The following is a 72,089-nucleotide window of genomic DNA, read 5'->3' on the forward strand; positions in this document are numbered from 1 at the left end:
GAAGCATGCCCTATGCAGGAAGCCCGATGCAGGACTCGATTCCAGGACCTTGAAATCACTCCGTGAGCCAAAAGCAGATGCTCAACCACTGAGCCACCCAGGTGCCCCTGCAACTAATCTTTAAGAAATTATTACTTGTACACCTTTAATGTATTTAATCAAAGAACATCCACAAATATTTGAAAAAGTGATTGAAATGCTCCTCTGTTTTCCTTTCCATCCTTTCCCTCATCTGTGTGAGGCCAGATTTTCCTTCCACACTTTAAATGACCTATCATGTGGTTCATGTATACAATGGAATATTCCTAAGCCATTAGAAATGACAAATACCCACCATTTGCTTCAACGTGGATGGAACTGGAGGGTATTATGCTGAGTGAAGTAAGTCAATCGGAGAAGGACAAACAGTGTATGTTCTCATTCATTTGGGGAATATGAATAATAGTGAAGGGGAATATAAGGGAAGGGAGAAGAAATGTGTGGGAGATATCAGAAAGGGAGACAGAACATAAAGACTCCTAACTCTGGGAAACAAACTAGGGGTGGTGGAAGGGGAGGAGGGCGGGGGGTGGGGGTGAATGTATGACGGGCACTGAGGGGGGCACTTGATCGGATGAGCACTGGTTGTTATTCTGTATGTTGGCAAATTGAACACCAATAAAAAATAAATTTATTATTAAAAAAAATAAATGACCTATCATGACATACTTAGTACGGAAGCATATAGGAGAATCCAGCTTTATTTAATTAACCTAAACTTTAAAGAGATTTGCAAAACTGCAAAACAATGCCACTCTTTTCACTAACTTTTTGCTTCCTTTGGGGAAAAGAGATTATTTTTAAGAAAAATGTGTTATTTGTGCACAAAATGGGTTTCAGTTGTTATTTTTAAGTGAATTAATAAATATTTAAAGCATTCATTTTTCAATATTGATGAATATCACCCACATAAACAAAATGCCTTTGGAGTCTTCAACAGTTTTTAAGAATACTAAGGGGTCTTGAGACCAAAAGTCTGCTCTAGTGCGACACAAATGGGGTTACTCCATTGGAAGAGCCTCACTGTCAGAGACAATGTGTCTTTTCTCTTGGGCTTTGTGTTGTATTTGTCCACACATTTTTGATCCCTTCTTGTTCTGGCCACACTCTGTGGGAGGAGTACACTTCCCTCCTCCCCACTACTTTTTTCTCCCCTGCCTTTTTGAAGTTTTACTGGCTGCTTGCTTTGGGCAACAGAATGTGAGCAGATATGACTGCAGCAGACACTTTAACCATGCTCGTGTGTGGGCTTTAGTTTGCCCTCTTGTTCTTGGCCATCCACCATAAGGAGGACGCGAACCTAAGTAGCCAGTGGCCCCAAATGAGGAGAACTGGGGAGAAGGTGTCAATCCACCCTGCAGGGGATCCCTGGGTGGCTCAGCGGTTTAGCACCTGTCATTGGCTCAGGGCATGATCTTGGAGTCCCGGGACTGAGTCCTGGGATCGAGTCCTGCATCAGGCTTTTTGCAAGGAGCCTGCTTCTCCCTTTGCCTGTGTTTCTGTCTGTCTCTCTCTCTCTGTCTCTTATAAATAATAAATAAATAAATAAATAAATAAATAAATAAATAAATAAAATCCTAAAAAAAAAAATCCACGCTGCAATCTGGAGCCCTGTGAGCCCAGCTGAGCTGGACCCCAGTCGACCTGCAGACACATGAGCCTGAAGTGTAAATGTTTGCAGTTACCAGCCAGTGAGATGGGGGGTAAGTGGTGTTTCTATGGACTGAATGTTTATGTCCCATCAAAATTCATTATGTTGAAATTTAATCCTCAATGTGATGATGTTAGGAGGTAGGACCTTTGGGAGTGGTTTCATTCATAATGTGTGTGATGTATTTTGTCTGTTACTAGGTAAGACCATCTTGCCCTCCAAAGCTTTCTTCTGTACCTAGAGGGCCACAGCCTGGGAATGACTTCTTTTTGATTCATGAGTTCATTTAGATTGATCAAGCATACTGATGAGAGGCACTCGTGGGAGATCTGAAGATGGAAAAAGGAGAAGTCGTGACTCCCTAGTAGGAGCTATGGGCAGGTGGACAGATGATGATGGATGGCAGCTATGGACTAACCAGTGACTTCTGGAACCCTTGTATCCTGGGAATCACAACTTGGATGCTACAGATAGCTGAGGACATTTGTGATGACCTCTCATTGGTCCCTGCACTTGCAGATGGTTTAGAAACTGATTCTTAGGAGGGGGCCAAGCTGCAGGGGGCCTTTGAGTGTCCTTGGTTTGGGGGCACGAGGGATGGTGGTCTCCTGACTTAAGTCAGCCTGAGGCGCCTTGGGAGCACAGCCTTCGGGTAAAGGAGAGCATTGTTTTGTCTTTCCCTCCTCTAGAACCTCAGCAGCCTGGAGGAAGAGATGATGGAGGTGTTGGCAGGTCAGGTAAGTAAGCACAGATGGGGACCTCTGCAGCCTTGATGTTGACTGACACGAGGAGCTCGGCAGCTGTGCTGAACCAAGGCCCTGTTTCTTCCCCCGTGTGTGCTTCACAGCACAGAGGAGCTGGACCTGTGCTCCTCTAAGCAGCCAACCTGGCCAAGATGCCAGGCTCTGTCTCTTAGCAAGAACCTCAAAGAGCTCAGTGTGTCCACCTCCCAGCCACTTCTGTTAGGTCCATCTGGCCCTGAGATCCTGGTAGTCTACAGGGCTTACCTTGTCTGTTCCAGATGTGGATCTGTCCTTTCTTTCACACTTAGCTCCAGCTGACACTTTGAAGCCTTCAATTCTTTCCATCCATAGCCCAATATTCTGGTATCCCCAAAGGCCTGGAAACCCTCCACCTGGATGCCCCTCAGGCCCCTCGACCTTGGTCTGTTCAAACCCAACTTTTCCATCTTCACCCCATATCCATTCAGCACCCCTGACCCATGTTCCCAGGCTTAGAGACGCCCAGAGTCCCAATCTGAAAATTGTCCTCATCCTTAATTCCCTCCCGACCCTGGCCCCACTCCCGTATCGAATCCACCACACAGACCTGCCTCTTCTCCTTCAACCATATTCTCCAACCCAATTGTTCTTACCCGTCTCAGCTTGATCTTATCCACGTCTACCGTAATTGTCTCAGGGAAACTCTTACTGTGTTTGTCCCAACAACCTCCTTCCTGGCCTCCCTGCCTCGTTTCTCTCCGGGAAACTCTTCTAGAGTGGTCTGCCCAAAGCATAGTGCCACTGTGGCACACCGTGCCCACACATAGGCCTTGTCTCCACACCCCCTCCAGCTGTGCTCCCAGCTCGCCATGTCCAGGGCTGCGGTCACCCCGGTGGCTCCCACAAGTGCCTGGGCAGACCTGCCCCTCCCTGCCATTGGCTGGCACTCTGTACTAGGCCAGGGGGACCTTCTCCTCTTCTCAATGCCCAGCCCATCTGTCTGAGGAAGTCTTCTGCTATCCCACTCACCCTGTGTTCTTTACCACAGCCTAGTCACATCCGCTTGACACCGCTGGCCAGCCTGCAGGTAGGCTCCCCAGGGGCAGGGCCTTGGTCACATTTCTTTTCCTGTCCCTGACCCCTACCAAACACTTGGTACTTAGTAAAAGCTTATGTAAGGGGAAAGAAAGACACAAGGAAGAAATGATGGAGAATTTTTTTTAAAGATTTTATTTATTTGAGGGAGAGCAAGAGCATGCACAGAGGGGAGAGGACTTCTGGCCTCTGGAATTATGAGAGGATACATTTCTTATGGAAGCTCTAGAAAATAATCCTGGAGTCTATAAACATCCCTCCTCCTCTTAGTCTTTTTTCTTAAGCCATGTTGAGTTGTTTTTTTCTGTTCCTTGTAAGAATCCTCATTAATGTGATGCCTGGGAGGCTCAGCAGTTGAGTGTCTACCTTCATCCCAGGGCATGATCCTAGAGTCCCAGGATCGAGTCCCACATCGAGCTCCCTGCATGGAGCCTGCTTCTCCCTCTGCCTGTGTCTCTGCCTCTCTTTCTGTGTCTCTCATGAATAAATAAATAAAATCTTAAAAAAAGGAAAAAAACCCAGAATCCTCATTGATAAACTGGTGGAGTCTAAAGCAATTGTGTATGATAAATAAAACTCGGCAATTTGGGTGATGACAACTTAATAGGAAGAAACATGATGAAGCATCTCATCTCAAAGACTGGCGGTGACAAGAGAGGTGACACCTCCTGCTCCTTTGCACGGAAAGTGTGGCAACGGAATGCCATGAGAACAACTGGATGAAATGATCCTGTCTCTAGTTCTAATTAAAACTGCTTTGTGCTGAGCCAAGGATGAGGTGATGGTTCAACCCTCCTTGGGCGTCCTCGATGAGACGTGAGGCAGAGCAAGGCCCTGGACTATAAATATTGGAGTTTCCACAGAGGAAGAAATACATGAGTTTGACTCCTGTCTATATATCCCTTTCCGGGCAGTTAGGGCCAGATGGGAAAGTGACATATGGAATTTTTGATTGAAGTGCTAGGCCAAGAAACTTAATTGTTCCCATCTTGTAGAGCAGCACCATCCAGTAGATACACAATGTCAGCCACATACATTATTTCTATTTTTCTGGTGACTACATTAAACAAAAAGAAAGAGGTATAATTCATTTTAGTGATGTATTTTATTTAACCTAGTATATCCAGCACAGTATCATTTGATCATATAATCAACATAAAAATTATTATTTTTTTCAATATAAAAATTATTAATAAAATATTTTCGACTGGTTCTGTGGACAACAGCTTCCACCAATCCCGAGTGCCCTCAGTGCACCAGCACTTGGTGATCAGCAAAGGGATTTGCAGATTTGACTCAAGACCTCCCCACCCCTCTGCTTCTACTCCCAGTCTCCATGAAGACTATTTTCATTTTGGATCTGCCTGTCATCCACATCTCCCCATTTAGCTTCATCACCCCACCCTTTAAAAACAACACTTCAAATCATTCTTTTATGCAGCCTGAGATTTCTGAGGTATGATTCGTTTCAAATTTCAGCAGGGCTTAAGTGTTTTAATTTTTTCTAAATAGGGTTGGGAGAAAAGTCAAATAACACAATAGAAAAATGTGCAGACTATTAACAAGCAATTCACACAAGGAGATACACATGAGCACCACAATAGGATGCTCAACCCTCAACAGCAGTTGGGAAAGTATAAATCAAGGAAGTAGCTGTTCCTATCAGATGGGATTTTGATACTGTGCAGTGTTGGTGGCATGTGGAGAAGCGAGTACTTCTGGAAGCTAGGAGTGGGAATGTGTGTTCTAACAGCTCCACTGGAGAACAATCTGACAGCCTCAGTAAAGCTAAAAACGTGCACACTCTACGACCAGCAATTCTCTGTGGTATCATTCCCTAGAGAAACGCTCCCTTGTGTGCAAGAGGCAGATGTGAGGATTTTAATGGTGGCATTGCTTGTAATCGGAGAAACCTAGAATGAGTTCAATCTCCTCCCAGAGGGGACTAGATCATCACATGGTACACCTGTTGAATACAATGTGTCCACTAAAAAGAAAGACACATCTACATGCACTCACATAGAGAGGACGCAAAGTCATAGTGTTGAGGCAGGAAAACCAACTTTCAGAATAACACAGGGCATATGGTGCTACTCATGTAAAATTATCAAACTAAACAATACTAATTTATTTTTATGGCCACTCAGACATATGTTTGTAATGACGCAGAGGAGTTTTTGGGGAAAACATATCAAATTAACGACAGCAGACACCTTTGGAGGACTCAGAGGGGAGAGGGTTTAAGCGTGGTGGTCAGAGGGAGAATCAGCTTTATAATTTAAAATTATTTTGATGGAAGAGATATGCATGTATTACTTGTGGAATTTAAAGTTAATGAAAAATATGGACACGAGAAGACCTACTCCCTCTTTCGACGATAAGAAGCAGAGGCAAATCTTCCCATTTCTCATTCCATTTCAACCTGAGTTTCTTGAGCCTAGAGAGGGTCCCGGTTCAGCCCTAACTCGTGCTATGATCTCGGACAAATTGCTTCCACTCTGGCAGCCTTAGTTTCATCTGTCCAACAAGATAGTTGTACCAGATGACCTACAATGCATTATATTTTGCAACCATAATGCATTGAGTCCAAATGACTACGTACTGCTATTTCTGAAGAAAGCTAATCTGATCGAGACTCCATATCAGATATGAATCACCAATTCCAGCGACCATTTCTTCAAAATGAGCTTGGCCAAACTTTATTCAGCTGTTGCTTCACCATTAAAGAGACACGAATAATGAACTCAAGATAAGATGTAAAAGGCTCAAGGCTTCACAGAACTGCCGTCTGGTTTCAAATGTCACATTGTTAATTTATGACTGACTGCAGGAGGCCTGACTTTCCCAAGAGAACTAGGACTTCTATTTAAACAGTAGACGATGAATCTAAATAGGCACACTCAGGGATCCCTGGGTGGCGCAGCGGTTTGGCGCCTGCCTTTGGCCCAGGGCGCGATCCTGGAGACCCAGGATCGACTCCCACGTTGGGCTCCCGGTGCATGGAGCCTGCTTCTCCCTCTGCCTGTGTCTCTGCCTCTCTCTCTCATTCTGCGTGACTATCATAAATAAATAAAAAAAAAAATTAAAAAAAATAAATAAAAAAAATAGGCACACTCAGAGAAAAGTGAAAGACAAGCCCACTGATGTCAACCACAACAAATATTGGAGCTGGTTTGAGTCAGCCCAATTTTGTCATAAATATATTCATTCAAGAAATATTGATTGCCTACAAATCAGACAAGGTCCCTGCCTTCATGGAGCTTAATGTCCACTGGTGGAGACTTTGTGCAGAGTGATAAAATAGCTACATTAAAAAAATTTTATTTATTCATGAGAGACACAGGAAGAGAGGCAGAGACAGGCAGAGGGAGAAGCAGGCTCCCTGCAGGGAGCCCGATGCAGGACTTGATCCCAGAACCCGGGGATCATGCCCTGAGCTGAGAGCAGACACTCAACTCTGAGCCACCCAGGTGTCCCTAAAATAGCTAACATTTATTGAACAATGAATCCTATATGATTCTAGGGGCAGCCCTAAGGATGTCAATGACTTCTCTCATTGGGTCTTTATAACAACCTGATGAGGTAGGCATAATTTTTTACCTCATTTTTCACACGAGGAAATTAAGGCCCAGAGAGGTACAATGACTTCTCTAAGATGACATATGTAGTTGGGGTGGGAGTTGTGATTTTGCCCACAAAGCTCCATACCAAAGTCCCACAAGTAAACAAGTAAGTATCTAATAGCAAATTGTGGTAAATGGTATAAAGAAAAAAGCAGGCTGATGGGAAGGGATAAAAAGCAAAGGGTTGAATTAGAATAAGATGATCAAGGGAAGACCTCTCTGGAGAAGCAGTGTTCCAACTGTCTAATTCTGGAGGATTAGAAAAAGCCAAGATAAAGAACATGGTGGGAAGAGGGGAGAAAACAATATTATTGGTGGCTTTTGGCTGAGCTTGAGAACTCTACTGTGGCGTCACAGAGCTCTTCCTTCTGTCCGGAGGCCCCTCCTCTTGCGTTTCCCCACACCCTGTGCTTTTCTACTCACCTTTCAAGATCCAGCTTATAGTGGTGCTTCCTCAGGGAGGGCTTCTCCGGCAGCCTCAGCAGCAGCCTGCCATGAGCCTCCCCAGCCTCCCGCCATCCCTCCCTGATCACCTTCCAATTCCTCCCAGCACTGGACCCAGGGCCTGACCTGCAGCAGGGCAGCTCCATAACAACCTGTGGTTGCAACTCCCCTCACCTCAGATTCAAGCAACATTGTTCGAGCACCTCCTATTTGCACCCTTTGTACCAGACATCTTCACATGCTCACTGGCCACACAGTCACCCTGTGAAGTTTATTTCCCTCATTTCCTGAGAAAACTGACATTCAGGAAGGGAAGGAGCCTGCTCAAGTCACCCTTAGCCCAGGGGCAACAGAGTTTGGAGGAAAAAAAAAATGTGTGTGATAAAGAGCCTTTTCAACAACTCTTCTGAAGTGTTGAAGAGGTCCCAGAGGTTGGGAACTAAATTATGCTGGCAAATTCAAGACACCCATGGCATCTCAGCGGGGGCAACCAGAACTGCTTCTGAAATGGGAAAAACAATAATAGAACAACAATGACAACAAACGCCTAAAGGAGAGGACACTTAACATTCTTGGACTAAAGTTGGATTGAAACTTGCACTGCCCTGAAGATCTTCCAGCTCCAGCCCCTGGTGTGTTGTCTCCCTTGTATTATCTCCACCCTGAATTTTGGGGTGATTTGGCATTGCCCTAGGATGTCTTGATGTCCGTGATGCAAGCTCATGGACCCAGTACGGATAGTGATTCTCCCGAACAATCATTCCTTCTCTATCGTGGCTTTATCGTGGATCCATCCAATGATTCAAATCTCTTGACTTCATTATTTCTTCTTATTTATTTATTTATTTATTTATTTATTTATTTATTTATGTATGTATGTATGTATGTATGTATTTTATTATGAGACTGGAAAACAAAGAGAACTTCTTCAAGTCCTCTGTTCCATTTGAAGCAATTCTTGAAAGAGTTACTTCTAATCACAGTCTTGATGCGTTCCCCATTCTCCTTGAATTCCCACCAGGCAGGCATTCGTCTCTGTGCCATTGAAACTGCTCTTGCCGAGGGCACCAGAGCCCTCCACATGAGAAATCTAATGGTCCATCCTCAGCCCTTCTCTCTCCTGGCCTCTCAGAACACTTGACGGACTCCAGACGCAGATTTTCCCCCTACTCTCCTGGACATTCTGCTCTCCTGGTTTTCCTCCCCGACACTGGTCATGTCTCTCGCTCAGCTGCTGGTTCTCTCTTCTCTCCCTGACCACTCAGCATTGAGTTGCTCCAGGCTGTTTTTGATTCATTCCCCTTCTATTCATTTCCTTGATGATCTCATTCTTCACAGGCTACCCACATTCTGATGACTGCCACATTTCTATCTCCACTCAAGCCTTTTCTCCTGAATTCTAGCTGCTTACTTTCACCACCCACTGGACGTCTCCTTTTGGATGGCAGAAAGACATCTCCAACTCAGCTGTCTAAGTAGACCACCACATCTCCTCTCTGCCTCCACCATACACTGTTTCCCTCAGAGGCTTTCCCATCTCAGTTGACAGCAACCTCATAGTTCCTTGGTCCCCAAACCACGCAGCCACCCCTAACTTCTTCCTTTCTGTCATATTGCTGTCCAATTTATCAGCTACTCTTGCTGGTTCTATACTGAACATTTTCCCAGAACCACTTCCATTCTTCCCATTCTCATCCAGGCCATCATCATCTTTGGCCTGGATGATTTTGTTTGTTTTCTAACATATCTCTTTGATTCTAACCTTACTCTCACAGGACTACTTTCAACATGGCAGCCAAAATGATCCTTTTATAACATGTTAGATCATGTTCCTCTTCCCTACTCAAAAGTATGCACTTGCTCCCCATCTCAGAGTATAAGCAGAAATCCTTACATACTCCCTATACACACACATGCACGTACACACAAATACCAACTCTACGAAGCCAGAGGTCATTGTTTTATTTATTGATGATCTCACAGTGCCTAGAACACAGTGGGCATCAATAAATATGGTATAATAAATTAGCTGATAAATGAAATCATTTCCACTACTCTTCTGAACCTTCCAGATCAAATATGAGGGTGAGTAGCCTGTTGGAGGGAAGTTTGTGGAGTGGTTAAGGGCATGGGTTTTGGTTGCTTGGGTTTAATTCTGTCTCCCCTTCCCCCTTCCTAGATGCATGATCTTGGGCAGAATTGATGACTTTAGGACTTTGTTCTCTCGTCTGTAACATGTGGATGATAATACTTAACACTTCTCTTAAAGATTTGTATCTAAGATGAAGTGAGAAACTTAGCACAAAGGAAGGGCTTGTTGAAGCTTAATGCCTCTCCTTGGAAACTCACATAACTTTTGAGAATGAGCGTGCAGTGACTTTGCACACCAACTACCTGGAACTGTGCCTGACTGCTCTCCCTTCAGACACCAGCCACCAGTTTGGAGGTCCTCAGTCTGCCTGCACTTCTGACCAGCTGGCTACAGATCTAGGAGTTTCCACTACTCCTTCAAGTATGGTAATTCACTAGGCTGACTCATAGAACTCATAAAAGTGCTGTATTTATGATTATAGTTTCATTATAAAGGATATAAATCAAAACCAGCCAAAGGAAGAGACACATAAAGCAGTCTGGGAGGTTCCCAATTGTGAAGCTTCTGAGTCTTCTCCCCATGGAGTAAGGAGGCGTCACCCTCTCAGCACACCAGTGTGTGACAATACTCAGAGTATTGCCCACCAAGGAGGTTCACTTAAGCTTCAGGGTTCATAGATTTTTGGGGGGGTCTCATGACACAGGCATGATGGATTTAATCCTTGGCCTTAAGACCTGATCTGTAGCTTCCCTCTTCTCACCAAATGTCAGCCTGATATGTGACTCAGGGCCCAATACTCTCATCAGGTCTCTGAGACATGGTCAGCCCTACCCTGTGGTCCTCTCATTAGCATAAATGACCCAGGGCTCTCCACGCATCATTTCTTTAGCACAAGTTCAAGTGTGATCCCTGGAACCCTTCTTGCATAAGAAAGACATTCCTATCACTGGGGAAACTCTGAGGACATAGAGACTACCTCCCAGAAACTCATGATAAAAACCAACCAGCTATGTGTTATGTAAGAGAGGGGAAGAAGCATCAAGGAAGTTAGAGCTACTTTTGATACAAATGTCACCCCAATTTTGTAAGGCTGACCAGCTCCTTCTCAGCACTCCTCAGTGCCTGTCTCCACTGGGGAAAGCACAGGTGTGCACTTTCAAGGCAGAGGGCTCATAAGTGAGCTGCTTTTCTCCTGAGATCTGGTCTTCCTCTACATGGCCCCTTAAGAGCTGGTCTTCCCCAGGGCTGTTCGTCCAGAACTATCTCCCCATGTGGTCTTGTTTATACAAAGGGCTCCAGTGTCCATCTCTGAGATGACCGCTCTTTCCATCCTGGACCCCTCACTGTACTCAGACTTCCATACACAACTACCCACTGAGTACTCCTCCTGGCTATCTACAGCCTCCTTATGGTCAGTGAGTCCCCAGAGAAGCTCATTCCCCTATCAAATCCATTTCTTCTCCTGGGTTCCTCTCCTAGCAACTGCACCACTTTCCACCCAACTGTCCAAGCCTGAGCATGATCCTCATTTCCTCACAGCCCCCTGGGACTGCCACCTAAATATGTCTCCAGTCTGTGACAAGTTTCTTCAACACTCAGTCTGGATGTTTTCACCTCGCATGGCCCTAACCACCACCAGCCTTCATTGTCTTCCTTGTCCAAGCTCTGGGGCAGAGAGTGCATCTCTGTCCTTCATCCTCACTCAACAAAGGCTCCCAACCATTTTAGGACTTCCTGCTTCCTTGACTAGCTCCCCTACTCTGCCAGCACCTGTTAGAGTGCCCAGCACCTACAAATTGCTCAATATGTCTGTTAATGAACTAATAAAACATGAGTGATGGAAGGAGGAAAAGACAAGAATGCACACGAAGTTTGAGGGTCAAATTCCAGAGGAAAATAGTCTTCGGCCAGATTTGCTAGGCAGTAGGGAATTACTGAAGGTTTTAGATCAGGAGAATGACATGATTCAAGGAAGGGCTTCTGGAAGATCAGAGAATGAGAGGTATGTGGTAAGATTACGAACATTTCCAGTACCTTTACAGGCTGGGCAGAAGCACGGTTGGTTATTTGGAAACTGTTTTCTTTGATTGGTTCAAGGGCCCTGTGGTCCAAATCCAGGGCAGAAATAGGACATGTGGGAAGAACACTGCAAGGACTTGTCAGGTATGGCAAGAGGGGATCAACCAGGATTATTACAGCAAATAAACCTCTCCCTGGAGCCTGGGGAGATGATGAGCTCAACAATGGCATGAGTGCCTTTTGAAAAGCCCTCCAAAATAGCTGGGATAATTGGGGTTTAGCTTCCTCGACAACAATGAAAAAATATGTCATAATTGCCCATTTTTAAAAGCTTCATCCTTCTTTCACTGGGACAAAATGATCCTGGTAATTCGGAGCTCAGAGAAGCAGGCCCATTATGTCTTGTTACCGCCTGGCTCCCCGCTCCCCACATGAGAGTCTGACAAGGCACCTCCCGTGCTCAGGCCCTTCTCTCCCTGTTAAATCTTGTAGCAATTAGCAGGCATTTCACGGCCCATTTCTGTCAAATAATGTGACTTGGCAAAACCCAGTGCCCTTGTAACTGTCTGAGGACTGCAAATCATTTTCTGCGTTCCAGATGGAGAGAGATTTTGAAATTCGTGGTGGGTGAGTTGCTGGGAACCAAACACAATCTTAAACTCAGGGTCAGAGAGAAGGAGCATGGACACAGTCTGTCCCCATGTGTCCTGACTCCACGAGGCCTGTGCCCCCTGCTCCATCCTTCTGGAAGCTCAGATTTGCTTGGCTCTGCAGCACCCTACACCTCTGGCTGGCCACTCCTCGGTGTCCTCCTGCAGCTGCTAGATCCCCTTTCAGCCTGTTCTGTTCTCCCCACCTTTCAACTTGATTCTCCTGGAGGCCTCCTACCCATAGTCTTGGCATGAACTTACATTCTGACAACTCCCAAATCTTTATTACCAACCCCACCTCTTTTCCTAACTCTGGATTCACACACCCAGCAGCCTGTCTGATCTGCCCACTTGAGCGTCTGTCTCATCAGCTTCTCCAAATCAGCACATTCCAAATCTGGTCCCTTCCCCTGTTCCTTGAAGTGGATTACTGCAACCTGCTGCCTATTGGTTTCCTTTCTTCAGTCAACCTCTCCTGTCCATCTTTATAAAATCAAGTCTGATCACATTCCCTTACTCCAAATCCTCCAGCAAGTCTGCAAATATATTCAGACCAAGATTAAAATCAAACATAAGGCTCCCATAACCACTTCCCTTTATACTCTCCTCGACTGAGGCCCAGAGGTTAAAAGTCATGGCTCTGCAGGCAGTGAGTCTATTTCAAATTTTGGCTTCACCACAAACAAAATCAGATATCCCTGGGAAGGTCATTTTAGCTCTGTATTCTTCAAGATCCTCATCTATGACATGGGGATCATAATAGCATCCTTCCAAAAGGAGGTGGTGAGAATTCCCTAACCCGGTGCACAGAGCATCCTGCCTGGCAAAGTCTCAGGAAGTACTACTTCCCTACTCACTGCTGTGGGGCGTTGCTTACCCCATTACGCCCCCCATGCCCTGCCACTGCCCACGTAGGAGGCCCTCTTCCCTGCCATGATCGGGGCTCACCATGATCTATAAATGAGTGTTTCAGCTTGTCTGTCTCCCACCCTGCAACGTGAGGACTTTAAGACCAGAAATAGATCTTTACCAGGGCTCATTTCTCTGAGCATACCTCATGCCTAACACAATCCTTGGGACTTGGCAGATGTAAAATAGATACCTAGTGATCAGTGAACACACGGATGTATCAAGGGAATGACAGATGACACCTGCACAAGTGGGTAGTCATGAGAAGTTAAGGCAACAAGTGCGTGCAAGTGCCTAGTACCAGGGCTTGCTGCTGAGCCAGGCTCGGTACACATCGCTTGCCTTCCGATCCCCCTAACAAATCATCCCGATGTGATCAGGAAGAAAGATCTAGGAAGGCACCTGAGGCTGAATTATTTTATCGTTTTTCCGCATTGTGTGACTTCAGCTCACTGAACTCGAGTTTGCTCCTCGGCCAACTTGGGAACAACTCTGACAACACGCTTGATGTGGAGATGCCTCGGCCGCGTGGCACCTGCCTGGAGTAAGGGGACAGCGGGGGCCTCGCACGCGGGAGGACGCGGAGGGGCTTCGCAGCGGTGAATGGGCCCAGCACGCGGCCCATTCGGGGAATGAGAGTTTGGGGCAAACTACCATTTTGCATCACGGCAACCTCGCAGAGGATCATGGAGACTGGGTTGGGGCATAGTCATCCATGAAGGCAGTGAGAGGAGGCACCACTTCCGGAAACGACCCAGGCACCACAGGAAGAAATGAAGGATGGCGTTTGTTCCTAAGTCTGACCGGGCCTCGTGCTTCCAGACACACAGACTGGTGCTGCAAACTGGCCACTAGGGGGCACCCCAAGAGCCACACCAGAGGAGTGGTTTGAGAAAGGAAGACTGTTTTTGCCTGTGAATTCTGCAGGAATTAAGCAGTCTGCGAAGCCATCCGCAAGACCTGACCGAGCAAAGACAAAGCAGCAGCCAGAGCTGCTTGTGCAAACTAATGGAGTCAGAACCAAACATACATGTGCCAGCCCCATAGCTGTCCTGTGCTGTGTATAGAACACTCAGACCACGTGCCCATGCAGTCTGACTGTGGATCGTTACACAAAATCTTCGCTATATTTTCACTATTTATGTATAATGAATTGATGTCGGGGTTTTTTTTTTTTTCGACTTTTTTTTTTTTTTGCAACAAATTGATTTTTTTAACACACACGCATATCTGCTAATGTCCTATGTGTAAACTACTTGGGTGATAGTGGCTAAGTCTAAATGTGAGGCCTCAGCTTGAGCCAATTGGCAATTCTGTCCTTTCCCCTGCTTGATCCTGTGTATTGGGGATCTGTGGTGGCTTTTATCCAAATACATCATTCTGTTGCTGAAAAAAGAAAGGAATGAATGAAGTGGAAGAGATGAAGAAAAGGAGGAAGGAAGAAAATCTAGAAAATCTCTGTTTTAAAGGGCTCTTTGGAACTCTCCAGTTTCACTGGATACAGGAAAGAAAGAAAGAAGGAAGGAAGGAAGAAAGGTGAGGATGGAGGAAGATCCATGGAGGATGGAGGGGAAGGAAAGAAAAAAAGGAAAAAAAAAAGAGAAGGCAAGAGAAGAGAGAGGAGAGAAAAGAGAAGGAGAGAACAGGTAGGATCTAATTCAGGAAACATTCTCAAAAAAAAAGAAAAAAGAAAAAAAACATTCTCCACAGGGCAGATATTTGCAAATCAAGCTCTCCTTGATTCCAGGAACCCTACTCTCAAACTCTGTTTCTCAAACTTCAGTCTTAATGCTAGCTGCTGTGCAGACATAGCCCGAAATCTCAGTGTCTTAGCCCAGTATAAGTCTATCCTTCAATTATATGAAGCTTCATAGCTGTTGGGGTGGGAATGGGGAGCCTTGGGTCCCGTGTTCATTCAGAGACCCAGGCGAACAAAGGCCCTAGGACCTCCCAAGAACGCCGAGGCTGCCCTGGGTGTGGCCATGTAGCCATTTGACCCAGGAGACAAGGGCCTGGGGATCCCCTGTGCATCTTCAAGGGCCAGTCTGGAAGGAGTGTGTGCCTTTCCCATCCTTATTTGTACACATGGCTCCTTCTATCTGCAAGGGTGGGGGAAAATGCCCCCCTGGCCGGGCAGCTGCCGCCAGCGATCCCCAACTAGGGGAAGTGAGCGGGCATCTTTTGCTACTTCCCAATCTTTGCCACGTCTGGAAACCACCTGAACTTATTAGTCACTTAATATGTTTCTTTAGCCTGGCTCACATTTTTCCCCTTAAAAGTGTATTTACAAAATATTTCTTTATTTACTTCTCTAAATGGAAAACCATATCACCTGGCATAAATTAAAGATTATAGAAAAAGAAAGAGAATAAAACAAAATATGATTGTCTAATTTAAGCCAGATTCTGCTACCCAAAAAAAGGTGCCGGGCTTGAGGCCTGCCCTGTGTTACGAAGGCGTGTCGGCACACCAGGCGTCTGTACCTTGGCATTGTCCTGATTGCCGTGGCTGGGAATAAGTGGAGGTGAAAATCTGCCTCCTGGCTAAGTCAGCGCCATTCGGGAGAGCACCTGTGTGCGTGGTCGCATGGTGTGGTCTGCTCCCCCACACCTGGGGAATGCTGCTCTAAAGGAAATACATGGGAGGTCAGCGCTGGAATAGAACAGTGGGTTCTAATGCTCGCCTTCCACCTTCCTCACGCTGCTGCTCAGGAGTTGTTCTCTCTCCCTCCCAGGCTCAGCGAGGAGGGAAACAAACACGGAGGTGGATATCATTAGCTGAAGGTAAGTGTTTACAGAAATGCCAAAGGACTACCATCCAAAGCTCCGAAGACTCCAAAGAACTGCCCACCACGAGGAGGCCAGAGCAAAGGAACGTAACCTTACCTGGAAAGGCTTCACGGAGGAGGTTGTCTTCGAGGGGATTCCTGGATATAGGCTAGAGATTTCTCAAGGGGAAGGAATCCCTGCTAGAATGGCCACGCAGATGCCCAAAACTGGAAGAAGGCTGGAGTGTCTGGAGCTTATAGTTAGGGCAAGATGGGTAAAGACACAGAAGCAGAGGAACTGGCAGAGCGTGGATCATGCAGAGCCCTAGCATGGCAGCCCAAGGAGCTCGGGCTCAATGCGCAGGCAATGAGAAGCTTTTAAGCAGAGGGTCAATGCAGGAGACCTGCATTTTGGATGCAGATGCAATTGATCACTTTGACAAAGTGGGGAAGCCAGAATGATTAGCTCTTGGGGGGACCAGCTGGGCTGGATGAGCCTAGACAGGTGGCAGGGGGAGGAGCGACTGGGTGGGGAAGAGCGTAGCAGCCCGTGGGGGAGATGGTGGTCCAGGCCAGTCGATGGCAGTGGGATTGGAGAGTCAGAGAGGCTCTGAGTAGATTGGACAGGATTTGGAAGGTGGGTGAATTTTACACCCATGGACAATGCCGGGCTTTATTCATTTGACCTTTAACCTTAGAGAATGTCAGCGTTTTATTCATTTGGAAAATATATACTGGGTGCCTACTACGTGCGTGGCAGGCACTGGAGATATAGCCCTGGGAATGGGCTGGGAATTGGGTGAGGAGATGAGGCAGCAAGTGCACAAAATTTAAAAACACACCTATTCTTGGGGCCACATAAGGGCAGAACTGGCGCTCCAGAGTGACTGTGGTACTCCGGGGGCCTTACTTGCTTCATCATAATGAAACAGACTTGCTGCAGTCACAGAGCTTCAGATATTCGCAGACAACGAGCACACAACTATGGAAAGCGACTTTAGATAGTGGTAAGAACCATGAAGAAGATAGCAGGCTGTTTGCAGGACAGAGGGACACTGGCTGGATGGGGCAAGCCGAGGCTGACCAAGGGACTGAGGATTCCTCGTGATGGGAGGCCACCAAGGGTGGTGACCTGATCTGATTTCCATTAGCCGAGATCACCCCGGCTACCAGGTAGAGAATGGACAGAATTGGGCCAGGGTGGCAGCCAGGAGGCCGTTGAAGAAGACATGGCCATTGTCCAGGCAAGAGAGGATGGTGAGAGAGACCTTGGTGGTGGCTGTGGAGACCAGAGGCAGTGGGTGGGTTTGGGGACTATTGTTGAGAGAGTGCTGATGGCCCCCGCTCGGGGAGCGGACTTGAAGACACAGAGTCCTCAAGATGCCTGAAGGAAGGAGGAGCCTTCAACGCTCCGGCCCAGAGTAGGACTTTAAAATACGTTCCTAGTACTTGGCTGGTTTTGTCCTACTTTGCCATCTGCCTCCTGATAGATGAGGCTGAGGCAAGGCCTTCACCTGCTGTCCAAGGTGGTCTCGCTGTCAGAGACTGGGAACCATCTTGGCTCAGGACCTCTATAGAGATAAAGGGGGCCAGGGATGAGGAGATGCAAGGTGTTCCTAAAGCTTCATGGGATGGAAAGGGCTTCTTAAAGCCAATTATTAATGAGAACTTTCCTCACATGAGGGCAGGAGGCCTCGTGTTCAAAGTACATTAAGCTTCACTATCTCAGAAGTTGGGACTATTCCACTGAGGGTGGGAGAGATGCAGGGACTCCATTTCCTCTGAGGTCTGGGGCTCTGTGGAGGGTGGAGGTAAAAAGCCCAAGAAAGAAAAAATAAAATATTCCCTTCGGAGCATTATCTTCAAACAACATATGAGCCTGGCAGGAAATGTCAGCCCCGAGTGGCGTGGACAGAGGTTCCGACAAGGGGACACTGCTGTGTGGCTTTAGGGCAGTTCCTAAGGGCCTGGTTTTCCTGTACCAACGTGGCAGGGTCAGGGTGGGAGCCTGCCTCCCCCACCCCTGCTAAGGATAAGTAAACAAGAAGGCAAGGACAGAGGCCAAGGGCATTAAATCCCAATTATCTACTCGTCCTAAATACTTCCTGTGAGAACAATTTGTCATTGACATAGTTAATTAGACTCTTGACCAATATTTTCCAGATGTAGGGATTTTTGCTAAAACCCCAAGCACAGATGTTTTCCATATTTAATAAGACAGCTGAGGCCAACCCTTAACAAAAAAAAAAAAAAAAGAAAAAAAGAAAGAAAGAAAGAAAAAAAGAAAAAAAGAATAGTGGGAGCTACAGGCTATGATCTCAGAGCTTAGTGGATCAAGAAAGAGAATCCATTGGCCTTGTGGTCTTTCAAAGGAAATAGACCGCGGCCTCAGAGACAAGCAGCACTGAGGGGGCGTCTGCTGTGGCTGAGGCCCTGGGCTTCTGCCTCCACTAAGCCCTGAGGTGGACAGAACCTTTGGTTATTTGATATATGTGGGCGACTAAGGTGGGAGACTGTGAGAGTACATGATAGCAGAGTCAGGATTTGAACCCACGGCTCTGCTTTCACCCTCCACGTTCCTGAGTGCAAGAAAGTCCATAAGCATGGTACCCCAAGGATCTTAGCTTCGGCAAGCAGGGATCCTGTGGTTCAGAATGTTTTCCCACAGATATGAGGCAAAGGAACTGGAACCCAGTATTTCAAGAGGCTGGCAGTCCTGCTCTTGCACAGCCCCGGTAGGGAGCACCTCAACCATTTCACTCTTGTCCTGGCCCTGAATCGTCATCACTGTCATAATTCCGCCTTGGTCGGCTTCATGCCTGGGTTTATTCACAGCCTCCAACCAGCCTCCCTGCACCTACCTTTCTTCCTATCAACCCTCCATCCAGGCCCAGAGGGATCTTGACAAAACCCAAACTCCATCACAACATCCTGTGCAGGAATCTCTTCCATAACTCCCCATGGCCCTTGGTGCAAGTTCCAGATTCTTGGACGAACATTCAAGGCCTTCCAGTATCTACCCTGCTGAGCACCATCAGCCTCCTGCCTTCTCCCCACCCACCCTGCAGTCCTGCCCATACCCAGCAAGGAGCCGCAGGCCACCGCACAGCCCGTGGTGTGTCTAGTACCCCGGCCTCTGTCTCTGATTGGGCACTTCCCTCTTCCTGGAACCCTGGCCCCAGTAGACCCTTATCCTGATTCATTTACCAGCCCACCACCCACTGAATGACCCATTCCACTAGGTAAGGACTGTCATGCTCCCCTCTTATTCCCAGTGAGCCTCCCGGAACAGGGCTCAGTGATATTCACACATTTGCTGACTGAATTAATGATGTAGTTGGGCCAACACTCACCACACTGTACAGACGAGGAGGGAGGTCCACAGATCAGGGCAGGGATTGAACAGTCCAATGCCCGTGGGAGCCAGGTGGGCTCCAGAATGACCGATGGGCCCAGGAGGAGACCGAGGTGCCTGAAGAGCTGGTGTGCATCACTGATGCTCAGCTGGGGCTGGCGCTTGTCCTGTGGAAAGTGTCACTCATGGTGGCTGGATCTTCTGGATTATTCATAAAAAGCAAGACAGGACGATTGTACTTATCGACTAGTGGGAACGATTTGAAACACTTGAATGATTTGGTGCAAGCAGCTGTCAGTGATCGCGCAAGAGGGAACTTGGCCATGCTTTCTTTTACTTGCCTGCTCAAAAATAGTCCATAGCAAACACTCAAAATAAATATTTCATCAGAGAAGTTTATTGGTGGTTAATGTTGTTAGTTATTTCACCAGGAAAGGATCACCTCCGTGCTCACCATTCTTCATGAGGTTAGCAAACTAAATGTGTGCATTTAGATTTCAATTCTAAAGACCAAATTATAGCATCCATTTCTAGTCAATGATACTATTTCTAGGACCTGGCTGACAGCCATTACAATACTACTCAGCTGTGGTGAGGTTGAAAAGAATTCTATTAAAAGAAAACATTCTAAATAATAGATTTTAAAAAGTTCTACAGAGACGAAATGCCAAGTGAAGGAAGAAACAGTGAGCCTAGCCAAAGGCCCAGTGCTGCGATTAAGTCCAACTCAGCAAGTGATTCCAGAATGACAGGGGCGATCAGCTGTGTGTGGCTAAGCCACTTGCAGGCTCGAGGAGCCGTAGGGATAAGAGATGCAATCCTGAGCTGCAGTCAGCCCACAGGATTGCCCACCCTCTCACGAACACTCTTCCCATTCCAAAATAGTTAAAAGAAGAAGCTAAAACTAGAGCCAGGGTCTCCTGACCCTCACTAATGAGCAGCGGATGAAAACCCTGATTTCAACTTGGACCAGAAACAAATCATTTGGTCAAAGCAATCGGTTAGGCGCCAAAACAAATGAGCTAAACGGAACTCTCACTTTCTCCTCATGGATTTCCTATTCACCCACCCTCCACCAGTTGGGCTACCTGTTGGAAGTATCCAGATTTCCCAAGCACAGATGAGTAAAGTAGCCAGGGGAAATGGCAAACCATCTCACATCTCACCCGTGAAAGCACTGGTGGGTGACAGCCACTGCATTGTTGTCACTCAACACGGGCTTTGTGGTGGTGATTTTTATTTTTCTCACACATCAGCTGCCTGCATTCAGAAGGTGAACAACCACAGAATTCTTTCTCTCCACTCTTTTGCTCCTCTGTTACCTTTCACGTTTGCTATATTTCTGCCCGTTCAGCTGCAGGCACCTGCACACGATGCAGAAATGCCAGGTATGGGAGAGTAAGAAAGAGAAAAGCTGGCAGCTTTGTGAGGTTACAAGCATGAACCTCCCAAATTACAGCCCAGGCTCTGACATTTGACTGTGTGGCTCTCAGGAGATGACTCCATCGAGTTAGGATTTTTCATTTATTTGAGCGGAAATCAATGAATATCATTCTGAAAACACAAGAGCTGTCAATATACCATGCTGTCCCTGTCCCTGGGGCAAAGCACTGTTCTAGTGAATCACGGAAAACTAGGGCTGGGGGGAACTGGCCAATAAGCCAGCACAGCCTCCTTGTTTCCTAATCAGAGCACTGAGAGCCGGAGAGGGCTAAATAAAGCCTTGACTCGGGTCACACAGCTATGCGGGACCAGAGCTGGAGTTGGAACCTGTGCAGATCTTATTACTCTTCATACACTGACACTTCGCCGTGTAGACCTGTCCACCCTCCATTAGACTCAGCAGGAAAGAGACAAGGCATCTGTCCCCAAAGTGGAATGATTACAACAGTGAGCATGCTCCAGGCATTCGTGTGCCCGCACATCTGTTTACATGTATGAGTACACGTCTAGAAGAAATTCCTAAAAGTGGAATAGCTGGATTCAGAGGGTTTATGCATTTTGATTTTGTTACAGTTTGGCAAACTGCCTATCAGAGAAATGATACCAATTTATACCCATGCCAAAAAATGTCTGTTTCCCCGTGGAATATATATGAGGCTAATGAGGACTAGCTCCACAAAGAGGACAAGCATGCACTCCGTGATCTGTCAGAATGAGACCCCGAGAAATCGTGGAGCACGCCTCCTCCCTGTCGGAGCGCACGGACGGAAGGAAGGATGAAGGAAGCAGGCAAATGGAGACTTGCATCTTCCCCTCTTTGGAAAGCCTGCATCTCCGTAGGTGTCATTGATCATACTGTCAAAACAAGAACCTTACTCTCCTCCGATACTGCCGAGTGTCGGTATAGAGTAAGCGAGTCCCCATGGAAACCCCAACCCCACTGACCCCGGAGGAAAATGCTTTTCCCCACAGCGCTGAAGGCAGATTAATGTAGAATTACGATAATGAAAGGCATTATCAGCATAATTGTACATCCTTGGGGCTTAAATTCATATTTTTTTCCTGCTTAATCTCCCATGATTTGCACATTTTTAGTCTTTGAATGGAGCCTTCAATAGAGACAGAGATCACTAGGCATAAAAGGATCCTGTTGTCCTTTCTGGCATCAGATAGGCATGCATGACTGAAGCAGTCACCACCCCCAAACCAAAAACTTCTGGATGAATACTCATATTCTCATGAGAGCCAAGCAATGCCTGCTCGCTCAACACCTGATCGATTACGTGGCAACCAAACAAAATTATCTTTAAAAGAATTGCCTCGTCGTAGCCCAGTCTCATCTGGTCCTATTCAATGTCAAAGTGCCTGATGAAAAGTATGAGGCTTACCTAATCAGAAATATTGAGAGACCTCCACAATGTCAATTCCTCATAAATATTATAAGAACCTCTAGATAATGGAATGAGTTCAGGCATGAATATCAACTCCACAGAGGTCTCTAATGCACTGCTATTTTATTTATTAAGACAGAGATATTCAACATTCTCAATTCTTGTTCTTTCCCTAAGTAAGACCTCCCCCATGGGTATACGGATTTTTTTTTTTTTTTAGAAAGAAATTTAACTTGCTCTGACTTAACCTGTTATAATGAATATCCTTAGCAACTTTATCCTGCGATTTCCTTATGATATTTGCTTATTTGCAAAACTTATGCCATGTTGTTCAGGGGACTGGTGAATCTGGTGAAGACTGAGGGTCAGACGACACAGAGTGGAGTATAATGTACGATGTGTGATGTAGAATGTGGTTCAAAGTCAGGGGCTTGAGAGTTGGGAGCAGGGCTCAGATCTCATTAGCTTCATGACTTCACATGAACTGCATAACCTTAGATCCCTAATCCCTCTGTATTCTGCAAACCAAAAGGATTCCATAGCAGTGGAACCCACAAAGGTTTTCTATACCTACATCAGAAACATAGTGACCTACAACAAACATCATTTACAACCTCTGTGCTTTCCATAGATCAGGAATTCAAGAGTAGCTCCATTCAACAGTTCTGGCTTGGAGACCCTCGGGAGGTTACTGTGTGAGGTCATTAGAAGGAGGGACGAGTTCGGTGTTTCTTCTCTCACATATCTGGAGCCTGGGCTGGGAAGGCTCAACAGCTCCAGGCTGGGAGAGCTGCAGCCTCCCAGCCTCTCTATCAAACTGTGGTCTGCCTACATGGTCTTCTCAGCATGGTGGTCTCAGAGTAGCTGGACTTTTCTATAACAACTCAGACTGCAAAGTTTCATGTCCAAGGAGAGCAAGTGTCTGTGGAAACTTCATCTCTTTCGTGATCCAGCTTTGGAGGTCATGCAGCCTCACTTCCACCTCCTTTTGCTCATTAGAATTGAGTCCCTATGAGTGACTTACATTCCAGGGCAGAAGATTTAGAGCCTGCCTTTCATGGGAGAAGTACCAAATAATTTGGACATATTTTAAAACTTCCACAATGGAAGATCCAGTTTTGCAATCCTCAAAATGAATGATTGAGTGGCAGTGAAGAGAGGCGTTAACTGTGCCTGGTGATGCCCAAGAGTGTGGTGAATGGGCTGTGGTGGAATGGGGGGTATGGAGGAGTCTTGACTACCCCAAAGGACAGCAGATGGGGTACGGTGTGGTCTGTCAAACCCAAGTGCAACAGGCTCTCAGAGGATCAGAAGGGTCCGCTGTGAGGGGGAGGCAGGCTCAGAAACAGGCAGGACTGGACATTGCAGGGGATGCCTGTGTAAACAGAGAAAGGCTATAGACCAGACACCTCCCTCACCCCACTGGCTTAGACCCAACCTAGGTGCTCCCCAAGGCCCCAAAGTCAGGGAGAAGAGGCCAGAGAGACAAGTCTTGAACTGATTCAGTTTTTTTTTTGGTCAGATGGAGTTTCCCTGGATTTGACTAGATTATATTTTCTGATATCGTGACAAATAGAGGCTTGAAACAGAAGTTAAATGTATTTATAAAATTCCCACAGATTTTTTGTCTTAAAAGTATCATATACAGGGGACCTGTGTTTCATACTTGAATGATCTTGAGTAAATCACCTAATGTGATTATATCTCAGTGCCTTTAATCTAGGAAAACTGGATTAGAGTGGGGCTTTGTGGATAATTCAAGAGATATAACTGATGCAAAAATATTTTCAAAAGGGGAAATGTTGCAATCAAGTGAGGGGGCAGGACACAGCCCCCCCCACCCCACTCCTCCCAGCCTGTGACTCACCACCTACAGGCTGTCAGTTCACTAATTTGATAAATTGATTGAATTTATCTATACTGAGAATTACCATGAAACCACACTTGTTAGAAGTAAAGACGAGTTGTTGCGAAATTGGAATGGCAGCATCTTGTCTGCCAATCATCCCTGTCATGTCACAGGGTCCCTGAGTGAGCCCAAGGCATGGAAAAAGAGAAGAAAAGGCATTAGTGCAACCATCTAATATCTCAAGGCAAAGTTTTATGACTTTCCTGAAAGCAGCCCTTTTATCCTGAACGTCCCAAGGCCGAGATTTCTGAAAAACAAATCTAAAGTTTAGTCCTGAGTGATTTACAATGCACATTGAACTCTCAATCCCGTAGGATCCCCTTTGTTGACGTCAGGGAAGATATGGGCAGATTCCAATGAAGCTGGCGGCCTTGGATCCTTAAATTCTCTGAACCTTCTTTGCTGGTAGAAGCAGCTCTTCTACTTCTGCCTGAACTAGTCGCTTTGTAGGACACTGGTCCTCCTCAGAACCTACCCCGCCTCTAGATCTATAACTAGGTTCATGTCCCAGCAGAACCTCAAAGTATGAGGTAAAAGTATGACCTGTGAAGGTGTGATACACATGGAAAGATGGCCTTGATTTTGCCAAATTCGTTGGTTGGAAACCTGAGGAACGTATGTGGGATCTTGAGGGTATAGGGTCAAAGTGGGAGGACTATGAAGTTGGATCAGGCTGACTTGACCGCAAGGCAGGGATTGCAAATTCAGTGTTTTAACGCAAGGGACTAGGAACAACTGTAACAGTTTGCTTGGTTGGTTGGCTGCAATATGAACCCAAGGATAGTCCAGACTGAATGAAGTCAAGAATGGTAAACTTCCTTGCTGTACTATAGAGGGACTTATCTGAGAGCTTAGGAGACTGGAATACTAGCTGAATGTGTCATCCGATGATATCATGAGGTACTATCGGCTCTTCCTGTCAATTCCACTCAGTGTCTAAATTATGACTACTCTCTGCAGAGCAAAGGTTTTAAGAAACTTTGATTCTTTACGCCCTCTTCCAAATGCCAGATCTCTGGATGCTTTCTCTCCCGTCTGCCCTGACCTTATTTTTTGAAGCAATTTCCTTTTCCTGTTGTTTCTTAGTCCAAGACACCTGGGCAGTCTTCACTTGATAAAAGCGAAGTTCATTAAGTCCTGTGTTGCCCTCTGACCATCTATCTATTTGAGAAACAGCAGGGAAAGCTGCTTTTTCAGAGACAATCACTTCTCTCTGGAGACTCAGCACGAGCATGGCTAAAAGGGCTGTCAGGAAAATCTCCTCTTAGAACTTTTCAGCAAAGCTTGATGGTTATCTTTCTGTGTGTGTGTGTAAACCAGCTTGAAAACTTACCGCTTTTTTTTAAGGCTACATATTCCCCCCCCCCCCCCAGTGACAGTAGCGCTTGGTGGGAGCCATAGTTAAGTAGATTCTGCACGTAGCCCTTGGCTCAGGCATACTGAGGTGGGTCTGTTTTTCAGTTATTGGATCCACTGACAAAGCCATCAGTTCACACGCGGAACCCTAATATTTCAACTCTTGGCATGTCAGCATCACACTGTCCACTCAGCTGCCCAGCCTTGACATCTCCAAAGCACTTTTGATTTCTTCTTTTTCCCTACTCCCCACATTTTATTTTCAAATTCTGGTGGTTCTCCCAGGGAAATATCTGTCCTTCCTCCTTCTTTCTCTGCCTTATTAAAAAAATATTTCTTGAGTGCCTTAATGGGAAAAGATCTCTCCTATATGTGCTTTTTAAGCCGCTCTTCACCCAGGGCTTCAGGTCAAATGCACAGAACGGCTGCCCAGGTCCCAGAATGACAGCTGTGACCGTGGGTGGTGATGGGCTCTGGCTGACTTGCCAAGCTGACTGCTGGCTCAGATTACCTGATTCTCCACTTTTTAAAGAGAACTCAGAGTATGTCACCTACCATGTCATACTATCATCATTTCTTTATGTGCCCCACTTTCCCATCAGACTGCGATCTGCTCCTAGGCAGGCAATTTGTCTTGTTCCCCTAAGTATCCTTAAGACTTGACATGGGGCTTGGTACATTGTATGACCAGTTAGACAGATAATCCTTCCAATATACTGGCCCCTTAGTTTCTTACCCACTCATTACTAATGGTTTTGTTCCCTGTACCACCTCACCTGCTCACTCCCACAGTCATATCCTGTCGTCACTACCAACATTACGACATCCCTCTGTAAGTTCACTTCCTGATCCTCTCAAGCAGCCATGTGGGATGCCAGACGATCTCTGTATCTTTCCCGGGTCTGTTTACCCTCCCGCTCTTCCAGATGCCCATGCCGCACCTTCCCCTCCTTCTTCAAGTCTCTAACACTGCTTCCTCACCAAAGAAGGTCTCGACTCTTATTTTGCTGAGAAAATTGAAGCAATAAGAAGAAAACTACCAACATCTGCTATCACATGTGCTTAACCATGTGAATCTCTACCTATCTTATCTTGTATCTAAGTGGCTATATGTGTATATATGTGTGTATGTATCTATCTACTTTCTATCTGCCTATCCACCCATTTGTCCATCATCCATTCATCCATCATCGATCCATCCATCTTCTTTCTTCTAGGTACAAGAGATGAATTGTACTTACGCTTATCCCTAACATGCCCTCCATATCCACTCTGGTTCTCCTCTCCTCTCCTCTCCTCTCCTCTCCTCTCCTCTCCTCTCCTCTCCTCTCCTCTCCTCTCCTCTCCTTTCCTCTCTCTTATTCAGGGATGGCTCTCCAGCCTCTACTCTTTCCTCACTGAATCATCAAAGTTCCCTTCTCCCTGGATCAATCATATCAACATATAAATATACTGCCATTTCTCCCCTACTAAAAATAAACTCTTTCCCCCACCCTCCCCCACCATTTTTTGTTCCATTTTTCTTCTTTTGTTTCATTTTTCTGCTCCTCTTTGGAGCAAAGCTCTTTAAAAGAATTGTCTACATGCACGGTATCCATTACTTCCTTGCCCATTCTTTTTTTTTTCTAAAGATTTTATTTATTTATTCATAGAGACACAGAGAGAGAGAGAGTGGCAGAGACACAGGCAGAGGGAGAAACAGGCTCCACGCAGAGTCCAACGTGGGACTCAATCCTGGGTCTCCAGGATCACACACTGGGCTGCAGGCGGCGCTAAACCGCTGCGCCACCGGGGCTGCCTCCTTACCCAGTCTTTCTTCAACTTGCTCTAACCAGATTTTCTCCCCTAGCATTCCACTTCAACTGCAGTTGTCTCAGTTGCCATTTTGAGAAATGCAACTTTTGTCCTCCTTGACTTATCAGTAGGGTGATCATGTAATTTGTCTTCCAAACCAATACTTTTGAAAGTACAAGAGGGTGCTGCTACTAATTTCTTTGTAATAACATGTATAAACTGGGGCTACCCAAGAAAAGCCCTAATATGTATTTGTTGATTTATTGGACTGTTCATATCCCCCCCACTAAAGAATAAATCACTCTGTATCTCCAGAGTCCAGAACAGTGCCTGACATATATTAGCTGGTGAGTGCTAGGTGCTTGGCTATTCAGGGAGCACATAGTAGGCTTTTTAAAGATATTTTATTTATTTGAGAGAAAGAGAGAGAGCACTAGAGTGAGTGAGCAAGGACAAGTGGGGGGCAGAAGGAGAGGGAGAAGTAGGCTCCCTGCTGAGCAGGGAGCCCGATGTGGGGCTCAATCCCAGGACCCCAGGATCATGACCTGAGCCAAAGGCATACACTTAACCGACTGAGCCACCCAGGTACTCCATAGTGGGGTCACCTGTGACTTCTCTTCCACCTCTTTATCTCATTGTAGTCCTTTGGCCAGTTGGTTGAACAAGCTTCAGGGACCTCCAGCCTGATGATGACTGTATGCTTTTTGCATGCAGATTAGAAGCATCATTTCAGAGGTCACCTAGGAGAAGAACATTTTTCCATCAGGCTACCGAGCCCTCCAGTCTTACTGATGATTCAGAAATCTCACTTTGTACTTGACGTCATCCTTGCTGGGTTCAGAGGAAAGGTAACTATAAGAGATCAGCAACTGCCCTTCTTCAGAGAAAGGATGACAGACATGTTAGCTGCTGAGGCTTGTTCAGTGTTCTTTTTAAGCTTATTTTTAATTCTGAGCAGAACCCACTTATCCCTTCTTGTATGAGATGAAGTCATAAAAACTTAATGTCATCCAACCAGAGCTTTGACCCTTTTCTGTAAAAACTCCACCTTCATCATCATTGGTTCCCTCTCTCTATCTTGACATATTATACACACAAATAGGGCATTTGGGTGGCTCAGTGGTTGAGCGTCTGCCTTCAGCTCAGGCTGTGATCCTGGGGTCCTGGGATTGAGTCCTGCATTGGGCTCCCTGCAGGGAGCCTGCTTCTCCCTCTGCGTGTGTCTCTGCCTCTGTCTGTGTGTCTCATGTATAAATAAATAAAATCCAAAAAATTATACACATAAAGATGTATACACAAAAATATACACACAGATATGTATACACACGATATAATACACATTCATAGACATGTATACATACTTCAATTTACTTATGAAATACTAAGAATACTCTTTTTTTTCCCTTGCCATTAAAAGCAAATTGTCCCAATTTTGCCAATCTAATGATTCTTAACGGAATAAGTGTTGGACTAAGATTCTTAAGGAATATTTGATAAACAAGTGGCCTGACAAGCAAGCAGTGCCTTCTTGGAGCAGTGCCATCCCCATAGCTCCTAAGGAGGGAGGGTGGGGGAGCCACCGAAGCTTTGCTTTGCTGGTGGGTGCAGGTTAGCAGGTTGAGAGGGACTGCAGAAAAGCAGTTAGGGAGCAGGCCAGCCCCATGTTTACTGAGCTGATGGTGGCAGGCGGGCAAGGGACAGCCCCTCACAGTGTATGAGGAGGAGGCATCCAAACAGGGATTTTTATGAAGTCTTTTGTGGGGTATGTAATCTTTTCTGTCTCTGCTACAAAATCTACAGTGGTGTTTTGAAGCAAGTGGATTCCTTCCGGGGAATACAAAGAAAGTTTTGTTCTTATCAAAGTCTGCACAGGGGGCAGCAGATATCTTGACTATACATCTTCAAATGCTTAACCTCGGCTCCGTGGCCAGAGACTGCAGTCACAGGGCAGGAATCAAGGGAGACGTGCAAGAGGGATATGGAAGTTGCACGTTGAGGTGCTTGTTGCAAAAGGGAAAAGAAGGGCGGTGTACAAGGAACAGTCTTTGAAAGCCTAAATGCATCTTCCCGTCTTTGCCCTCAAATCCACAGATAACCTTAGCTACGTTGGGTTTTGGCCCCCTGGGGTACCAGAACCCTCTCCGTGCCAGGCAACAGCCAGGAGCTGGAGATACCAATAGGAATATCCATACAAGGAGTGCTTCTGTTTCCTTGTTCATTAATGTCACTTAAAGCTGCTAAGTGGTCTTAGCAGCCTTGCTAACGTCATTGCGGTCACGGCCATCATCATCATCGCCATTTATGGAGCACTCCATGCCACGCACTGCACATCCAACCTCCTCTCACGGACAGGGAAACCGAGGCTCAGAGAGAGTGAGTAACATGCCAAGGGTGTTCTGCTGGTAGAAGGCTGACCCACAGCTCTTCTTACTTGAAGCAGTGTGTCCCTCCTTGACATCACACACGGGGCTGCAGTAGCGCTGGTGGTGGTGGCTGCTCTTTACTGAGGGGCCTTAAGTAAGAAACTTTGCCAACAGATTTAGAAACATAATCTCCAACAGACCTATCGATGAGTGTTTTTGTAATCCCCAGAATTCTCTTCCCGAGGTTACTCTGAAGACTGGATCCTTCTTACTCTTTAGATCTTAACTAAGAGACACGGTCTTAGAGAGAACTTTCCAGAACATCCTATTTGAGGCCAGAACTCTATGCTAGCTTCTATCCAGCCCGATTTATTTCTTCTGTAGAACTCATCACCAGAAGGAATTACTTGGTTTGTACTTCTTTCCTTGTTTCGTGTCTGTGAGGCACAGGGACTGCAAATTCCTGAACACCAGGGATCTTGTCTATCTCCGTCTCCCCCCACAGAGTACCCCCAGGGCCCACTGGAGTGCCTGACATCATAATAGAAACTTAATGAATAATAGAGCCCAGAGTGGTTGAGTAACCTATCAAAGGCCACACAGCTGGTATGAGGCCAACCTGGAATCAAACCCAGGTTCATAGACTCCAGAATCTGGATGTTTTATTCCTGTGCTAAATGGTTTAACACAGTTAAGAGTGCACAAGAAGTAAGCCCATAATCCCTACTGAACTCATTAATTTTATTTTTTAAAGGCTGCCCCCAGCCTGGCTAGGATCAAAAAGCACGGATTAGGTTTACAACTGCCTCACTTAGAAAAACCACTTTGATTTAGGGCAATGATGAGTCATTACACCCCTGAGTTTTACTAAGTTAACTGGTACAAGCCCTGTCCCCCATGGCACTGTGTTGAAAGGTTGGGGCTTTTATCCCAGGACACTGGGGTAGATAAAGGAATAATATAGGCTTAACCACTCATGGCGGGCACAGAAAGCTGGTTATGCCAGCCACAAAAGACATACTTCACCAGGAGGAAAAACACTAAAAACCATCTCAGCACTAATATGTACGAGTTCAATGATTTCTTTTATTTTCACCGTAAACACAGTGTAAGCATATTAAAGGCAACGGTGACTTCTAGATAAGTCTTGCACAATGCTGACACCAGTGTTTTCATTGCTGGGATCTCTTCTGCTCAAATGTATTGGATGTGATTGTAGCGAACATTCCACCTTTTATCTTCTGTAGCTTGCTTATTAACATTTTATAAATATACTCCCTTGTTTCTACATATTCCTCACAATTACCATCTTTTATTGATTATGTAATGTTGTTTACTTACCATAGTTTATTTGACTTTGAATATTTATATTGTTTCCAAGTTTATCCAATTTTGCTTATGCTATAATAAGCATCCTCAAATATTTGATATTTTATTTGAGGGATTATTTCTCCTTTAGTTAAGATCACCCAGTTTTTCCTACTAAGCAAAAGGATAGGAACATTTTATACTCTGGAGGGATACTGTTAAATTGTTTTCCAACAGTCATGCTACTTTATGTGGCAGCTGTCAGGCACAAACGGGGGAACTTCACCATAAAGTCACCAGCGTTGGCCATCATTTACTGAAAAACACTTCCAGGTTAATTTAATAGAGTAAAACATTAACTTGACATTTTTGGTTTCATCTCATTGAATATCGGTGCTGTTAAATCACTTTCACGTTCGTTTCTCAATTGCATTGCACATGCTATGCCATATCGAGGTGCCAGGAGAATATTTTTAATTGAAGTATAGTTGACATATAACATACATTAGTTGTGGGTGTACAGGGACGCCTGGGTGGCTCAGCGGTTGGGCATCTGCTTTCGGCCCAGGACTTGATCCTGGAGCCCCGGGATCGAGTCCCATGTCGGGCTCCCTGCATGAAGCCTGCTTCTCCCTCTGCCTGTCTCTGTCTCTCTCTGTCTCTCTCTCTCTATCTCTCTCTCATGAATAAATAAATAAATCTTTAAAAAAAAGTTTTGGGTGTACAACATAGTGATTCAGCAGTTATATGCATTACACAATGCCCCCACATTACACAATGCCCCCACGATAAGTATAGTTACCCTATGTCATCATGCAATGTTCTTACAATATTATTGACTATTCCCTACACTGTACTTTTCGTCCCTTATTTATTGTACAATTGGAAATTTATACCTGTGAATCTACCAGGAGAAAAAAAATTTTTAGCTATAAATCCTGTAGCCTGTAGGATAAATAATACACTTTTTACAAAATAGGCTGACCCTCCATTAGCTGTAGAGGTCTTGGGAATCATGTCAGCCACATAAGGTCCTTAGAGAGGTTTGCTTTGCTAAGTTTGCCTGAAAAAATGCTCTGTGACACAGAAAATGGAAACTTGCTTACAGCTCTTCCTTCATAAATACTTATAGTATCATCATGGCTTAAGGCAGCTGGTTTGCTGAGCTAGTTCTGCTCCCTAAGTTCATTGAGTCAGCGGGACGTGAGGCAGGAATGACACATTCGTTTCTGCCTGGGAGAACTGTTTCTTCCATTCCTAATACTCACTACCAAAGTCAGCCTGCCTCGTGCTGGCTTCCTTCATGCAGTGGAGCTTCCTGGGGGTCCCCAGCCATGGAAGGACCCACGTCACCCCCATCCCATCCCTGTACCCTCTTCTCAGCCTCCAGCCTCTGGCAGTCCACCTTTCCCCCACCAGCAGGGCCTGGTTTGAACTGTTTGTTCAAACTAAGACAATCAGATGCTGGGTTTCTTCTCAGCCTCCAAAGGCATGTCACAGTGGGGCTGAGGCCTGATTTGGGAAGAAAGCCGGAGCCGAGGCAGCAGAACCCAGGTGTGAGGGGTGCCCTGGGTGGCCCAATCAGTTAAGCGGCCCACTTTTGATTTCAGCTCAGGTGATGATCTCAGAGTGGTGAGATCAAGCCCCACATTGGGTGGGCTCGTGCTCAGCATGGAATCTGCTTGAAGATTCTCTCCCTCTCCTTCTGCCCCTCCCCCTACTCACTCACAGTCTTTCTCTAAAATAAGTGAATAAATCTTAAAAAAAAAAAAAAAAGAATCCAGATGTGAGTCAGGAGTGAGTGAGAGGCTGTGATTGGGAATCAGGACCAGGCTGGAGGGGTGAGGTGGGGGCACAGGAAAAGACTGGGGATGAGGAAGGGGTACAGCTCTTCTGTTGAGAACAGTGAGCCTGCTCCCTTAGAGGCCACTGAGAGAAACCCACCACGCCTGGCTCTCACACACGTGTGATCTGGCTTTAGTGGGATCCACCCATGGCAGAGTTGGTACCACCAGATACTAAAAGCATGTGCCCCAGAGTCAGCTTGAAACCCAGGCTCCCGGGATGCCTGGGAGCCACCACTGGGTGGCTCAGTGGTTGAACATCCGCCTTTGGCTCAGGGTGTGATCCTGGATCCCGGGATCGAGTCCGACATCAGGGTCCCCACAGGGAGCCTGCTTCTCCCTCTGCCTATGTCTCTGCCTCTCTCTCTGTGTCTCTCATGAATAAATACGTAAAATCTTGGAAAAAAAAAAAAGAAATCCAGGATCCCCAACTTGCTATGACTTTCATGTAAAAGTGCCTACATAGTATCTGACACGTGGCAAGCACTCAATAAATATTAGCTACAAGCTTAGATGTTAGCATGTTTATTGCTATTTACTGCAGTGTGCCCAGGCCTGTTCTAGGCTCTGGCAGGGGGTGGAAGGAAGGAAGCAAACACATGTTGGCCAAATGCAAGACTCTACATACATCAGGTGTAACGTGTATGTTTCACCAAAATAACTGTCCTTGGACGAAGCAGCAGACAGCTGGGAGGGCTGCTGGAAGCTGGTGGAAATTCATCCAGGCCTTTCTAAAGAGTCAAGGCATAGAGGAAGGGCCATGGAAACTTCAGATGAGGGGTTCAGCAGGGGCTAAGGTGTGCGGGTGGGGTACGCATTCACTACCTGGGCTAGTTGGACCCCCAATGTATGATACTATGTTTGTATAAAATACAGCATGTGTGGGGATGCCTGGGTGGCTCAGTGGCTGAGCATCTGCCTTTGGCTCAGGTCCTGATCCCAGGGTCCCAGGATTGAGTCCCACATGGGGCTCCCCACAGGGAACCTGCTTCTCCCTCTGCCTGTGTCTCTGCCTCTGTCTGTGTCCCTCATGAATAAATACATAAATTTTTTTAAAAACGTGTGTTTGCATATGTGCATGCACATGTATATAAATAAAAATACAAGGATAGACAGATGCACACTAAACAATCGGTAGAGCTCACTTGGGGAGCATCGAGTGAGAATTAAGGATATTGATGTTTCACTCTGTATACAATTTATTATTGTATTATTAGAATGTTTTGCAAGTAGAAAGGATGTGTGCATTATTAGTGGAAATAAAAGGACTAAAAAAAAAGTTATTTGGGACTGTGCTGTGGAGTGCCTTATATTCTGGTTGGAAGGCTTTGTCCTCCAAGCGGCACAAGGCAAGACAAAGGTTGAGGGCAAAGGGACAGAGGAGTGGAAACCAAAGGTATTCTTAGAGTATGACTCTTCCTGGGATGTGTCAGGCTGCCGGGGACCTGAGCCCCTGCTTTGTACCACATATTGTCAAAAATACTGAAAACAGCCTTGCAAAGTGGAGAACATATACCCATTCTGCAGATGGGGAAACTGAGACCCTGGGGAGTTAAAACCTCTCCTCAGGTCACAAGGCTTATCAGTGAAGAAACCCAAGTAGAGACCCGGGTCATCCTGAACCCTTGCTCCTTCTCTTCCCTCTAAGAAAAGAAGAGCCAAGAACCAAGAGCCTCGGGGCAGGAGGGGTCAGTTAGGGAACCGTGCCATGGCCATAACCCAGTTCCACTGTGAGCATGGGAGCTCACTCCTGCCTTCTGGCTGCACTGGCCTTCTTTCTGATTCTCCTCATGCCTTTTACATTTGGTGTTCGGGCCTGTGTGCCTGAAATACAGGCCCTTCTGCTCTTCCCAGCCTGCCCCTTCCCATCACTCCCTCAGCCCACAACGTCTTCTTCCCCGAGCTCCCTCCCAAACGCCTCCTTCCCCATCACTGCCATCACACCAGCTGCTCTCCAGCCTTCAGTGTCCAAAGTTGCTACCTGCAATCACCTTATTTACTTAGAATTTTCTTATGCTAGTGTCGTTTCCCACTGTCACCTCAATGACATATTTTAGGTTCTCAGTAAGTAGTCATTAAATGCATGAATTTAGGAGAATTTCAAAGAGAAAAAGATTCCCTAGATTCCTGGCTCATAACCTAACCAGAATTTGAGCAGCACAAATGAAAAGCAAAAAGTAGACAGAACTCTAAACCCAAGACATTTTTATTGTGTTACTGCTCAGCTTCTAAGATTCATTTCAGAACTCCACGTGCCTGAGGTTGTCATAACTCTTGTCAATATTGTTGAACTTTGTCTCTGATTAGATAGAAAGAAGAGCCTCTGACAGGTGAGGTACCACCATCACGGTGTGTATTTCCCGCTGGAGTCCACGTGGCCTCGGTTGCTGTGCTGCTCAGTAACTGAAGATCTGTCTTCATTAGCTGTGTGTCTCCTCTCCCGGCCAAGGCCAGCTCAGGCTTTCAAGGGAAGGAAGCGATGACATTTTTGCTCAGAAAATGCTCATTGTCCTGGCTCTGTCATGTTTTAGCTCTGACTTTAAAATCGGATGTTCACCCTTGACCTTCTCAACTGTCTAAGACCCGCTGAGCTGATAATGGCTTTGACCAGAGCTCACTAGCTTTGTGGAAATGTTCAGGACTGAGAAGGCACAAGTCAGTCTGGAGAAAGCAACAGGAGAGCAGCTGCTACTGTCTGAGCTGAGGAAAACGAATGAGGATCCAAGTTGACATTACCACGTACTGGAAAAACTGGGTTTTAAGGACGTTGACTCTCTGATCAATGCTTTGGGCAGCCTAAGAAAGTGAAATTGACCTGGCCTGAATGATAATAGCAATAATAACAGCATATTTACTGGCTGTGGCAGGCAGAATAATGGCTCCCCAAAGAGGTCCACTTCCTAATCTCCAGAATCCGTGATTATGCTTGGTTACACGGCAAAGGGGTATTAAGGTTGCAAGTGGAGTTAAGGTTGCTAGTCATCTCACTTTAAAATACAGATTATCCTGGATTATCTGGATGGGTCCAAAAATAATCAAAGAGAGATCTTTGAAAGTAGAGGTTGGAGGCAGAGGAGACCAGAGTAGATCTCTGGACCAGCCATACCTACACTAGAATCTCAGGTATCACCTAAGGCCTACTGAATCAGACCCCGTACTGGAACAGGATACCTGGGGATTTGAGAGAATGGCTGCTCCAAGCTCTGGCCAGTGATTATCATGTAGGAATGTAGCTCCTTGTTACCAGATCTCCTAATTTTTCCAAAGAAGCCAGAAAACATGTATGTGAAATATCTTAAATTTTCAATACTTTGTAAGATGAGCCAGAAATTTGGCTCATCAGTTTGCTACCTGTCCCTAATTATTTCAGTCCTTTGAAAGATTAGGGATTTTGGTCCCAGTTTGAACGCTGATGAGATGTGTGATATTGGAGAACCACTTCTCTGTTGTCATTCAGCCCCTTCATCTGCAAAACCAGAGTGGACAGTGATACTCGTTGTCGATCTCAAGTGAATGTTGGGGGCGTGGGGCAGCCGGTTTAATGCATTTTTTTTGAAGATTCTATTTATCTATTCATGAGAGACACAGAGAGAATGAGAGGCAGAGACACAGGCAGAGGGAGAAGCAGGCTCCATGCAGGGAGCCTGACATGGGACTCGATCCCGAGTCTCCAGAATCAAGCCCTGGGCTGAAGGCGGCGCTAAACCACTGGGCCACCCAGGTTGCCCTTAATTCATTCTTCTTGAGCCCAAGCCTAACTGTCCATTTAAATCACTGTCATTACAGGGCCAGTGAAATAAGCCTTATCATCAAACGCCGTTTTCCCATAGTGCTGTGGATTTCTAAAAATTAGATTTGCAATGGAATACAAATAAAGCCATAAAACCTGAGGCAGTTTAAATTAACTCTTATGACTTTACACGGTGGATTCTGCTCCTTTGCTGCAGTGACTGGGACAGGGCTCTAAGCACAGTGGCTTAGGATCTTCCAGTTCAGCAGTGTGCTCAGCGGCGAGAGCCATCTGGGGCATCCCAGTTCTCACATCGTTCTCTCTACTGACATCACTGCAGTTCTCTTCACGGGGAGGCCGTGACATCATTTGGTCCTCACATGTCATAAACACATGCCCGAGATGTGATGTGTGAAGCCCCTTGGAGTCACCACATTCTGTAACCTGAAGCAAACACAAGCGCTGAAATCCCACAGCTGTGTTCCACTCTCTGCGGGTCACCCCAGTGACGCAGAGCAAGCTCCTGTGTTAATTCCCGTTGTGTTAATTTAAGCAGATCATCAACAAAATGAACACTCAAAATTTAAGATCCTGGAAGATATCCCAGGACCCTCAAAAGATGACAGCAGATCCCCTGAGGTCCACAGACCCCAGTATAAGGGACAGCGGGGATACAGGGAGCGGAGCAGAGCCTCGGCGAATGGACGGGCCAAGCTGGCACTGCTGCCGGGCCAGGCACCCTGTGGGTCATATTGAGCAAGTTGCCCACTGCTGAGCCTTGGCCTCCTCATTTGCAAAGTGGAGGTAGCAACAGTACCGACCTTGCAGAGCTCTTTTTAAGACTGGACATAACATTAGGGAGAGTGTTGGACCCAAACCACGGCAACCTCGGTTATTGCAGTGAAGGTCAAATGCGTGACGAAGGCGGAAGGGTTTTGAAGACTGGGTGGTTGTTGAGATGTTAGTGCTCTCTTATTATACCAAGGCGCTGGTTAGGATCTAAGAAGGGCTTAAGGCATTACCTCCTTCTGGAGATTTTCCTTGCAAAAGGAGGCAGAAGGGAAAATCTAAGGGGTACAGCTTGGGAAAATTTGCGTCTGATGAAGGGGTGCGGTGCGGCTGTTTTCAGCTTGGCCTCCAGGGGCCCTGGGAAGCATGCTATGCAAGCAAATTGGCCCAGGAGACAGAGACCTTCTTAGGCTATAATATGGTTTCCCAAGCGGGTAGGCACAGTTGAGGAGGAGCTCCTCCTTTCCAAAGAAGTGGAAACATTTGCCATCACGGATTCTGAGCTCTTGCTCACTGAGTAGAGGACAATGCCAGGACAATGCCAGTTCTTGATGTGTAGCAAGTGTTTCTTTCATATAAGCTAAGTCTTAAGTAATTTACATCCCCCTTCGAATGATCCCCACTCCCAGCTACCCCTTCTTTCTGGGAGTGGATTTCTGGAAAGATCAAAGCACCAGAAAAATCTCAAATTACTTCATGGTGGCGCCTTTTTACTCATTGAAGTGTTGTTCATAAAGGCCAACCCACTGTGCAACTTTGCGCCTCCTCCTGGCACACATTATTTGAGGCCCCCGACTTGGTCTTGGGCAGCTTCCCTGTGAACCGGTGCAGGCGAGCGTCTCCGTACTGACATCACTAGGTTCAGCAAACGCTTCCCAGGCTGGAGGAAGCATGAGTGAAGGGGCAGGGCTCTGTGCCTTCACCGGGCTATACGCGTCTTCAGAGTTTGCCCCAACCCAGAGAGAGAATTTAGCTAATTGCAGGAAAAGTGGCCTATGGTAGATACCCAGCTATTAAATGAAGGTCAGCTCTTTTGTCACTTGACAAAGAGAAAACGTGGTAGTAAAACTGCATTCCTGTAAGCAACTAGAACTTATTCTCTGTGATGACTAGAAAATGGAGGTCATGAGAAGGAGAATTTCAATCGCTTGTAAGTTACTACAAATGGTTATTCTGAAAAGCCACCTTATAAATTTTACTGACACAGTGCCATGTGCCGAGGAGGATAACAGTCTGTAAACACAGCTGAGGAGGCTTCCCTCCTATTATGTTTCTTTGTTAGTTGTCAACAGATTGTACCATGTGTATTCTTTTTTTTTTTTTTTGAGGTACATACCCAGAGGTGGAATTGCTGGATCATATGGTAATTCTGTCTTTGTCAGTAAGGGATGCTATGACGAAATACCGCTGACCACGTAGTGCATATACAACTGACATGTATTTCTTAGTCTGGAGACAGGGAAGTCCTAGATCATGGTACCCACATGGACAGGTTCTGGCAAGAGCCCTCTCTTGGGCAGGAGAGTGCCTACTTTTGCTATGTCCTTACATGGTAGAAGGAATGAGGGTCCTCTCCAGTATGTCTTTTATAAGAGAATGGTTCTTAGACATGGGAGATGGGGATTTCAACATATGGATTTGGAGGATGGTGTGAAGGGGAAGGAGGCACACAAATATTGAGACCACAGCAAATCATATGTTTAGTTTTTTGAGGCACTGCCATACAGTTTTTCACAGTGGCCGCACTATTTTATATTCTCACTAGCAATGCACAAAGATTCCAATTTCTTTGCACCCTCACCAACACCTGTCATTTTCTATTTTTTTTAAACTATTAATTTATTTTATAATAGCCATTCTAATGGGTGTGAAGAGGTGTCCCGTAGTCTTGATTTTCAGTTTTCTCTCTCTCTCTTTTTAAAAAGATTTTATTTATTTATTCATGAGAGACACTGAGAAAGAGAGAGAGAGAGAGAGAGAGAGAGAGAGAGACACAGGCAGGCTCCATGCAGGGAGCCCAATGCAGGACTCAATCCCAGAACCCCAGGATCACGCCCTGGGCAAAGGCAGGCGCAAAACCGCTGAGTGACCCAGGGATCCCCTGATTTGCAGTTTTCTAATGACTAGTGATGTTGAGCATCTTTTCATGGGCTTATTAGCTGTTTGCCTCCAGCTTCCTTATGGTTGGTGTTTGCATGGTATCTATTTTCCCATCTTTTGCTTTAAATCTATTTGTGCCTTTATATTTGGAATGAGTTTCTGGCATGCAGCACAAAGATGTGTCTTCCCTTTTAATCAGAGCTGATCAAGTTTATCTTTTAACTGAATTATATAGGCTAGTATACAAGTATTCGGGCTTAAATCTACGTCTTGCTGGGGTTTTTTCCTACTTGTTAAGTCCATTCTTCATTTTTTTCTGACTTCTTTTGAATTAGTTGAATCTTTTCATATAAACATAATTCCACTTTATCTCCGTATTGGCTTATTAGACTTGTCCATTATAATACTTTCATAAGTGGCTGCTCTACAGTTTAGAATATTTGCCTTTAATCTCAATCTACCTTCAAATGGCATTTTATCACTTTGTGTTGTTGTTAGAGCCTACAACAGTGTGTTTTAAGCTCACCTCAACTTGTCCTTTGAGGTATTGTTTTACCTGCAGCATGTTATAAACCATGGATACGTTGTTATTAATTTTGTTTTAAACTACTATTTTTTAAAGAAGTTAATATATGAAAAGGGAACCCTCTTACACTGTTGGTGGGAATGTGAACTGGTGCAGCCACTCTGGAAAACTGTGTGGAGGTTCCTCAAAGAATTAAAAATATACCTGCCCTACGACCCAGAAATTGCACTGTTGGGGATTTACCCCAAAGATTCAGATGCAATGAAACGCCGGGACACCTGCACCCCGATGTTTCTAGCAGCCATGTCCACAATAGCCAAACTGTGGAAGGAGCCTCGGTGCCCATCGAAAGATGAATGGATAAAGAAGATGTGGTTTATGCATACAATGGAATAGTCCTCAGCCATTAGAAACGACAAATACCCACCATTTGCTTCAACGTGGATGGACCTGGAGGGTATTATGGTGAGTGAAGTAAGTCAATCGGAGAAGGACAAACAGTGTATGTTCTCATTCATTTGGGGAATATGAATAATAGTGAAAGGGAATATAAGGGAAGGGAGAAGAAATTTGTGGGAAATATCAGAAAGGGAGACAGAACATAAAGACTCCTAACTCTGGGAAATGAACTAGGGGTGGTGGAGGGGGAGGAGGGCGGGGGGTGGGGGTGAATGGGTGACGGGCACTGAGGGGGACACTTGACGGGATGAGCACTGGGTGTTATTCTGTATGTTGGTAAATTGAACACCAATAAAAATTAATTTATTAAAAAAAAGAAGTTAATATATGAGAACAGTGTCTTTTGTATTTATTCCCACATTTACCACCTCCAGGATTCTTCGTTCCAAATTTCCACTGGATATGACTTCCCCTTTTCCTGAAAAACTGTTCCTGAAGAATATTTCATGCTGAGCGGTTATGCTGGTGATGTTTGTATGAGGAATTCTTTATTTTATATTCATTTTGAAGAGTATTTTCTCTGGATATAATATTCTAGGTTCATTACTTTTTTTCTCTCCTTCCACGCTCTTGATATATAAAGGCATTGTTCTCTGGCTTGCATAATTTCTGATGAGAAGTAAGCACATTTCTCTTCGTGTTCAATGTCTGTAATGTTCTGTATGTAATGTTTTTGCTGCTTTAAGAATTTTATCTTTAGTTTGCTGCAATATGGGAATGATGTTTTTCTTTATTCTGCTTGGTGTTCTCTTAAGTTCTTGGATTTGTGGGTTTTCAAGCTGGGCAACATTGTCCATTATTTCTTCAAATATATTATTATGTTGCTTCTACCCACAGCACTGCCATCGTAGACCTCTGGAATCCCATTCATGTTAATGTTAGACCATTTGATATTGATATATGTTGTCTAATATTTAAAAAACAATTTTAGGGGATCCTTGGGTGGCTCAGTGGTTTAGCACCTGCCTTTGGCCCAGGGCATGATCCTGGAGTCCCAGGATCAAATCCCACATCAGGCTCCCTGTATGGAGCCTGCTTCTCCCTCTGCCTGAGTCTCTGCCTCTCTCTCTGTCTCTCTGTGTCTCTCATGAATAAATAAATAAAATCTTTAAAAATTTTTTGTTTTAATTTAATACATTTCATTTGATGTTCTAACATCTACAGTGAGAATGTATATTCTCTCCCTGTTAGCCTATCAAGGCCTTCTCTCCTTCATTTTTGAAGATTTTTTTCCTCTGGGAAAGGAATTCTCGGTTGAGAACTTTCCTTTTTTTTTTTCTTTTCCTTTTTTCTTTTTGTCTTATGTCACTTTAAAGATGTCATTCTATTGTCTTTTGGCTTGCATAGCTTTTGATGGAAAGTTTGCTGTAATTCTTGTTTTTGATACTGTCTACATAGTATGTTTTTTTTCTCTAGCTGCCTTCGTGATTTTCTTTGTCTTTAGTTTTGAGCAGTTTCAATGTGATGTGTGCATAGGCATTTGGGGGGAGTTGGGTGAGAGGGGTATTAATCTTGCTTGCAGTTATTTGAGATTTTTAGACATGTGGTAGATGTCTTTTATCATTTTTGAATAATTCTCATCCATCATCTTCTCCAATATTTATTCTACTCTATTTGCTCTCTCTTCTCCTTCTGAGATTTCAGTTACATAGAGGTTCATCCAGGCAAAACTAGAGAAGGATACCTTAGGAAGGAATCCAGGAGAGGAACTAAAATATTTCTAAAGTATTCTAAAATATTCTTCACATTTATAGAGAAAGAGGAGCATGGAACATCTAGGTGACCATGTAACAACGGGACCTTCACTGTCAAAGAAATAATCTTTTTGGAAATGGGGAACTTGGGCAGCCCTGGTGGCTCAGCGGTTTAGCGCCACCTTCGGTCCAGGGCCTGGTCCTGGAGACCAGGGATCAAGTCCCACGTTGGGCTCCCTGCATGGACCCTGCTTCTCCCTCTGCCTGTGTCTCTGCCTCTCTCTCTCTGTCTCTCATGAATAAATAAATAAAATCTTTAAAATAAAAAAAGATTTTTAAAAAAAGGAAATGGGGAGCATCCTTGACTCTGTGGTTGGTATCAACTTATTTTTTTTCCACTGACTTTAAAATCAGACCTACCAGGTCATCATTTGTACCAAGTTACTAACAGGACAAAGAAAATAAATGTTCAAGTCACCCGTGGTTGTCACCTTTTATATGATCATATGGTTTTCACAATTTAATTCTATGTCTTAGAGAAAATTCCATATTAGTTCATATAGAATTGTCCCATTATTTTTCAAGACTGCATTGAAATATGCTGTTAAATGGATGGCAGCTAGTTCATTTCAGCTTTATCTTACTAGCGGACAATTAGAATGTTTTTGAACTTATTGTTATTATGACAAATGTCTCGGTTAACATTATTGAGCCTGTGTGCGTTTGTCTCTTTAAAAAAAAGATTTTGTTTGAGCATTCTCTACATTCAACATGGGATCAAACTTACAATCCTAGGTTCAAGAGTCACATGCTCTACTGACTGACCCAGTCAGGTACCCCTGTATTTTGTATCTTAAGAATAGTTGGAAGCTTTTGTTGTTATTGGTTTAATTTTACTTTTTTCAGACCTCAGTAGTACCTAATTGAGTCTACCATGCTCCTTAATTTACAGCACAGAGTGATTATTACCCACTTAAACCTCTCTTTAGCCTTTTCTTTTTTTAATCTTATTACTGTTTCACTCCCCTCCTTCCTCATTGGCCTTACTCTCACCCCAGGTACCCACCCTCTATCTATCCCTCATGGTTCATTTACATCATGTGCATATCTTCAAACATATGATGTTGTCTGGGGTTTTATTAGTATATTTATATTCATTCAATTATGCTTTAAATTCATGCTTTTTCTTATTTTTATGCACAGTATGTCTTTGGAAGCATTCCATGTTTCTCTGTGTAGATCCAGCTCATTTATTCTGACCACTCCATAGAATTCAAAGCTATGTAACAACAGCTGTAGGAAAACTCTCAGTAGCAGAAAAGGTGGATCAAAGAGTATACACTATTATAATCTGGATAGATGGTTCTAAGATATTTTCAATACGGTTATACTAATTTTCAACCATGACAACAGAGTAAGGGTTTCTGTCTCCCAACATTCTTTCCAGAAATAAGAATAATTGAATGTTGCAGCATTTACCAGTTTGCTGAATGAAAATGATATTTTATTGTCTTTTAAATTTGCATTTACTTAGCTATCAATCTACGTGAGCATATTTTCCTTTACTTGCCAGCCACTTGTATCTCTCTTTTATCGTACATTTCTTGTTCCACTATATAGCCTTCCAATGTCTTCAGCTTGACAGTATTTTTGAAATTTCAAACTTGCCATGTGGGTGTTGATGGAAGTTGAGGTCACTGGGGCTATCAGTATGAGTGATTTATCTATTTTTAAAAGTCTGGAATGGTATTGAGCAAATTAAAAGCTTATGTACATCATGGTTCCTGGGGCCAATAAAATAATTGTTTGGAGGTCTGTGTTATAGAACTGTAGATTGTGGGCATGAAGTCAAGTTAACCAAAATGACCAAGAGTCATTGAGGGGCCATTTTAGTTTAATTGTGATGTGGGTTGGCAGCTCCTCCTACTGTCAGAGCTCAGCTATGCCCACTTCCTATTCATCAGGCACATTTAACTTGTCTTGGATCTTTGCAGAGAATTAGACATGTCAGGACACATCTAGTACGTTAGAAGGATTTCTCTGAGCTTTTCCACTCCCTCTTTCCTGCCAGGCTTCTCCTCTTTATTGGAGACAGAGTACCTTCCCAGTAGAACAGGCCTCAGGCCTCTTTCCCTTTTGTTAGTTCCTGTTGATTGGTCCTAATGCTCCATTAGGGCTCCACCTCCTTCCCTGACAACTTGGCATTTGTCTGATGTGACATCTTCAAGAGTCCTTAAGACAGGCAAGGGAGGTGAAAGAGAGGGCAATGTGGAGGAAGGGATGAGGAAGGGCAGCCAGTCAATGTCACACAGCATCTGTCATGAAGAGACTAAATTAGATCCTGGCCCTTCATGGTTGCTGATGTCTATCCCATCAGCCTCTTGGCAGGGCTGTATCTAGCGTCACACTGTTGCTAAACACCCTGGGTCACTGGAGCCAGCCCAGTGCCTGCTCAACCATGGTAACCACTGGTGGAACAAAAGATAAGCAGTGCTATCTAACAGACACATATAGTGGAGGGCTCTGCTGAGTGCCTGGATGGGTTTGGTTATGCATCTTTGGGGTGGAGCTGGAAATCTTGCAGGGAGCAAAAAGGTCATGAATCTGGGACTTTCTCAGGAGAAGAAAGAGAAAGACATACTTTGTGGGGCCATGGCCAGAAAGGAGTTTTGTAGAAGAGAATGCGTAATAGGGATTTGAAGTCGGCAGTAGTGTACCAGGCAAGGTAAATTATCTTCTCCCATTCTCTACTAAATCCTCAGGAAAGTGACACACTCATGAATGTGTGTGTCCAGAGGCTGTGGGAGGAACAATAATGATGACATATACAAATATACATACACATATATATATTGGAGCACCTAATATGTGTCAGGAACTATGCATTTTATGAATAATCTCATTTAGTCTACACAATATTCCCATAAGATATTTTTATCCTCAACTTACTTCACAGTCATACTTCTATATTATGATACAATATTGTTATTTTTGCAATGGCCCCAATAAATTACTGTTTTCTCTATTTCAGCCAGGACTTAACTATTTTGCAAACAACAATAACCTGCTCAATCATCAAACAAAAGGTGGTTTCTTGGTAGGTTAAAAGAAGTGTCATGGCAAACAAAAGCAGGAGACTGAGTTGGGTCTCATGGCAAGTGGGCGATTGGGTCACATGTTCTTTCTTCCCTATCCCGGGGCTGTATGGTTTCTCTGCTGATCTGTTCTCTTTTCCAGCCTTTCTCTGAAAATGGGTTCCCAACTGCCAGCTTTCCAGCTCTTGTGTTGCTAAAAACAGATTCCACATCCCACCTGCAGGCTTATCAATGTCTCCCTGGAGATTTCATGTCTCCTAGTTGGTGTCCTCATAGAAAAGAACCAGACTGGCTCATCAGGGCTCAGGGGGCCACATCTCATCCAATCACCTGTGGCCAGAAGGGGGAGCCTTTGGAATAGCACAGTTCCAGCAGGAGCTGAGTGGGTGCTGTCCTAGTGGTCTGCTACAGTGCCCTTAGGACACAAGAGGGGACCCAGGTTCAGAAATGGAAGTACTTCTCAACTTGGAGAAGTAGGTAATGAAATAACTAATCGAGATTCTCACAGTGGGACCAGGGAGGAAGATTGGACAGAGGGTGTTTTATGTTTATGATCTAGCTCCACTTTTGGGAGATTGACTTTGGATGTTATTTCCTTAGAAATAAAGAATCCTGACATTTTGTATTGAGAAGGGTTATTCATCATGGCTCTTTGGTTTACAAATAACTGAACCCATCTCAAAATGGCCTAAACCTCAATGGTCACATAACTAAAAGGCTCAGTGGTCCTCTAGTGCAACCAAACTCAGAGGCCTCAAACCACATAATCCAAACTTGGTCTCAGTCATCTGGTGGCTCTTTTTCCGTTATTGCTTTCTGCACACAATGTGTTCTTTCATGACCCTCTGTCCTCTGTTTAGATCCATTTTCCCCTTTCTGGTTGACAAACTCCTAGTCACCCTTCAAAGTTCAAGTCAAATGCTGCCCCACTCCATGTATTTTACTGGCTGGCTGTGTGCCTTCATGCAAAGTTAATTGCTCTTTTTTCAGGTTTTCCCCAAACCATTTATTCATATTCTAGTATAGTAGTCGCTGTACTATGTTATTAGGATTTATGTGTGTGGGGTGGAGTTTAATAATGAATGTAAGAGATAGTAAGGCTCTCCAAATCTGTGCTTCTCTTTATCCTGGCCTCGTGGTTCAATCATATTTTCCAATCCCCTTTAATTTTGGTGGGGCCCTGTGCAGGCTCAGGCCCCCAAACATCCTGTACTAACCTTTACACTGTTCCTCTCTCATCATCTGTGGCCAGGTATAGAGAATTTCTTTGGGTAAGCCCTCCAAGGCCTCTGAAGGCAGTGAAGCCACTACATGAAAGTATACTGAATCCCTGAGTGACTTCATGGGGCAGATCATCCCCAGCTCTCAGCCCACATTGAAGTATATTGTGAGCGAGAAAGAAAGCCATATTGCCTCAAAACACCTTTTGATTATTATCTATGATTGCATAACAAGCCATTTCAAGACTTAGTGGCTTAGTATAACAATTGTTTTTAATTGCACACAATTCTGTACATGGGCTGGACTTAGCTGGGAAGTTCCTCTGCTGGTCTTGCTGCTGGTGACTCATGCATTCAGCACATTCAACGGGTGCATTGGCTGGGGCTTATATTCAGTTACGGCCTTGGGATGCAGAGCTTCTCTCTTTTTCCTTCTCTCCCCCTGTACATGATTGCCTTGGTGGTCCTTCACTGGTCTCCCTAACAGCACAGCCAGACTTCTACTAGGGAGCCTAGAGTCTGAAAGTGAAATCGTAGGCTTGGAATGGACTCAGCATCACTTTCACTGCACTCTATAGATTAGGGCAAGTCACAGGGTTGCACTAAAGTGTGCATGCTGAGAGGTGTGTCTTATTGGGCCTCCACCACCGAGGCTATACCTCTCCTGAGTGTTCAGAGTACATCTGAAACTCAAAATATACTTAACTTCTAGTTTTCTTGTGGGTAGAGTGGCCTATATATATGGTCTCTTAAGGCTGCAGAAATGGGAAAGGCTCAATTGGAATGTTTTAGAAAGGAAACCCCTGGACAGTAAGGAGTTGGGAAATTTTATAAGTAGGAGGGCATCACTGAACAGTTACTGATTGCCTGTTTCTGATTCCAAAGAAAATCTACTTTGATTTCTAAAACTCAACTCAGGGACCTTCGGGGTCTGGCTGGGAAAAGTGTCAAGAAGACTCCCCTCACAGAGGACCTCATTCTTGGGATCTTGTGGTCATGCTTTGGGAAGCGACTGACACCCAAATAAGAGAGTCTCATTCTTCAAGGGGTGCCGCTTCTTAGGTATGGCCCCCTACCCTTGGGACGGAACTCAGCTGCCTGGTCCTACCACCCGCGCCCACCAGCCAGGCCTGAGAATCTGCATGCGAACGACCACCACAGGTGCTACTTGGGGGAGGTGTTCCCAGGCCAGGCTTGGAGCAATTTGATTTTAATTTCTGGCTTGTCGATGGAGGCTCAAAACTTCCACCCACCGTAAGCATTCTGTTCACAGCAAGTCTTACTCACTCTCACACCTACTGTGTGGTGGGCAGTGGCCTAGAGACAGGAATGCAGAAATGAAGGGAGGCAAAGAGCAAGCTCTCAGCCTGCAGGGAAGCCCGGCCTGCAGGGGCCCCACCTGGAAGGATGCGACAGGCTGGGTCTGTGGCCTGCTGGTGCCCTCTCGTGGTCACTCGCAGGAATCACAGGCACATCCCTTCGGGGACCCTTGATCTCCGTTTACTTGAAGCATCATTAGCGACCACTAGGGCCACTTGCCACTGGTAGGAAGCAGAGTTTGATCAGTGCCACCTCTTGATGCGGGTACCTGGGTGATGTGGAAAGCCCAGGAATGGTGGAGTTAAAGAGACCTGGGTTCAAACTTTCTCTAATCACTGTTTGTCCTTATACGTGCCCTTTACCTTTTCTGAGTCCCATTTTTCAAATCTGCAAAATGGGCATAATGGAGGGGGAATATTCCACTCCTGGGAGATCTTGAGCTCATTCTGCACTCTCCCTCCTGATCCTGCGTTTTTGGTCCCCCCCCCCCCCAAACACACACACACCGTGTAGAACTCATCTTTGTCCTGGGAGACAGAGAATGGCCCTCTCCAGACATGGCTGAGAAGACTGAGTGTCCTCCCTGAAGGCAATGGCCAGAGTCCCTTCCAACAGAAGCTGGCCCCTGTGCAGCCCTGACCTGACCTCCACGAGGCCCCCTGACCTCGTCCTGCTGCTGGGGGGAGGTGCCCCAGTCCCCGCAGCCCCCTTGGCTACACATCGTCACGCTCCCTGCAGCCCCTGCAGTGGTATCTTCTGCACGCCTGGGGAGTTGGGAAATTGGATTGCCAAGTGTGCATCACCACAATTCTGCTTTGTACGTATCACGGGCTTTTGAACTTAAAAGACATACATGCGGGATTTGGTTCTCTGATTCCACAGCGACGTCCGGCACCCAAGGTGGTGGGTGGCTCCCGTGGAGGGGGGCTGGGTGGGGAGCACAGACCTCAGGATGCAGGCGGCGCCAGCAGGAGCGTGGAGTGCAGGGCAAGGCCCTGAGCTGGCCTGTGGGATCTCCGCAGAGAGGGCCCGGAGCCTTCGCAAGCAAAGCGGCTGCTGCTGGATGGGCTCTCTGTGCCCTCTTCCTTAAAAATAGCTCTTTTGACATACACTGTGTTGTGGTTTTTTTCTTTTTTCTTTTTTTTTTTTTTGTTGTTGTTGTTTTGTTTTTTACTTCAGATGAAAGTTTCTTTTGTTGCTTTCTCTTTCAAAAAATGCAGTGAAACAAGGCAGACAAGGGAAGCTTTAAGCAAACTGTAAACATTGCCTGTGGCGCGGCTGCCCTGGACCCCTGAGTCTCCCAGGGGCAGAGGAAACCCTGGAGCTATGTGGTCCTGCCCCCTGGGTTCCCACATGCACAGGCCCCAAACACAGCCAGCCGCACAGACACAAGCTCCGCTGTTGGAAGGTGCTGGGGGCTGACAGGACAGGCCGAGCCCTGGGCGCCCAGAGTCTTTGCCATCCCAGACCCCGACAGTTGCATGTGGCCGCTAGGGACCCGGTGGTGGCCGAGGTCATCTAGGCTCTCATTCAGCCTCAGCCCCCTGGCGGGAAGCTGGCTATGGGCAAGGTATTCTGCAAAGTCCTGGCACCAGGAGGTCCCAGCAGGGGTACTGGTTTCCTGCCACTCTTGTTGGCTTGTCTGTAGAAGGGGACAAGGGCACTGGAAACGCACGAGGAGCCAGCGTGGAGTCCCTGCAGCCAGTGCCGGCCCAGCAGGTGCAGGGCGGGGAGGTGCATTGCGCTGCCCTGTGGGGGTTCCCAGCCAAGCAGTCTGGGCATCCCGTGCTCCATTCCACCACAGGACCTTGGCACTTACCCCTCCTCTGCCTGGAATTCCCTGCCCTGGGTTTTCCATGGCTGGCACCTTTGCATCCTGAGGATCTTAGCCCAGATGTCACCTCCCCAGAGACAATCTAGTCACAGCCAACCCTGCTGGCCCTTCTGCTCCGTTCCCTATTTAATTTCCCTTGCAGCTTGCAGCTCTGTTTGAAAGCTGCCTGTTTGTTTCTGTCGCTGTGTACTTGGACCTGTGTCACAGTGTTGGACTGCCCTGGCTCCCTCTCAGCTCACAGGACGGCTTCTGACACACACCAGCCCACAACACAAATGTGTTGACCAAATGAACATCTTCACCCTTAAAATCTCAAATTACCTCAGATTTCTATTCCTTCTATAGTCTCCTTCTCTTTGGGTTCCTCAAAAAAAAAATAAAATGGGGGCAACTGGTTGCTCAGTGGTTGAGCGTCTGCCTTCAGCCCAGGGTGTGATCCTGAGGTCCTGGGATCGAGTCCCGCATCGGGTTCCCTGCATGGAGCCTGCTTCTCCCTCTGCCTGTGTCTCTGCCTCTGTGTGTGTGTGTGTGTCTCATGAATAAATAAATAAAATCGGTAAAAATAATAATAAAAATGAAATAAAATAAAATGTAGCTCCCTAAAAGCAAAAAAAGAGGAAAAAATCTGAATAAATAATTCTCCCACTGTAAACATTTTTCATAGACTGTTCGCTTCCTCTTCCAGCCCCCGGCACAGAGGAAGGGGTCAGAATGGTGAATGCTATTATGTTTCAAATGCCTTAATTTTGTTTTCCTGATTACAAAACTTACCTATGTTCTCACGTTGGAATCATGGAAAATACCGGAAAGAACAGACAGAAAAGTCCTTCAATCCCAAAGACAAAGAGAAAAGCATCCCTGAGGCTTTGTGTTCAATATGCATGTATTTTTAAAAATAGGACTTTGATTACATATTGCAGATTCAGCTATAGTTTCTGACTTTTTTACTTCGCATGACATCAATGAACATTTGCCTGCATCGTTACAAAGTTGTTTTAGGAGCTGCTTGTTTTTAATCATTGCACAATACTTCATTCTCTCACTTTACGGTTTTACTCTTATTTCAGATGGTTTCCCTTTTTTTCTTGAATTTAAAAATAATGCTTTGTGAGATGCCTGGGTGGCTCAGTGGTTGAGCGTCGCCTTTGGCCCAGGGTGTGATCCTGGAGACCTGGGATCGAGTCCCATGTCAGGCTCCCTGCAGGGAGCCTGCTTCTCCCTCTGCCTGTGTCTCTGCCTCTCTCTGTCTCTCTGTCTCTCTCTCTCTGTCTCTCATGAATAAATAAATAAAATATTTTTTGAAAGCGTTAAAAATAATGCTTTGAGGAGCATCCTTATATCTGAGATTATTTCTATTATGGACTGAATGTCTATGTCTCCCCCAAATTCACATGTTGGATCCAATGTGAGGGGGGCTTTGGGAGAAGCCAATATAGCATAATGTTATGATCTGATAAAGCTCGCTAATAGGTATGAGACTATTATATTATTCTCTATTGCTGTTACATATGAAATATTACATAATTAAAACATGATACAAATCTTTGGGTTAAAAGCACTTACATGTCAAGCAGGAAGCCTACTTAAGGTACAAATGGGAAGCTTGATTAGTATTCCTTGATTTGAACTGGAGCGACTTTGCAAACTTAATTATGCCAAGGCTCGCTTTGTCCTTTGATAGGAAAATCATTTCCGTTAGAGTTTTGTTTAGAGGTTTGGGGTGGGGTAAGGGTGAAGAGGAGAGAGCTCAGTATTTCCCACCCCTGGTCTATAGTACAGCCTCCTTTGTATGTGACATTTGGGGCCCTTTTGCCTGTTTCTAATCTACCCAGTCTCATCTGCCATTCTTCCTTACTCTGCACCTACTCTGAGGCAATGACAAGTGTCTTCTTGTTTCTGAAATGCCCTGCCTTTTCATGCCTCTGGGCCTTTGCACATGCTGTCCCGTCTACTTGCAATGCCATTTCCCCTTCCCTTCCTGGTGACCTTAACCTGACAGATGATGCTTCCTCCTCTCTGAATCCTTCCCCAGCGCCCCAAGTGGAGTTAGTTACCCTTCACACTACATCTTCATAAGGCTTAGCCGAACCCTCCCTCCCCACATCAAAGCACATGTGTGCATACAGTGTGTGTCTGTGGCCCCTACTAGATCTGCGCTCTTGGAAGGCAGAAGCTGTGCTGCAATTGCAGAAAGCTATGCATTATCCCTACTATTCATTTAGCACCCAGCACAGCTTACATGTAACCATGCCTGTTGGAATCAGCCTCTGTGCTATCACTGAGGGAGTCATGTCTCTGGTAGTTTTAGCAACTTGCTAAGGTCATACAGCTGGAAAATAGTAAAGCCTAGATTAAAAAATAAAATTAAAAATTTACATTTGTCTGATTCCAAACTCCACTGTTCTGTGCTGCTTCTGAGTCTTATTCATCTCTGGGCCTTCATAGCCTGAGACACAGCTAAGTGCATAGTAGGGCCTAAGAAATATTTGATGAATGAATGAATGAGTAAAGGATGCATGAGTGAGTGAACAAACCCAGGAACCACTGGAGGCAGAAGGCATTCTATGCATATTACATACCAGAAAGAGCACATTTATAACTTGTATGCACTTTATACCTGCAAATATTAATTTGTAGATAATTCCTACTTTGCATTTTAATAGGTTTACCAAAAGGGCATCTGGGCTGGAAAACAGTGCATCTCCCACATTTCATTCCTGATTAAAATGGTTTAAAATCTGTTATGAATGGCTTCAAATAAGCAAACCGAGCAAGTGCAAGAAACAGGAGAAAATGAAATGTAGATACGGAGGTAAGACAAATAGGATCTGAAATATTTGGGTCTTATAAATGAGAAATCAGAGAACAGGGCTGCTTGCTTTAGCATTGTTCAGCGTGCAAATTAAAAAGAAAAAGAACCTCACAATGATATGTGATATGCAGATTCTTAAGGAAGTACACACACACACAGACACACACACATATATATATACACACACATATATATATACATTTCAGTATATATATTTCAAGAGGTTCTTTCATCTGGAGATCTCAAAGTATTTAGCAAATTCTTTTACCTCTTGCTGAGAAAGGAAGGAGCTCCAAGGGAGCCCTGAGGAACTGCAGGGACTCCATGGTGGGGCTGAGGCTGACATTTTGATGGGCAAGAAATGGAATGCCATCTCTAAAACAATGCACGAGCTGCTCATCCATGTGCTGTGCTCATCTATTCCACGAAATAGAGTGCAAAGGAACCTGCCTTGACCTTGGGTATTGGGGAACCACCCCTACTGGCTCTGGCACTTTATACCTGATCACCTCCAGACATGGCAGTTGCTTCCTTTCCTAGAATCATGACCTCAGCTGAAAATGGGCATCTAGACACCCATTAAATCTGACGTTGTTAATCCTCATTTTACAGATGAGCAAAGCAAGTCTCCCAGAAGTTAAGGGTCCTGCTCAAGGTCACAGAGGTAGGAAGTAGTGGTGTTGGAAGCCAGACCCTGGCCTCTCTGACTCAGTCTCGTATGGTTCCCCTTCTCCTCAACCTCATGTCTCTGCCTCATTCCTCTCCATCCTCATAACCCAGCACAGAGATGGCACAGAGGGCATGCTATGGAATGTTGTAAAGGTGGAAGGAGATGGCTATGTCGGGGCCGCACAGGATCACATTTTCCAGTTCGCTAGCCTGGTGAAGAAAACAGGGCTAGCCTATTTTCACAGATATTTTTTAAAATGCTGAACAATGCCTAATGTAATCAACATTTGGGCTCTGAGTTGACATGCTTGGCATTTACACTTAGAATTCCCGCTTGGTACTGATAGCCATCCTGTACATAAGTCTTTAAAGTCGACATCCAAATTATTGTCCTACGTTAATCATTGATAACTTAGAAGATGATCATTTTCTAAACTCCGCTGATTTTTCTAAGGTGACACATTTCCATTTTAACAAGAACCTTCCAGGAGGATGTGGTAACAGTAAGAATTAAGAACCCTAGGGGCAAACTAGTTGGGGGAGATGGAGCGGCAGGAGGGGCTCTCTCAAAGGCAAAGTGCTTGGACACTGGTGCTATGGACAGGCTCACGCCCCGGGGCTATCTCTTCTCATGCAGAACACAACTGTGCTCACTAGGTGGCAGATTTGTAAAGCCAAAGACCCAAGGCAGATTCAAGAGCCAAAATCTCCAGTCAGTCTAAGAGATCATAGCAAAGCTCAATTTTTGACAGCTTTGAAGTTTGGAAGCAAAAGAAACTTCTCTCCCTTATAAATAAATTCTTTGTTTGCAACCAGGAGCTTATTGTTCAATACAAATCTGGCACTTCCCTCCCCTGAATAAACTTCCTTGGTCTCTGTCCATCTATCCACTAATCTAACCACCCATCCCTTCACCCATCCACCCATCTATCCATCTGTCCTTCCACCCACCCATACATCTATGTATCTATCCTTCCATATACCCACAAATACTTTATGAATACCTGGTGTGTACCAAACTCTAGGCTCAGCAATGGGGATAAAGCAGTGAACAGACAGACCCAGAATTCCCTCTCAATGGGCTTATATCCCAATGGGGAAAGAGTCATTAAAGTAATAATCCGACAAATAAATAGACAATCACAACCCAGGGTATGGTTGGGAGCCAAAGCCTCACATCACCCTCAGGGCCCTGATTCCGGATGAATGCACTAAGTGAAGTGGGGGATAGGGTTGGGGGAGGGGTGCTCCCAGGCAGAGAGAAGAGAATATACAACGGTCCTGAAGAAGAAAGAAGTATGGTGAGTTCAAAGCAGGCCTGCAGCTGGGGAGAGCAGTGGGAGGGGAGATCCAGATCCAGGCGGGGAACCTGGCTCATTTTTATCATTAGGGTTTTCTTCTGTGTGCTGTGGGAAATCTCAGGGCAGTGTCCATCCTCTGAGCCTGCTCCACAGCCTCACTTCCTGTGTGAACCTCATGCTGCAGCCAAGTTGGACTTCCATCAGGAGTTTCTGTGACTCGGGCCTTTGTACTCACTGTTTTCCTTCCTTGGGTCTCTTTACTTCTTTTCCCTCGGGCATGCACTTGAACTCACCTCTCAACTCATCACTCAGATTTTAGGCAGACTCACCCATCAGCCTTGTGTGGGGAGGAAGGCCAGGCCCACAAAAGCCCCACACTAGCCATGGACTGTGGCTCAGGTAAGGAGTCCTCACTTGAGCTAGCAGCCAACTGGGAGGGAGTGGGATGGGCTGGGGCCAAAGTGGGTGTGAAGGGTGGACTTTTGAGTCAACAGAGGAAGTGAGGTCAGGACAGGGATCACTGAGCCCCCATCTGGAATGGGCCCTGGTAACTCTGGTTGTCCTCTCTGCAGCACCAGGCCGGGGGTGTTGGGACTACTTCTCTGATGAGTAAACTGAAGAAAAATAAACTAGAATGAATGTAACACAGGAGATTGAAAACACATCAAATAAGACTCCTCAAATATAGAATCCTATTCTCTTGATCACTTCAAGGGACTGCTGAGGTATCTTTTAGACGAGCCTTTGCGCAGGCAGGCAGTAGAGTGCGGAGTTTTCTCTGGCTTCCCAGCCGGGATCCACCACAGAGGGGCCTCTGATGCACTGGGGTGACCACAGGTGGCCCCTCCGTTTCTCCAGCTTTGTTCTTCCAGCTCATGGACTGAGGAGAATAATAAGCTGCACGACAGCCTACAGCAGAGGCTGCTGTGAGGCCGAAATGGATTTGGGGATGTGAGAGGGTTCTAGGAATCACTTGTCAAATCCAAAACTCAAAACTACACTTTCAAAAGAATTCCAGTTTGCTTTGCCCTCATTCATTTTGCTTTATTCTCCAGCAATTCAGAGGGTTCGGGTTTCGGAGAGAAGCGAGGCTGGGGCTACAGTTAGGTTGGTGAGTGTACTGATTGGATTGGGAAATTGAGGTGTGTAGAACTCAGATGAATGGAGGGACAGAGGGCTGAGAAGAAAGATGAATAAATGTATTCATCTGCTGCCTTCTTCCAGAAAGTGTTCTGGGCAGCTAGACAGGAAGGATTATAAAGGAAGCCGTGGAAGGGAAGAAAAAGCTATATGGTGCTCCCCAAGCTCTGTGATACTCTGTGGTCAAGAGGGGACAAGCCGGGACAGGGCCAAGGCTCAGCAGTGAGGGCAGGCATTACCCTCAGACAGACTCATGTTTAGTTTCCAGAGTTGTCACTACCGAGCCATGGGATCTTTGGCCAGAAAAGTTCATCTCTATGGAACTCCACACGGGATGACACCTACCTTCTAGGGTCATGTAAAAACTGCACAAGGTCACTTCTTTAGTGTGTTTCACACAGTGGGTATTGTGAGCTATCCTGAGCCTGGCATCCAGTTTGTCCAACTCAGACCATGACAATGCCTATGTCTAACGAATTATGGATTCAGCCAGGGCATTTCTGAATCCATCAGTCCAACCCATCAGGTCATTTTATAGATGGGAAGACTAAGGCTTAGCACTGGGAGGGACTCGCCCAAGGTAATGCCCTTCCTTTGACACAGGATTTTTCCTAGAGTGATCCTCATGAGGCCTGCCTTTGTTCATTGGGTTCATGCTTAGGGCTAGAAGAGTTACCTCGGGTGAGACCAACTCTAGACTTCACTGGTAAGTGAGCAAAGCTGAAAGATGGGCTCCTTAGATCACAGGGTCTCTAACTTGGTTCTACATTGATCGGTTCCACCGATCATAATAGTGACCGCCATTTATTGAGCACTCACTGTATGCTGGGCACTGCATTTAACTCTCGGGACATACTTCTTCCAGTTTTCCTATGGCCCTGCAAGGGGGATATTCTTATTCTCATTTTCCAAATGACAGATCTGAGGTTCAGAGAGATGAAATTTTCTCACCAAAGATCACATAGCCAGGAAGTAACAAATGTAAAAGTGAAACCACAGCTCACCATTGCACTACAGAGCTCTGGGCATTTACTATCTCACGTGATTCTCCCCACTTAACAAATGAGGGAATGGGGGCACAAAACGGTGCCATCACTTGGCCAAAGTCACAAAAACAGTAAGAAGAGGTGTGAGGATTTGAACCCTTGTTTGAACTCATGACCTGCATTCTTGCATCTCCCAAACTCCCCGGCCCTGAGGTCTTTCCTGTCAGGAGCATCACCTCGGTCTTGCTCCTCAGTCCCTCTGTCCTATTTACCTTCACTTTCTTCGTGAAGTACATAGCATGCAAGTCTAGCTTTAGCGAGAATTTTAGTCCCTGCCAAGTATCAGATCTTTGCTGGATGAAAGATGAAGACCAACATCCTCATCTGTAAATAGGAGCCATCAGGTTGACCTCCCAGGCTTGTTGTAAAGTTGCTTCAGGGAGACTATGGTGAAGAACACCCCTTGAGTCCAGTCTCTGGGGAAATATAGGTTTTCTACAAACCAGAGGTACGTGGCCAGGAAGAAGCTACATTGAAACCAAGCCCGAAGCTCTTGAAGAATGACAAGGCTGCTTTATGCTTGTCTTGTTCTCTGAAGCAGAGTGGCCCAGACTTTCAAAATGCAGCACATAAAACAAATTGCTGTATTAGTTCAGAGCAGTGAGTTAATTAGAAAAGACTTGACATGAGTGACTGGGGGAGATGGAAGGACGGGGTCCTCCAGCTGCCCCAGCCTCTCCCAGCTGCACCAGAGGTGGGGATCACTATGGTGGCAGCTTACAACTGATGGCACTGTGGCAAGTGAGTTGGAAAGCTCTGTGAGCTCACTGCATGAGAGAATCACCTGGGAAGCTTTGAACAGACCCTGGGGCCTGAGCTGCCTAGAACCACGACAGCAGAATCTGGGGGGTAGGGGTGGGGCAGTGAGAACCAGGCATCCGTTGCTTTCAAAGTTCCCCAGGTGCTCCCAAAGTAGAACCAAGTTTAGAGACCCTGTGATCTAAGGAGCCCATCTTTCAAAATACATTCTCCTTCTCCCCCCAAAGTTGAGTGGGACATGTCTCCAAATGCTGAGCTAAGTTCAGGCCATCAGTCATATGGTATCTGGCTCACAGGTGAGGGGCTCCTAGGACTTGTTTGAAGCAGGGCAGGTGAAACCCCAGATGCGAGGGTTAATGTATACCACCAAGGGATGGGCAGGTGAGGAGGTCCTCGCAGCCAAATCGCTATTTCCCCTGGACACCGACCGAACCCCTCTCTCCAAAAGTGGTATGCACGATCGTTTGACCATCATTTCTGAGCACCTGCTGTCCTCTATCCAGAGCTAAGCTCGATATCAGAGATACACAGCTGAATAAACCAGTGAAGAAGCTGAGGTGTGCATGAGGGGAGTAGACAAGTGACAGTGTAGGAGTCGAGATTGTGATCACGGCTATGGGAAGCCAAGGCAATGCTGCCCAATTCAGTCAAAAGGGAATGGTTCCCCGAGATAGTGTTATTTCAACAGGCTTTTAAGGGATGACAGGAATCATTTGGGGAAATGGGAGTTTTGGTTGATGCCATGCTTGGGAAACAGCCCGCAGCTGGCAGGTGGAGAGAGAAACAAGCTGAATCTTGAAGGACCCACAGAATGCCAGCCTTAATTTGGACTTTACATTATAGGGGGTGAGGAGCCCCTGAAAGACAAGATGTGTGATCATCTTTTTTTTTCCTGAGGTTGATACAGTTCTGCCATGAATCAAAAGTAATCTAAGCATCAAAAGTAATGGATGACTGTAAAGTACTTAAGATGACTTAACCAGAGCTACATAAAAGATACAAAGAAAATAGCAGGAGGAAACATACAGCCCCATACCATTTATCTGAAGTTCAAAATCATACACACAAAAAATAGCCACATGCTATAAAGTACAGCTTCACCCCTAGAAATGACACACAACAATTTCTGGATGGTTCTCTCTGGGGAAAGAGCGAAGAGTTGAAATTAGGGAGAGATATACAAGATGCCTCAGTTATCCCCATAAACTGTTGTTCCTTAAACGGGAAAAAGATCTAAAGCAAATGACAAAACACTAAGATGTGTTCAAACCAGGTGGTTAAAACCAGGGGCATGCATTGTATTATTTTCCCTAAGTTGCTCTCTGTTAAAAATATCCATAGTAAAAATATTTTGAAAACAGAATTAGCAGTTCAATGTTACTCCTTCTGAAACCACCATCCCCCACAGAGTGTGCACTTCTTCATACCCATATGTTTTCCAGCATATGCGTCTCGGGGAGACCCGTAGCCAAAAACATTCTCCACAAAGAATCTTGGAACAATTAATTTCATGGGTTTTAGAAGTAGTATAAAGACACTCAAGATAAAGGTTTCTCCTAAGCTTTGAAATTTGCTCCCCACTTTTTCCTTTTGTTCGAAGTACTTCCATGGTAACGGTCATTGTCTTCAAAGCTCAGAGTCACACTTTGTGATTAGAATGTGGGACTGAAGCTGTCTTCTGCCAAAAATGGATGGAAAATGAGGAAGATTTCACAGAAATAAAAGCCTTAATGCATGTCATTAAAATAATGATCATCACAGCAGCTTCTATCTGCTGTGTGTTCACTGTGTTTCAGGACATCTAGTAGCTCATTATATATATTTTTTGAATTTTTAAAATTTAAATTCAATTAATTAACACATAATGTATTATTAGTTTTCAGAGGTAGAGGTCAGTGATTCATCAGTCTTATATAACACCCAGTGCTCATCACATCAAGCACCGTCCTAAATGCCCATCACCCAGTTACCCCTTCTCCCATCCCCCTCCCCTCTAGCAACCTTCAGCTTCTTTCCTCTGATTACGAGTCTCTTATGGTTTGTCTCCCTCTCTGATTTGTTTTATTTTTTTCCTCTCTCCCCTATCATCCTCTGTTTCATTTCTTAAAATCCACATGAGTAAGATTGTATGATAATTGTCTCTCTCTGGTTGACTTATTTCACTTAGCATAATACCCTCTAGTTCCATTCATGTCATTGCACATGGCGAGACTTCTTTTCTGATGACTGAGTAATACTCCATTGTATATATACACCACATCTTCTTTATCTATTCATCTGTTGAAGGACTTCCGGGCTCCTACCACAATTTGGTGATTGTGGACATTGCTGCTGTAAACATTGGGGTGCCGGTGCCCACTTGGATCACTACCTTTGTATCTTTGGGGTAAATACCTGGTAGTGCAGTTGCTGGGGCATAGGATAGCTCTATTTTCAACTTTTTGAGGAATTTAATAGCTCATTAAATCTTCCCCAAGCATGTGCTATTTCCACATCACAAGTGAGGAATTGAGGGTCATGGAGGCGAGGGGACTTGCCTCATGTCACATCGGAAACAAGTGGTAGAGGCCAGACTACAGCCTGCTCTATTTGTTCCAAAGTAGTAACATCCCTCACCAACATCATCGCTCGTGAGACCTTTGCCACTTTGTTAGAACATGTGCCTCCAAGTGACATGATGTTTTCCTACAACTAAGAAATACCAAATACCTGACACTGTGCTGGGCATGCCAAGAGTCCAGACAGATCAAATATTGTATCTTCCCTTAGAAGATGCCTTGGATGGATGGGCCTGAATGTCTGAGACAAGGATGGCACATGGATTTGATTCTGAATTTTCCAGAGAAGTAATAAATTCATACTGTTTGGGGGAAACTCCCGATATTTAACATTTGGCAGTAAATTCCAATTGTTTTCGACCCCCGTTGCAAGCTGAATAATATATATCTGGAGGCCATGTCAGCTGCCCATTTGCAAACACAGACTTTGGTTATGAGTGACCCCAGAAGATTATTAAGCAGGGAAATCCAGGCTCTGTCTACTGTCAGCTTCCCACAAAACACCAAAAAAAGAAAAAGAAAACCCTATTGACAAAGCAAAGCAGAGTTGATTAGGTAATAAGAGGTAGTAAGGTAGTAGGAGGGAAGAGCAGTGTGAGAGAATCTTGGTGGTGTTTCAATATGGGGAAGAAAGGGGGATGTTTATAGTTATGGGGGGGCACTGGGTGATTTTAAGGTGTATTTTGCAAAGAAGGAAAGTGGGTGAGGCTGAGCAGAGTTAATAAGCCAACAGGTTTGAATGAGGTGGGGGCACACAGCAGAGATCATGAGGTGAGCCTGGTGACCAAACTATTAGCTCTGATAAGTAAGCTATTGTAGTTAGTTCCTAGAAGCACATATTTCCTTCTTTGTGTTGTGTGTGTGGTAAAATATATATAACATAACATTTACTATTTTAACCATTAAGTGTAGAGTCCAGTGACGTTAAGCACATTCACATTGTAGCACCACCATCACCACCATCCATATTGCCAGAACGTTTTCATATTCCCTAATTGAAACTCTGCTCCTCTTAAACACTAGCTCCCCATTCTCCACGCCAGTGGAATATTTTACTTACCAATATTTTACTTTCTGCCTCTGAATTTGAGAATTTTAGGCATCCCGTAGAAGTGGGATTACACAATAGTTATCATTTTGTGACTGGCTTATTTCACGTAGTATCGTGTCCTCGAGGTTCGTCCACGTTGTAGCAGGTGTCAGAATGCCCTTCTTTCAGGGGAATGATATTCCATTGTATGAGGGAGCATACCACGTTTTTGTTTATCCGTTCATCTATCAATGAACACCTGACTTGTTTCTGCCTCTCGGCTATTGTCAATAATGCTGCCATGAAGATGTGTGTACAAATATCTAAGTCTAAGAGCAGGTATTTCTTGAAGCAGGTAGCTAAATTATCTTTTTTTTCTTGTTCTCAGTATTCTTGTTTAACACAGTATCAAGAAAATATGTGCAATCCCAGGTTGTTTACCACGGGGACAGGGGATTATGTTGGTCCACTTTTCAGATCAGACTGCTTCCAGAGGAGACATCTGACTGCAGGGGATGGCTGTTGGTCTCTGGCACAGGGCTCCCACTGGACACCATTTTTAGAAATGAGGGCTGACCCAGCTTCTTACCTCCTCACCACAATCCAGCAAACACCGTGCAGTCTCCAATTACCAAAAAAGCAATAGTGGGAGCTTGAGTGTGGCTCCCTTTGCTAGAAGTCTTGAGAGCAGGTGCCAGGTTATTAGGACTCTTAGAAACATACCTCTCATGATCTCTCCCAGGCCCTGGCAAAGACTGACAGCCCCGAACAAGGGAGCACTGGTGGCCAAAGCTGCCAAATGAAGGCTCTTTTAAATGATTTCTGTTGGAAACTCAGGTTCCCTTGGCCCATAGCCCTTTCCAATCATTTGCAGTCATTCTGAATTTTCTGGAACACATCTGAGGCCTAAAGGCAGAACACTCTGGGCTAAGAAGCATCTTCAGATTTGAATGTTTAAGTGAACTCATCTCTAAAATGAATGGGTTTGACCTTTTCTTTTCTAAGACCCATACATGAGTCAGTAGGCACAGCCTTTTACCCTATCTGGAAGCAACCACTGAAATTCAATCCCAGCGAATACCTCTCTAGCTCTTACTGTCTACACATCAATAATGTTTGCAGAGATGCATAACTGAGTCTGCCAACAGGTAGCTTACAATTTAGCTGGGCAGACAGGACAAGCACTCCAAGAATTTAAAAAAGACAGGCTACAATATGGGCCACAATCCCTCATGTTATTATCTATCTATCTCCCCTATGGAACCCATGCAATGGTTGCCTTGAGGTCAGTGATTCTTAGCAAGGATATTTTACTATGTTGAAAAACATTTTTGATGTCACAAACAGGAAGGCTGGTGCTTCTGGCTTCTGGTGGGTAAAGGTGCTACACATTCTAGGATGTGGCCCAAAATTTCAATAATGCCAAGGTGGAGGAATCCCATGCTAGCCCCTTTTCTGTGCCTTTGTATCCAGATGTAATCCAAGTTGCTGACATCCTAGAGCTTTCTATGTCCTAAGCGCTAGAGTCATATTTAGTCCTAACCATAACCCTCTGATGTTGTTACCATCACCAACCTTAATTTACAGAGAAAAAAAAACTTCAAATCAATTACCCCAATTCCCGCAGCTAGAAAGTGGTAGTGCTGAGTTTGCACAAAGAATCCCAGACAATCTGCATCATTCCAACTCAGTCATAGGAAAGGTGATATTTGGGCCATCTATGTCAGCATGACAGTTAATTGTTCCAGAAAACTTTTGCTTGGGAAAGATGAGACTGCAAACCAATGAATAACTTCATTATTGTCTCCAGGAAGTTTCTGCAGATCAAGTTATGAAAGATAACACTGCATTGGCTCACTGGCCCACAGTCTACCAACCAAGCCTCACATTATTACTCTCACCTTGTGGTACCATCAACTTCCTCCAATTCAAGTCAGCCCTTGTCTTTGAAAAATGCCTTAGACCATTTGAGACCAGGCTCTGGAGTCCTACAGCTATTGTGCTACTGATTTCCCTCTGAGACAAGACCAAGACTCTGACAATGAATTCTCAAAAATGTAGCTTTGCCTTATTAACAAATTGTTCAGTGATATTTTAGGAAGCTCAACAGCATCCAAGTTGTCTAAGCCCAAAGCCCCACACTTTTGCCATTTGCTGTACTATTTGCCAGTACAATTTTGAGTTTAGCCTAAGTGAGATCATGCTATCCATACTATACTGTGATTGGCTTTTTAAAAATTTTTAACATATTTTAAGCATCCTTCATTGTCAGTTTGGTAGAGAACCACCTCATTTTTCCCCCAATGACTACATAATATTCAACTGAATTGATATATGTATCTTCATCTATTTTAGCCAGTTCCTTATAGGTAGAAATTAAGGTTATTTTCATTTCTTTAATTACAAATAACATTACAGTACAACCTAACTTTGTGTTCACATTTGAGTATTTCTATAAAATGTAAATTTTAAATTTGAATAGAAATTTACAAATTGTCCTCCAAATTGTCTGTACCAATTTAGCTGTGGGGGATGAGAATGTTTCCCCACATTCTTCCCAGTCCTTGACAAATTGGAGGCACAGCCCCAGTTTGGCTCCAGCGACTGTTGCCATGTGGGAATTTATGCCTGGTGGCAAAAGAAAAAAATTCTTCTGATTTTTCAAAAGAAGCTGAAATTCAAACACTTTAAGTAAAATCTCCCAACTTGTTAATGTTGTCAATTAATTCCATTTTTAAATAAACAGTCTCTGCCAGCCAGTTTCAGCCTGCATGCCACCAGTTTGTAAGCTCTGGGGGAGTTGATCTCAATGGTACCTCTCTCCACTGACCAGACAGAGGCCAAGGCATCACAAGGCAGCGAATTAGATGCCTGAGTGTATAGGTTGGAATAACTGTTTACCTGGGCGACATATTTGCAGCCACTCCAGGATAGAATCTGTGTTCCTCGGGGTGGGTAACTGTCTTGGGTGAGCATATAGTCATAAGTAATGTCATATTCTAGAGTGTTCATTCATGTCCTAGCCTGCACCTTCTACAGCAACAGGGAATAGTCAGCCCAGGTAGAAAGAAGGTCACCCTCTGGACCCACTGAGTCTCCTGCAATCACATGTAAGACTCCATTAAGAGTAGGATAAAGAAGGAGCCCATCAGCAGGCCATATTTTAGGGGGCCAAGGGATCCCTTTTGGTCCTCCACCTCTAGATGTCTTAGCAGCACCTGAAGGTATCAACATGTTCTGAGGTGAACTCATCTTAATTTCTCCTGTGTGTCTTAGTGAATGTCACCATCACTCAAGCAGAGTGAGAAGACCATTGAAGGTGCTTCATGTCTCCAGGTGTGCACTTTGGTCTATACATGGAAAGTTTAGCAACACTGTTGCCTGTTACCTGCCACAATGTGGAAAACAGAAAATGCACCTGATGAACTTGATAATCTAGCTGGGGACATTGCTGCATAGTGTGTCAAAGGAGCTGCCTGACTTTCTCTAGCGGCCTGTAGTGAAATGTGAGAGGAGAGAGAGGAATTAAGGAACAAAATATTCAATTTTTGAGTATATTTTTGGGGAAAATATACAAATATACAGGAATCAGGGCAGTCTTTCCAGCCAGCAAAGGATTCTTAAAGAAATGAAAGACTTCAGGGAAAAGATAAAATCCAGGGCACTCTCAGGAAAATGTGGTCTCGAGGTAAAGATGAAGCTAAGGGTATGACTCTATGACCCTTTGCTAGGATCCCCTCAAATCTGAGAGAGGCCTTACAGACCTTTATGAACAGACAAATATCCTCCTAAGGATCTTAGGGACATGCCTTGCAAGCCCTCTTTGTTAAATAATAAAAATATGGGATTTATATGAATTTTAAGGGAATGATTCCACAGTTTACCTCACAGAAAGTCCAAAACTGGAAAAGGCTTTTCTAGAAGGCATTTGTGAGTGTGTCTACTCTCTAATGGAATGTATTGCAAGTTGATTTGAAGGAAACCCACCAAGTTTTTAAAGGAATTTCATCATCTTGAAATGAAAGGAATAGGGAGACTGCCCAAGAAAAAAAAGAGATCTTTGGTTCCCCAATCCTTTCTGAGTGAGAAGCAGACTGCAAGCTTCAGCCTTATCTAATGAAAGGGAAGGAAGGTAAGTCAGCAGAACCAAGAACCCAGCAGCCAAAGCCAAGACTCACGGAGAACAACTCTCAAGGCATTGGATTAAGCTTTAATCAATAAGCTGGCAACACCGGTCTGGCTGGAGTTTAGAAGTGCTATGTATTTTTCTTGTAGGAAGTATGTAAATAATTTGTGTTTAAAAGGCAGGATGTGGTGGTTGACAAACATGTATTAAAATTATTTTCTACTCTTCCCATTGAGAAGTCAAGTCTATGGCCTTTCTCCTTGAAACTGGGGAGCTTCTGCAACCCTTTAATGGTAGAAATACCACTATGTGACTTCTGAGCCTGTGTGATAATGGCAATGCAACTTCCACTTTAGGTGCCAGGACACTCATTCTTTGAAAAGCAGTCCAAATGCCCTGAGGCCAACATGTTAGTAGAAAGCCCAAACTAACCCACACATACAGTCCACCACATAGAGGGACCACATGGGGAGGTTCTGGGAACACATGAAAAGAGAGAGGGAAAGAGATCCCTGGTCAGCTCTCAGCTACTTAGACCACCACATATCTAACTTAAGGATCTAATTGCAGTGATATGGGTGATCCCGAGCTGAACTGTTTGTTCAAGCCCCTTACTCAATTCTTGACCCATAGAAACCAGGCAAGACAATACAATTGTTTTTTAGTTTAAATCGTAATGTCTGGGCTGATTTATTACATAACAATAGGTATGTGAGACATCTGCTTTATAAGATATGGCTTCTCCAAGAAGATTGCTTTTCACTAGTTAAGAGAGTGACATTTGCAGAATCAAATCAGGGTAGCCATAAGAGTTACAGATGTTATTCAACAGCAAAGAGAAATATTTCATCTTGCTGTAAACAAGATGCTGTCGGGTTTAGTTTTGGTGAAATGTGTGGGAGGCAGAAGGTCTGGCCTGTGTTTCCATACGGTATGTTCCAGATGACTTTACTGTTATCTGATGCCTTGAGGCCATACCTCAACATTTGACTTTCTTTATCTGGTTCACCTTTGACTCAAACATTTCTTCTTTCTGCCTAAAGCATGAGAGTGTTTGAGATTCAAAGCTAAATTAGAGCAAAAGAAAAACCAATAATTTAGAGAGAGAAATAAGAACTAGTCAAATTGAATATTTCTGTTGTGGGATTAGACATTTTGACAGGAGATTATTAGAAAGAATGTAATGCTGATCATAGTTTTTTTTTTCCATAAGGCTTGTTAGGTACCACCTTAATTGTTTATATGAGCTTAGGACTTCAAAAATTAATGCCAGTGGTCCTGAAATCAAAATTACAGTATATGTTAACTAATTTGAATTTAAATTTCAAAAGAATAAGCCAGTGGTGGTGATTTCTGTTAATGGGTTTATGGATAATTTTTTCTTTTTATCTTTTGCTTATCTCTCTGTTTTCATACTTTTTTTTTTACAATAAGACATATTATAAACACATACACACATATATTGTGACCTTGGAATTGCTATGGCATTGTTAAATAACACACTAGAAGCACAGCCTATGAAGGAAAGGATTGATAAACTCTTTAGTATTAAAACTGAGATGTTCAAAAACTTCAATAAAATAAAAATTGAAGCCACAAAGAGAGATAAACATATAAATAACAAATAGTTGGGGTGTCTGGGTGACTCAGTGGTTGAGCCTCTGCCTTTAGCTCAGGTATGATCCCAGGGAACTGGGATAGAGTCTTACATCAGGCTCCCCACAGGGAGTGTGCTTCTCCCTCTGCCTATGTCTCTGCTCTCTTTCGGTATCTCTCATAAATAAATAAATAAATAAATAAATAAATAAATAAATAAATCTTTAAGGAAAATAACAAAAAGTTGACATTCAGAAAACATAAAGAATGCTCACAATCAATAATGAAAGGACAAAACAGACAACTGAAAAATAAGCAAGAGACATAAACAGGTATTTCATTAAAAAGGAAGATCAAATGGGCAAGAGGTATTTAAAAAGGCATTCCCACTCATCAATATTCAGAGAAATGCAAATTAAAATATCAATGATATGCTATTTCCACAATATTGGATGGGAAAAGTGTTTAAGTCTACAATACCAAGTGTTGGTAACAGTAGGTAAGTACAGGTGTGCTTCTACATGCAAATGGGAGGAAAGTGAATTCAACCACTCTGGACAACATTTTAACACTGAGAAGTAAAGTTGACTAGGCCTTATATGCCCGATATTTTCCATTTGCCTTTCCAGACCCACTCTGCACGCTCCTCCCCACTGTGCTGTGCCTGACCCATGTGGAGTACATCAAGGACTGCCTTCTTGATTCCAGTTGAGTTTGAGCAGCGGCAGACCAGCAGTGATCTCAAGGTGGAATGAGAATGATAGAGCATTATTTCCCTGCTCCGCCGTCTTCCCTTTACTATTTGTGGCTTGGAAACAGCTGTGTTCTTTCACTAAAGACAACACTTCTGCCCGGAAGGCTGCTTCTTCTGCAGTTCATACTCCAGGTCCTGGGAACTGGTTCTTTTCGTTTCCTTCAGGTCTGGGGGTTGCCAGCAACATCCTGCTACTATTAACTCTCTTCATCATCCTGGATTGGTTCTCTCACCTCTGCCCCCGTGCTGGTGTGTACATCCTCACTAGCCCTCCTCAACACTCATCCCCCCTTTGAGTATGCCATCTATCTCCCATTACAACCTTGACTAAAATTGCATATGCCCTAAAGATTCTGCTTCCTGGAGCAACACGGTCCAATAGAAATCTAAAGCAAGCCACAAATGTGAGCCATATCTGTAATTTAATATTTTCCAGTAGCAATTTTTAAAAGTAAAGAGAAACTGGTGAAATTTTAAAATAATATTTAACCTATTATTTAAAATAATATTTAACCTATCCAAAACAGTGTCATTTCAACATGTAAAATGTATAAAAATTAATAATGGGATATTTTACATTCTTTTCTTTGAACCAAATCTTCAAGATGCTGCTGATGATCTATATGCTCACAGCACATCTCATTTTGGACCACCCACATTTTAAGTACATAAGAGCCACACGTGCCTGATGACGACTACACTGGACATCATGATCTTGGAGAAACCCTTGCATGAGGTCCCAGGAGAGATCCTAAACATCCCAGCAGAAAGGTATGTTGCTTATACACAAACAGAAAGGGATTGTCTCCTATCGGTTCCAAGCATTTCTCATCCATCTTCCCCAAACCAAATACTCCCCGAAGGCCACAAAATTATAAGCAACACTCTTGAATGAATGCCCCAGTTACGGAGTGTTGGGTGAGGGCTGGGGGAGGGAACTGGCCATGTGGGTCATGCATCCTTCCCCACTTTGCCCCACAGCATCTCCTGGCCATGCCAAGCCTTCCTGATGATAGGAAGTCTGAGTTCTCTGATACCTTCTGTGTTTTTCGAACTCCACAGCCTTCATGGTTGATTGACATCAATGATGTTTTCTTGACACCATTAAGAAGAAGATCAGAAGGAAAGTTCTGGTCCCAGTGGAAGGTAAGCTCACATCCTTCCCTTTCATGAATTCTCACCAAGCCTCCATTGCACACGTCTCTAGCATAGGTAGTGGCCTTCACTTTGTGAAGTTTCCTTCACAAACAAGGAAATGAAACTGTGTTCTATGCAAGCTAGTCTAGGTCTTGCCTACCTTGCCTCTCTTGGAGTTCAAAGGATCCACTAGCAGTAAAAAGAGGTGAAAAATTAGGAAACAACAATCAAATGAACTAATTTTAAAGAGAGGAAATACATCTGTCTGAGGTCTGTTTTGGGTTAGGATTATAGCCATAGGAAATGATAATTGAGTAGATATTAATGTGTGAATTGCTATCTAAATAATTCTGACAATGATATGCAATTATAATTTTTGAAGAAGAAAAACATTTAGAGCAATGTCAGGTTAATAGGGTGCAAATTCCAACAGGCAAGCATTTTGGAGTGCTTGATGGGAAATCTGCCCCATCAGAGGCTACTTTCTTTTAGGCAAAAATCAATAGACAACTTGCAGGGTTGCAGTGAAAGTGTTTTGTAAACTGTAAAACAGGTGCTCTTTTAAGAGATTAGCTTCATGATCAGATAAGAAGTGGCAAGTTTGGGGGAGAGAAAGCCTATTTCTCCATATACAAGTGGCCCCTGCTATCTGAAAGTAGAGTGTTCCTATGTCTTTCATGAAAAAAGCCAGGATGACATAAAACAGAGAAGCAATTGCAATTAATTTATGTTAAAAATTTGGGGCATTCCCAGACCCCAAAATTAACCTCTTGTAGGCTTTCTAGTACCTTAGGACACATCTTGCTAACAGATGCACAAGGTAAATCGAGAGAAAGTACAGATGCTCACAGACACAGCTTAGAGCTGTGCCGGCTTGGTGCTGGGATGGCGGGGTGCTGGGATGTGGCTCCCAGGGAAGGAGACAGGCAGGGCTGCTCTCACTGACTCTGTAGTAGCTCAACGCAAAACTCACGCCGAACACTAGAACACTATTTTTGCTTTCTCTCTTTCTTTGATAAAGGCAAAATCCTCTTTGGATTTCTTTTCTAGTAAAAACAGGTACTAGTGAAGTTCTTTCCTAAAAGTGAAGGGACCCAAAGGGAGCTTTCACAAAGCAGGGGTTACCTGTAGTCCACTCCTTACCTTTCTCTTCTTACACCAGCTCTTCCAAGGAAGGAAAAGTGACCAATTTGACTGGTCAGAGGCCAAACCTCTCCCAGGGCCACCCTTGGTGGGTGGAGGCAGCTGGACCACCTAGCATTAGAAAAACTGTTTTAGTATCTGCTTCCCCCACCCCATCCCAGCTAAGATCACCAATGTGGGCCTCGCCTTTTGGAGCTGGACCTATTGACATCTCTCCACAAGGCATAGGTAGACTTGGGGCACAGACCCCTGCCTCGTGCCCCTGCTCCCCAGCCCACCTCCCCTCCACTTGCAGGGATGGCTTATTAGAAGGTTGCAAGATTTCAAAACAGGAAAGAAGCAGGAAGGCTTGTGCCTCTGTCCTGACCTTCGTTCTCCGATTCAGTGCTTACTAGGGAACCCTGCATTCTTATTACTTATGCCAGTATGTGTGCTCATGTGTGTGAAGAGAGAAGGGGGAAGATGGAGGGAAGATGGGACGCCTGTTCCACTTTCAATAAGCAATATTTTTTTCATTTTTCTATTGTTCTTTTTTATGTGTTACTCTTTTTGCAAAATATGCTACAAAGTATAGGGCAAGTTGTAGACATTGGTCAACAAAGCCCACTTTGCATAGCCAATCCCTCTACCTTGCTCTCTAACCCACACCTAGCCATGTAACTATGTGGGGTTGCCAAAATATAAGACATTTGCCCAGCCAAGATATAAGACATCCAGTTGAATTTCAGAATAATAATGAATTTTTTTAGCATAAGTATATTCCAAATATAGCATGGGAAATAGTTATACTAAGAATGTGTTATTTGTCTGAACTTCAAATATAAGTGGATTTATTGTATTTTTACTTGCTAAATCTAGCAACACTATAACTATGGTTTGCTTCTCCTGAGAGAAGTCTAAGTGTTCTTAGAGTGTAATGTCTAAGAACAAGGATTCTGAAGCCAGACAGACCCTGCTTTGAAACCTTGCTGTCACTTGTTAGCTGTGAGATCTTCAGAAGACATACATCACCTAACTTCAGTTTCTTCATCAAAGAGAGAGAGAGAGAGAGAGAGAAAAGAATGACAGTGGTGTCACTTTACAGGGTTGTTGTAGGACTGAATAAATTGATGTGTGCAAGGCACATACAACAGTGCCTGCTATATATAGTAAATGCTAAATAGCATTTGTATTAAGAGGCCTGTATGTATGGCAGGCAGGAAACATTGGTTCATTCAATGGCAATCATTTGATGCATGTCCTGTGTTCTGAATTGTAGGTGTAGTTGCTCAATGTATGTAAAACTCCTGAGGGTTCTTCACATGGAATCCAGGAGGTATGCCCTTCTTTCCAATGCAGTGCTTCAATCAATGGATCTCTCCCTTCCTCTTTGTGAGAAAGGGACACCAAAATGCTCTGGGAATAACATTCACGAATCCTCTTATAAATATGGATTAAAAGCAGCAAGAAAATTTCTATCCAGAAACAAATTTGGCCCTTTTGCCTTTTGGAAGAAAAAGAAACAGCTGTCCTAATGTGGGGAAATAGCTGGATGGATGTATCACTAGTAAAAGTAAGTTACAGAGAAATTATGTCATCTGCCCAAATTCTCTTGCAAAGATACACAGCAGAAAAGGAGGTTTAGAGCAACTTCTGTTGCTATCTTCGCAAAGTATAAAGGAAGGAATACAGGGATGAGAATGTTACTATTTTGTTCATTTTTAATACTATCGAAGCTATAAAAGGGGCGCCTGGGTGGCTCAGTGGGTTAAGGGCCTGACTTTTGGTTTCGGCTCAGGTCATGATCTCAAGGTGGTGAGATCCAACCCATATTGGCTCAGCACAGGGAGGCGAGTCTGCTTACAATCTCTGTCCCTCTGCCCCTCCCCCTGTATCTCTCTCTCTCTCTCTCTAAAAAAAAAGAGAGAGAGAGAGAGAGAAAGGCTATTAAAGTGTCTAGAAGGACTCACACCAAACTAGTAGTGGCTATTGCATCTCTCATACAGTTGGGATGGTGCCATTTGCTTTTATTGTTCCCCTTGGTTTTCTTTTTCTTTTCTTTTTTTTTTAAGATTTTATTTATTCATTCATGAGAGACACAGAAAGAGAGAGGCAGAGACGCAGGCAGAGGGAGAAGCAGGCTCCCTGTGGGGAGCCCAATGTGGGACTCCATCCAGGACTTCAGGATCTCGCCCTGGGACAAAAACAGGTGCTAAACCGCTGAGCTACCTGGAGCCCCGGTTTTATTTTTTCTTTACAAAAAACCACCCTGGCCTCACAGAGTCTCTCACTCACGATCCTTTCTCTCCATCCTTAGTACAACGTGGTTATGAAAGCCACCTGGCAGCATCCATACCAGCAGCCTCCCCCAGCACCCCTTGTGTATTAAATGGCATAATGGATGTGAAAGCACTTTGAAAATTGCTAAGCAGTTTACAAATGTGAGTTGCTACTATTATCACTTAGAGGGAGACTCTACTGCCTGCAGAGAGTAGAGC

The sequence above is a fragment of the Nyctereutes procyonoides genome, unplaced genomic scaffold, assembly GCF_905146905.1.
Source record: "Nyctereutes procyonoides isolate TBG_1078 unplaced genomic scaffold, NYPRO_anot_genome, whole genome shotgun sequence".
Classification (NCBI taxonomy): Eukaryota; Metazoa; Chordata; class Mammalia; order Carnivora; family Canidae; genus Nyctereutes; species Nyctereutes procyonoides.